We start from the raw sequence: 58,830 nt of genomic DNA, 5'->3' as shown, positions 1-58,830 counted from the left end.
TAAAGAAATTTGATAAGTAATTCGCAACTCCAGAGCTTGAATACGCTGCCTTGCGGTAATTAATAATACTAAAGATAAAGGTTAAACATTCCATTCCATGTGTTTTCTTTGGGGTAAATTACACGCTTCAGACAGTTTGTGGTGTAGTGTAATTTCAGATGAATAGAAAAGAAAGCTTCCCACAAACACGATGAAAAATTAAAGTCATTCACTAATCGTCAAAGCAAGTTATAAGTTACGGCATGTGTTTGTTTTACCTTTTTCATCCGCCATTGGACAGTGACTGCAGCGCCCCCTATAGTTTATTGGCGTTGCGAATAAAATTTAATCAGGTTGTGGTTGTGATGCGCCACACTACCTCCTCAACTTTATTGTTGCGTAAGTTTTTCAAACAAAGTATTAGATTAAAAAGTGCGATTTTTAAATATCGCCTGACCGTTTGCTTTACAAATGCACTAGTTGACCATGTATTTGTGCTGCCTATTGAAAAATTTTCAGGAGTATTATAATTTTTCTAACCGTTTAAACACATTATTAGATTGGAAAACTTGAAATAATCAAGCGCAAACAAACAGTACCTATATATATATGACGAGTGTGGAGAGGGAAATATTGAAGGGTTAAGTGAATTGAATGGCTCGAATTTTTACATTGAATGAACGAAAGCTGATCTCTTTTTTAAGTCGATCATTCAACATTCCTAAAACTTTAATTACTGCAACTCGTTTAAGTATGCGTTGTTACATTTAAATATTGTGTGAGAAATGCTTTTCTCAAACATAATAATCATCGTTTCAACATTTACAATTTGCAAACTTTGATAATTAAATGAATAAATAAAAGTTTTGTTCTCATAAAGTTACATTTTCTAAATTGCTGAAACATTTAACAAAATTATTTTTTACTTGCTGTATAACGAGTGAGTTTTCATGATTTGAAAGTGAAAAGTATTTATTTTTATTTTATCTTTTTTGAAAGAAAATTAATACAATACAGTATGATGAACATAACTTCGGTAAAGGACTACAAATTGTTTCTAGGTATTTTAACACTGAATTTTGAAAAGTTTATTAATGTTAAAAATTTAAATGCATTAAATTATGTACTTACCTTCATTAAATATTACCTAATTTTACGCGTGCGAAGTATTAAAATTGATATCAGTTTTTTGAAATATTATTTTGATTATTTTTACAAAATACATTAACTTTTCTTGGAAAAGTTTTAACCGCAATATACATAATTTAACAATTTTATAAATTTTCATGTTAAATTCCTATTTTATCTTATACTGCTCTGCAGATAACTAAAAGAAATAACTGCAGCAGGAGGCACTTTAAAATCTAAGTTCCTTTTGGGAAGAAAGTTAAACTCATACCAGCAAGACCAAATCGTTCTTGGAAAACTGCTAAATACTAAAGAGGACGTTTCCATCAACTCGGTAAGTTTTTATGCAATTGGCAACAGAAAAATTGACTGGCCATCATATCAAGGTGAATTCCCTCTGATTTGCAATTTGGTTATTACTTATCATCAACGGCTACTAAATCTTGAATAATGAAGAAAAAAGCAAGTATCCTTACCTTCATCATTGCAGAATTTCTTTCTTCAGAACAGCTCAAATGTCCTCGGATGGTAGACGAATGACACAGGTGGTGCACATCACATTTTTATACTTTTATCTAAATCTACTTGCAGGAAAGGATCGCCCCATTCGAACGGGTTTCTAACTAGGCTGAGCATGACATAACACCGTAATCCTTAGAATTGTAACTTAAATCTTTTTAAGAGAAAACGGGAAACATAAAATAAAACATGGATTACCGTTGAAGCTGATTTTAGTTAATTTATTTATTTTTTCTCTTTTTCAAGGGTATTGACGTTACTTTCACTCTTTGCGGATGCGGTTCCGATTAATCTGCTCACAAATCTTCATCGGAGATAGCTTCATCTATTTCAGAGATTAACCTACAATTCTGGTCGATGATCTAATAGGGGGAGTTTTGTCGGAAGTTTAAATTAAGCTTAGGTATATTTTGTTCTAAATTATTGCATTGGTGTGTCGATAATGTAATCAAGTTTGTTAAATTAATGAAAAATACCGAAACTCTGGTTTTGATTTTTATTCACAACTAGTGACGATCTCACGGCTTTGCCCATAGTAGAAATCATTTGGTTCGCCTGTATATTCTCAAATAACGGATGATGACTTTCTCGCCAATTTGTTGGTTCACCTTATGATCATTTCGTAATTTTCTCTTCCACGTTATGATAATTTGGTGGGTAAAATGTTATTAAAATTAGAATAGAAAAAGAACAAAATTGAATTTTTGAAAAATTGCTTCAAGGTGCACACCCCTATGCTACAAACTGACTTCGTGCCAAATTTCATTAAAATCGGCCGAACGGTGTAGTCGCTGTACGCGTCACAGAGATCCAAACAGAAATCCAGATATCCAGACAGAGAGACTTTCAGATTTATTTTTAGTAAAGATAAAGATGAAACGGGCTTTACTAAGTTACCAAACTTACATACTATGCTTTTACGTTGCTGTATATTCTTTTATCTACAAGACCAAAATCATATAACTTTTTAATTACTACCTTTGGATTGCATATTAATCGTCTAATAAAACTCTTGATTCTCCATAAGCTTATTTCTTACAGCCAAGTTGAACTCCACATTAATACATCTGTACCTAGGAACATCAATAACCAATGTCAGATTTTGGCCAAATTTAATTGATGATAGAAATCTGTATAAGCCATAAAATTTTCGGCGCAACAAAAGCCAACTTGATGCAACGCCCTAGTATAGTAAAACCTGTGTAAGTTGACCACTCGCGGTGCACTACTTTGGTGGCCAACTTAAGCAGGGGGGCAACTTACAGAGGTTGATTTATATGATAAGGGCTAATTCCGTGCCTTAAAAAAGCGGTCAACTTGGACAGGTGGTCAATTTACAAGGGTGATCAACTTCCCAGGTTTTACTGTAGTCACATTTCCCTAAACCATATAGTGTTTGTTTTATCAACAAACCTTACTTCTTTTCAGTAAGTTACCGCCCTATAGCCAGGGCTAAGGCAGAAATACATGAAATACACCGCCAGCTCAGTCATTCCAGCCGAGGACTGCAATTTTGGCTGGAATGACTGAACTGGCGGTATATTTCATGTAAACCTTACTTTCGTTGGACGCTTTTACCACGAGAATTTTGACGTTCTGTTTTCCAAATAGAGGGAGACACCTGGGCGCTCTTTGATGCGAAACTGCGCTAGGAATTAAAATTTTTTTCAAGAGCACTCCAAGCCAAACGGTACATGCCATATAATTACACGACATGTACGCTATCTTTTTGCGTCATCTTGAAAATCCACCGACTAGCGCCGGGTTGAACTTGCGTCTTTGAACATAGGATATCAGCTTCTAATCACTATATCAATCTGTCGGCAAATGTCGTTAAAATGAAAGTGGTCATTCTAACATGATTTCGAGCATTTCTTTCCAGCATTCTAACATAATAAGTCATCCCAACATAATTTCTAGTAATTGAAGATTTTATTGACAAATCTGTAAAAAGAATGAGACCTGCGTGAATGGGGTTGTTTCTTCAGTCAATAGTAATACTTTTATCACTAAAATTGATAGAATAAGCAAAAAAAAAAAAATAATAATAATAAAAACATGGACCCAGAAATTGCTTTCATTAGTCCAACAGTTATTTTTTAATTAATTTCTTAAAATGTCCGATTTTTCAAACAAGGCGTGGTCTTGATGACGTCACAAATGATGCTCTTTGGCGCATCTTTCTACCGCATTTCCACGTTATGATAATCAAAAAGGCAATTAAAATTGCGCTCTACGCTTGCTATCAACCCTATCGTTGCCAATACATGTGAGTAAAGATGCGAATGAAATATTTTGCTCTGCGAATGACAACAGTGAATGGCATTTCATCATTTGTGATGTCGTCAGCATAAGCTTAAACGATGAAAGCGCACCGATTTAAGAATTTTTTTTAAATAGTGAACTTAAACAAATTATTTAAAAAAGGTCAGAGCCTATGTTTTTTAGCATGCTCTTTCAGAAAAAAAATACTTTTAAATTTTTGGAAACTACCCCATTTTAATTTCAAGAGAAGGATTTGAACTTAACCCAGGAACTTTCTTTATTACGCATCAACTTTTTAGGAGAGCTACTTGTCACTTGTTCTTAGTAACTTTAAATGACTTTCACTGCTGTCATTCTAAAATTCACCATGGTTAATATGATAAAAACTCAATCACATGAAAAGTTTTTCATTAATAAACGATGCTCCTCTTAGCAGAAAACTCCTGTTGCTGATCCAATCAGACGCATGGAAGCTGAAATATGCTACTGTCATGCTCACTAATACAGCAGATTCGGAAAATGGTCGATTTCGGTGCTATATTTGTAGATGATATATTTTAGTATGTTTTTGAGCGCTTAATAGAGGAGCTTAAGAGGGACCCTAATCTAATTTTTACTTCATTTGTAACATTTTAAGCTTATGCAACCGTCATTCTAATTACCCTTCTATGTATTAGCGTTACATAGATTCCCTTTACATAACATACAGGGTGTTCCGTTTTAACCTACAAGATCTTTATTTTCACAACCGTAAGTCCTAGATGTATACTTTCAATTCCAAAAATGTTCAAAATCAGATGCAGAGTTAAGATATTGAATGTTTTAAGTGATAATAAAAATAAGGAAAAAAATACAAAATTTAACTTTTTATACGGGCCCCAAGTCTCCTAACTTATATTTAGGGAAATTTTCTCCACTGAAAAATTATTCCTACACAGAAAGTTTGAAATTAGTACGACCAACAAATGAAACGCGGCGTTTTGTGACTTACACCACTTTTCATTCGCCGTCAATAACACCTTTTGGGGGAAAATATAGCTGTTAACAATTGTTTAAAATTATATGTGTGCAAAGAGTGGTTTTTTAAATTGTTCGAGGTTTTGTTGTGGGTTTTTGCGTATCACGGCATAACTTATGCTTTTATTTTTGAATAACAATGAAAATTATAAATACTCTGTTTTTCTTACTTTGACGACCTGTCATTCTTCTGAAAGGGCGATAAGTTTCAATCCCATCTTCTGTATGGTCCCTTAAAAACTTTGAAATGGAATAACTCCTTGAATTTTAGTCATGTGAAGCTTTTCGTTTCAGTAATAGTTTTCAATGGAAATTATTTCTCTAAATATTAGTTAGGCGACCTAGAGCCCGTATAAAAAGTTAAATTTTGTATTTTTTAACTTATTTTTATTTTTGCTTCAATCGTTCAATATCTTAACCCTGCATCTGATATTGAATATTTTTGCAACTGTAAGTATACATCTAGGACGAACGGTTGCGAAGATAAAGGTCTTGCAGGTGAAAACGAAACACCCTGTATAGTATATGCATATATGAATACATATGCGCAAAATAGGAAATAACTTCAAAGTAACAAAAAGTGTAATATTTAAGTCACATGAATTTATATCCCAGTAATTTATGAACAAAAATTGGAAAAAAGACTTTTATTTTTCCGTTGCAAATGTAACAAAACAAAGTTTAAAAGCACAAGTTTGATGACATAAGCAATATTTACATACATTAGCAGTAGCACATAAAGCGTGAACACATAGAAGTGATTATGTAAAACATCAGTGCATTTTTAGAAACATTAAAACAAATTATTTTTCATAACTTAGTAAATTAACTGTAAAGAAACAGCAAATATAAAAAACATGTATAGGTCATAGTAAATGAAATCTTCAAAAGTTATTTCATTAATTATTAAATTACCTTTGATGTAGTTTAGATGACAGAAAAATGGGACAAAACACCTTAAGAAGTTGATTTAACTTCGAGTAGAATGTGATATTGTTTAAAAATAAATGTGCGAAAAGCAAGTAAGTAAAAAAAAAATGTGAAAAAAGTTATTGACATTATGTAAGAAAAAGGGAAAACAATTTATTGACATCACGTGAGATTTTGAAAAACAAACATGTTAGAAGAAATCACAGTAAAATAATGCTGAGGGAAACACACAGCAATTTTTTTTTTTTTTTTTTTTTGAAAACTTCACTAATTGAAATAATTAAATGATACTATGGGAAAATCATTTAACACTTTTATGTTCCATAAATAAGCAAGTGATCTAAAAGTGTAAGTGTTTTATAAAATTTTTAATCTGCAATTTAAAAAAAAAAACGATATTATGCTGTTAACATGTGCTTCTCAATTAAACTTAGAGTAACGCAGCGAAAGTGAACCAGAGACGTTTCGTTGCTCTCTTTTTCAGAAATTCCTTAATAAAATTTTGTAAAATATTCTGATACAATTAACAACCAACATATAATAAGTATAGTACGTTAGGGAAAAATTACTAGTAGTATTTAGATTGTTACACTAAATATTCATTGTATTCATTGCACTTATATCGGCAATTTGCATGTTTTGACCGAAAAAAAGTCCTTGGTTCGAACAAATACTTCTTCAAGTTACTTTAAGAATGCTTGTATGGGAAGATATAGATTAGCATCTGATACATCAACCAGTACAAATATACCCTCTATACCCTATTTTAGAAGAAGTGATAGTGAGCGTAAAGCAACATGAAACTTGGCGACAATGTTGACTGCTTGGTGCTGATAAAACTAGAAACATTGTCCCTCTGATTGACACCTAGAAGCGTAAGACTTTCTTAACTTTGGCAATTAATTTCTAAAATAATGCCAAATTCAATGTAAAAAAATAAACTTTCCTTCTTTGAGAGAAGAAGGAATGAGCTTCCTTTCATGTGTGTAGAAGCTCTGGTATAAGCATTTTAAAAAATGTTGCACAAAAAAAAAAAAAAATAATAATAATAATTTGAATTTTGACATCTTGAATTCTAAGTATGTTTTTCGCAATCACGAGTGTGTGTGTAGGCGTGTGTGTGTGAGTGTATGTGTGTATGTAGGCATGTGTGTGAGTGTATGTGTGTGTCTAGGCGTGTGTGTTTGTATCTGTGTGCAGGCAAGAGTGTGTGGGTATGTGTGTGTGTAGGCGTGTGTGTGTGAGTGTATGTGTGTATGTAGGCGTGTGAGTGTGTGTGTCTAGGCGTGTGTGTTTGTATCTGTGTGCAGGCATGAGTGTGTGGGTATGTGTGTGTGTGTAGGCGTGAGTGTGCCTGAAAGCGTGTGTGTAGGATGTGGACGCAACCTGGAGACGGTTTTCGCTAGAAGAGCAGCAACGGGAGGGCCGGTAGACGGTGTTGCTGCAGAGGGAGACGGGGGCATATAAAATCAAAAAGGACGCCAAAACCAGTCAAATGAGAGCAATAAGCAATGTGATTGCTCAAAAAAAAAAAGTACGGCCGACTAACTTTCATACAAAACGAATACAATCTCCCATTTAGCAAAGTAATCGTAACAGAAAGTAAAGTAATTAGAAGCATTGATTAGCACAATAATTATAAAACATTGTAACAAAAGAACTAAATTTGATTCAAGTCCATAAACTGCACTGGTGCTTGATTAGAAGCAGCAAAAAAGTACACATAAAAGCTTTGCGGAAGCTCCTTCACCAAAAAAGCAAAAACAATTTGTTTCATATTGTGCTTCCTAAATCATAAGTATCAACTTTTAAACACTAAAAGATTCAAAACAGTTTTTTTTCTTTTGTTATTAACTGGCCTCTAAAGCTTGTACATGCAGTACTTTATCACATGAAGCTTTTTTAAATGCCCGGAGTTAACTGGTATTTTTACGCAATGCGGTAGGTTTTTATGTATGTGTGTATTTTATCTATGTATGAGTAAAAATTGAGTAAACTTAGAAAAGCTATTAAAACTTTAAAATTTCCTTTTGTTGAGTATTCCTTATTTAGACAAAACATAGATCTTAGTTTTAGCTTTCAATAAATATTCATGTTCCTATCTTTTACAAGGAGTATTCAAATTGTATTTATAATACACTGTTATGAATTTGTTATTACAAAATTTCTTGTTTCATGCTATCATGTATAGATTAGGTTTAAGTTTAAAGGAAAAAGCATCAAAAAAATAACATACACCTAAACGTCCTTCGATCAATTGAAACACATAGGAACAGAAATAAGAATGAATTTTCAGTAGCAACCATTACCGATGTTAGCAAGTTATAAAGATATTACACAACAAGCAATTGCCGAAGCTCATAGCGCATTTCCCAATAAGCACCCATAAAACAGTATATAGATACAATTTATGAGTTTTATATGCGTTTTTCAGCACATAAGATTAACCCATATATGCACCAACAAAAAATAATTAATTGGTGAAATCACGAATCATTATGTGATTACAACACGAGATGACCACCATGAGCCAGTAAGGGGGAAAATGCAAATGGTGCATGGAACAATGGCGGATGTAGCAGCGAAACTGCATGGTGAGAAGCAACAGCAACTGCTGGTGCCAATGCAACGTGATGGTTTATAACAGGAACTACAGGAGCTGCAACAGCATGATGTTTTACTGCAGATGCCACAAGGGTTGCAGCGGGGGCAACTACAACAGGCTTGTTGACAGTTACGTCTGCTGAATCTTGAGTAGGGTCCACACCCGGTTCGTTGGTATGAACATCGGCCCTGAAGCCAGCGCTGTCAGCAACATAATTGACGACACGGGCCCTGCCATCAGCATTGTGCAGTCCATAGGATCCGATCTTGTTTCCTAGGGCGTCGCCATATTCTTTTCGGAAGCTTCCACCGCTGGTGTGGTCCTCATTGTAACCAAAGGCATAATTTCCTAAGTTCTGAAGGAAATAAAAACAATGTTACACCAGTGCTGTTTTAAACGCCTCTACAAGCTTAATTCACGCGTTGGAAATCATAGTTACGCCTCAAAAATTTAGTCTAGCGTATTTTCACACTTTTCATTTTAAATAAAAGTTTAGCACCGTGAAAAATGGAGTTGGCGGAAAATAAAATCATAATGTTTAAGCTATTACATTTGAATGTTTTTTTAATTTTTTTTAAATGCAAAACTTCAAACACTTCATGCCCATCTTCCATTTCAATTTTAAGAAAGATAATATTTTAGTGCAATTGATCACTAATGCATGTTTTCGTATAATTCACTCCTCCAAAATGAATTACACTCCCGTAAAAATGTGAAAGAGGCACCTTGAAAAAAATCTGCCTATATCCGTTATTGCCATTAATAAATTTATCGTCTGATCTGCTTTACATTTATTACGCATCAATTACCGTCTGCAATGCTTTGTATTTCATTGCATTATTTAATTTCACTATGGTCTGCGTTATTTATTGCTTTTTTTTTTTGGAGTGGCAACATTAAGATGAATTAGACATAAGAGTTGGAATGTTTTGCTGGATTGTGAATGTTGTTTCTCTCGCTTGTTATTGACGCAGAATATGCTTTTATATTTTATATAAATGCAAAATAGTGGAGGTAAGTTTTTTTGTTAATAGCTGCTACTTTTTAGCTTTATTTATTTCCTGATAAGTAAACTAAAATGTAAATATTATATTTTATGGTTGTTACAGTGCTTTTTCCCTTTTTCAATGAAAATCAATTAACAAATGAGGTAGTGAGAAGCAAAGGGATGCAAGTGGCAAAATTAAAAATTTACAGATAACCAGTACAAATGGTAGGTGAACCTCTCCTCTGTTTTGGGGCAAAAGATTGTACTAGTAGCCCTGGTAGGTGCTGCTGTACAGCATGATTTAGAAAAAAATTCAATGAAAGCCTACCTAGAATCTGATCTTGAAACGTGTTTTACTCGAAACTTAAAATAGTTCACTTGCATCCCTTTGCTTCTCACTGCCTCAAAAGTAAAAATGCATTCAACATTTCTAATAGATAAACTCATGAATAGATATTTTGTAAAACATTTTCATTTTACCAAACAGTAAAAAATCTATAGTGTCTTGTTTAACATATATCATACATTGCTTAATTATCTCTCAATTTCTTACCATACAACTTAATGCACTCGTTAATTAAGCTCTTTAACTCAGTTTTGCTTCTCTCTATTTCTGAGCATTTGTTTACGATTTTTATAAGGATATTGAAACGGGTATTTTACCAGTATTTTGTTTTGTTTCAAAACTCAAGAGTACTTTAATGGGAAAAAAGTAGTTTTATATTCTTTGACTGTTTATTGCTCAAAGCTATCTTTGGTTTATCCCGTATACTGAAGTTTTCTACTACACACGCACAACCGCAATAGTTTGATGGCAGTAAAATCAAGCTGTTACTTGATGTAGAACAATGTGTCTCTTTTTCTAGGTTAGTTAACTGAAATGAGCTTTTTAGTTTTTTCATTTTCATGCTTTCAACTGCTGATGAATCCACTAAATGTACTTTTACTGAATATTTGTTCCCCGAAATTTCTTCATACAAATAAATCAATAGATTCTGTCTTAAGTAAGCTTAAGAAAATCGCACAGAGCTGAAAAAGTATAGTATTCAAAAAAATTTTAATAGCATGGCAAAAAAATAACTTTAGAACAACTTGTATTTCTTATAGCAACTTAGAAATGAACTCACTTAATTCCGTAAACAGATTAAAGAGTGTGCTGTTTTTTAATTATAAATTTAAGAAAACCATTGTGCCTTAAAAAAAAGAAAGAAAGAAAAACTCAAAAAATCTAGCAATTTTTAATGTGAAGAGCCTATAAAAATATTATAGTATTCTTATCTGTTCAAGCATTTGGTACATGAAGGGTAAACAAATAGTTCTTTCCACTTTTATACTTACCCTACTTTCATTTGCATTTCCTAAATTTCCGACACATCATATAAGAAAAATGCACAACAAAATGGAAAACACTTCCGACGTTTGTGCATTTTCACGATTCATCCAACCCTGGGTAATTTGCACTGTACTCTACAAATAGTCAGATTTGCTTCCATACTTCATTTACTACCAGTAGAAATAAAAGAAAAAAAATCCTTACTTAATATGTTAGCAGTATTTTGAGTCATACTTATTTGGTCGAATCTTTTAAGTCGCGCTAGTACCTTTTCTTTACAAACTAACTCTACTAACTTGCAAACTAACGAGTCTAACTTAAAATACGGGTCAAGAAAAATAATCAACTCGGAATTAGAGCCCAATAATTTAATAATATAACAATAAAATATAATGAAAATATAATTTGAATCAAATAATTAAATCTTTACCAAAACGACTTTTTGCGTGAAAACAACACCACTGGTTTTTCATAGAAACCTACGCACTAATGATATAAATTTTTACCCGTACTTACATCTTCCGTTTTGTACTGTGTACTAGCCCCAACCTCAGGCAGCTCTTTTGTCTCCAGAAGCAGAGGCATTGCATAAGAAGTAGCAAACAAGTTGAAAAAAAGAAGAGCCTATAGAAAGAAAAGTCAAAAATTATTTTGCGGGCAAACATTTGTTAAAATTGTGTGGCATCACTAAAGGAGATGAAATTTTTAACCAAAGCTCTTCTTCGACCAGAACATAACAGCAAAAATCATGCTTTTAAACTTGTGAAACTTCCGATCCCAAAGACTACGCGCCCTGTGAGAAATTTTCATTTGAGCCAGTCAGAGAACTTGTAAGTTCTTTATTTGTTTTCTGATAAAGCCAATTATAACGCCAGTTAAAACTTCCATTGATCTTTTCTCAAACTATTTAACGTTTTTCCCAAATGTTAATATACAGATTCTTCGAAGTTATTTAACAGAACGTACATATTTATTTCATTTGTTCTATAAAATAATTGCAAAGCATTAAGAAGGTTTAACATCAGTTGCAATACCGTGCAAAATGTTTAGTAATGCTTACTTAAAATTGTTGTAGATCCGTATAAGTTTGAGTAAAAATACTTCTGAATGTGACAGATCCTCTTAATTATTTACATTCAAGTTGGAAAGAAAACAAAAATTAGAAGAAAATTCAAAAATATTAAGATGAAAATACAGTGAAGATAGCTAAAGTTAATCTATGTATATATAATCGTCAGTTAAAAGCTTTTGAAAGTATAACCAAAATGCACAGAGAGAAGCCACATTTTAGTTCCTTTCATCCTCATATATCCTCATATAAATAAAATAGCGAAGTCACTGATCTAGTAACGCTCCTGACGTCACCAATGCTTTATTTTGACAGGGCTGAACTGGATCCAGTTACTTTTCTGTTTTACTGGTAAGATTGTGATTTTAAGTGAATGAAGAGACGAAAAAGTGGTCAAAAATAAATGCTATTTACTGGCGTTTAGGATTAATCCACTGGAGTTAGGGTTAAAATTTCAACCATCAAACTATCACCAAACAGGTCATCGCTTCGTTCAAATAGAGAAGCAATATTCCATCGTCATACCTTGACGGCCGATTTTCTAGTTTTGTAATAATTGCTATCGTTACTAAACTTACCTACAGTGGTAACCGTGATATGAAAGCGCGATCAATGATACCTTCGATTAAGAACCATCCCACATATGAGGAGACTAAATTCTTAAGGAAAAAATGCGCATGGTATGCAGGATTTTGCGGCATTACTATGAGTTTTTTAAACCTCTTGTGAACTTACTTAAAAATAAGTAGGTAATAACACTGAAAGTATGACTGTGCATTAAAAAGATATAAATAATTTAGGACAATATTTCTTTACAAATAAGGAAAGCTGCGAAAAAGTTAATAAACAAAATAAAAACAATTTGGCAAAAAAGAAAAATAAGCAGTACCAAAAATCAAAAGAATATGAAAAATTGTAAGCATTGAAAAATAGTTAACTGGACAATATTTCAAACAATTAATTATGTATACTTAAATGTATACAAATAAGATGAACAAAATCCACAGAATACATATAAAAAGAGCAAAATTAATAATATAAATACACACATGCGGCTATAAGATTGTTGAAAGCAACAGCTATGGAAGCGTAATGCGTAAAAATATATCCAAAAACATAATTAAGAGTAGCTAAGGTGATTTTAAAAACTCAATTTAGGTCTCTCTCTCTCTCTTATCAATTTGTTTTCAAACTAATTTTTTTTCAGCTTGTTTCTGATTAAGTGAAGGGTACAGGTTAAAAAGAAATTATACTCAAGCTCAATTAAAACTAATTAAAAATATTGCTCGCACATTTACACCGTTATGTATGTTACAAAATCTTTAGAAAAAATACTTTTTTTCAAAAGCTTATAAATAATTAATGAAATAATGTGCAGCTAAAAGACTTACTAGCATAATTTTTCTCTCTGAAGAAAGTCAAACTTCAAAAAGCTGTCCGAAAGTTGTAAAGATAGCTCAAAAATGTGCTCCTTTTATACCTGAACGCGTTAATTTGAGGCTATTATCCTTCCACAAAATGTGATTAATAAATGTTTCGCCGCTTCGAGATTGATTGATACTTTCATTTTCTCAAATTATTGTGATTGATTGAAAGTATCCTTTACTTAATATGAAGGGGTTTGCTAAAAATTAAGGGAAATTAAGCTGCCAAGCTGTTATTTTTAAGCCTTTGAACAGAGGTTTTTTTTCGCTCTAATGCTTTCCATTTTGATTTCTCAAAAAGTTGTGGAGAAATAAGTTGATTTCTGAGAGATATGGCCTAAATTTGGTATCTGACAGAAGATTTTCTTCGTAGCTTGCAATTTTCTCTTTTACTTCTTACACATATTGTAGTGCTATACAATTATTGCAACATAAAAATATTTTTTTTAAAGAATATTTTATTTTACTTTGTGGTACACATGTAATTGTTTTTTAAAAATTGATTTTACCATGCGATGGCCAGAAGAATTGAGAATCACGCTATCTAGTTAGCAGTTTTTTCGTCTGTCTATTTAGCAGTCGAACCCACTTAATTCAATAGACTACGAAAATTTATTCTAAGAACCCCCTTATTGGAATAAATTTTGAATAAATCTCCTCCAAAATTGTTTTCTATAATCTTAAACACGAATAAGTACAGAACAACCGTTTGGTACATAGAAAATGTATTATATTTAACCAGGGTATACTTTTAACTGATATTCCAATAAATGGGCTCGATTGTATATACAGCACATATACTGTAAAAAAATTCCGAAACGTTACTGGTTATTTTCGTGGAACGTTTCGGGATTTCATAGGTTTTCACCCATTACCTCGCAAAATCAAGTATCTTTGCAAAAAAGTTTTCTGAATTGCTAAAAGATACACGAATGCAGACTTTTCACTAATGTGAAAATTATTTTTTTGCTACCAGTTTAAAGATTGAGCGTGTTTATTAAGTGTATTGGCTTCCGTTTGATTACAGCCCGTCCAGATTGACTAAACTCCCAATGGGAGCAAATAAGTCACTGGATAGCTGCAGATTTGCGAAGCAGGAATTCCAGGCAAGGAATATGCTTGGTTCTTGCTTGCAATCTTGCGTAGCTTTGGCCATGGTTGCTCTACTGTTTCTGGAGCTTTCTTGGAAAATTAGGAATGTTCTAATCAAATACATAAAACCTATTTCATTTTTCTAGAAGGTTCACGACTGACTTTAATAGGGGAGATTTCCCGATTTTTCAGAAAGGTTACATTATAAGGTTTCTGACTTTTATCGGAAAACGTTCCTGGTTTCGGTAAGACATGTTAATGGTTGAAATTGGGCACATCAGCTACCTATTATTTCCAGGAACGTTTCTGAATCGTTTTTACAGTGTAGCCCCTTGAGTCGCTAACCAAGAATATGAGTGTTGGATCTACGATTTTTTCCAAATCGAGGCAAACCCTGAAACTGCCGTCACAAACTATATTCCTTCAAGTTTTTATAAAGTGTGTAACTTGTTGTTTGTGTTTCAGCGAAAAATGACCCAGAAAAGGGATGAATTTGTCACCCCTAAGAAGTTATTTCCCGGAGCAAGGGCCCCGCCTTGCTCCCTACTAGGTCCGGCACTGCTTAATGTAATCAATTTTCGATGTGCCAAATCGTTGTAATGTATTTATTCGTGTTCCGAATAGTAGACCACCAAAGACAGCTCCTCCACTTCTCCTCCGAATGGTAACAAGACCTTCTCGATTTTCTTGAGAGATGTGGAGTGACTTTCCAACGCCATCCAACCAAGAAATCCGGAACAACAGCTGAATTGATTGAAATTTTGACAAAATACAGTAACATCATCAAAATCAACATTTTTCGTAGATAATGAAGGTTGATTGCAATTTGAAGAAAAACATATAAATAATTTATTTTTAAATACAATTTTGTAGTGAAAATGATGTGACTTAATAAAACAATAAATGATAAGGAGAATTAATTACAAAATGATTGAAAGTTATTCAACATTTTAGAAACAACATATTTTCAAAAACAGTCTTGATTAAATATAAGAATGTTTAAAAATATAATATTGATTAAATATTAGAATGATTAAAAATATATAATATATAGGTGCAGTTACAAAGTCATGATCAGTAGAATGTCACAATTGGTAATATGGTCATAATCAGTAAGTTGTTGGCTGATTATGCAAAACCAAAAATTATATATGTGAGGGATATTCTACTATTCCATAATAAATACTTTATTATGGAATAGTAGAATATCCCTCTTATTAGAGTAATAATCCGTGGCAAGTTGACAATTCAGTTAAGTAGGCTAGACTGCAACACCCGCCAATCAAATAGACGGGTGTTAATTCTGTATATCAGAGTCAATTAACGTAAGTCCAAAAATTGCAATTTTCCGTCCGCAGAATTCTATTCCACATCGAGCCATATAAATGCCATCCTAAAAAAAAAAACCGCTTGTAATAATTTATCAGTATTAAAAGAGCACGAGCTCAATCCTTTGCATGCAACAAGCGGCAGTTTTCCCGCTCTCTTGTAAAGTAGCGGTTGTGTGACTTGCGCTAGTGTGTCTTTGAGGTACAGAAAAGCCTTCTTGTGATTCATTTATTGTTCTTGAAAAACAACTTGAATTTGATATTAAAGGCATTTTAATTCATATTTTTATTGCTTTGAATGAGTTAGAGGCACGTACTCTCTGTCACAATTTGTAATACTAGCTTCTTGAAGCACATGAGGAATATAAAATGCACCTAAAACCTTGTTCTATTGCATAATTTGAGCGTATCTAAATTTCTCAGTAGCATTATAGGAGAACCGATTTTTTTTTATTTAATATACGTATATGGTCGCATTCCATGTGAATTTAAAAAAAAATCAAACAGTTCAAAATACAGTTGAGGATCTTAAAGATTTACGCGGATCTTCTGGAACCTATTTTGTTTACATTCTCACTTTTTGAAGGGAAAATCACGATTTAGAGTCATTAAACTTTACTTACATAAGTGTACAATACCAGCAAATAAAAGGTATTTATTACGCATAAATGTGTATATATAAATTGATCAACTATACTACTACTTCTTTATTTGCTTAGGTTTTGGAATCCTTTTCGGAATATTCAAAACAAAATAAAAGCAGATCTACATTTATAACAAACCCGAATACATCCAGTCCCCTAAGCTCGATTAAATGAACTTAATGACATTAGGTTTCAAGAAGTCACTGGACATGAGTTTTGTTTATTTTCAAATTCTTCTGTGGATGAGTGATTGAAATAGTGCATAGACGTAGCCCAACTAATTGGATGCGTAGATTAGAAGGGTAGCCTTCAATGGAGTCTCGTTCAGGATATCAATAAATTTTGCTCCGGTAACGCCTCGAACATTTTATCACGAGTGAACAATTATTCGAAACTATCTCAATGCCATTTGTAATAATATACGACTTGATGATCCTTTTACCTTCTTGCTTTCATATTACGTAAATCATCATCCGAAGTTGTATAACAAACCATGAGCAATAAGAAAAAATTTCTTTTTAAATTGTTGCTCAGGATATTTTAATATGTTTCAAATAAAAAATGCCATTCTCTTTTAATTCGCCCTTTATCTCTTTCTCTTTTTTAAAATTTAGAAGGCATAACTCCTAACGTAAGTGTCTAAAGTGTCGAATATGGCAATGTTTGTTCGCAAATTCACGAACACTTTTTATATATCTATGTAAAAAAATCGTCTAAGGAAAAAAACACTTAAATAACTGTAGTTGTCAAAAAGAGTAACATGCAGAAAAAAAAAGAAATATTCTTGAAATTATAAAAATTAGCTGAACCGCAAAAAAATCAAACAAGAAAAATGCATTATGTTACGCAATTTTCGTCAAAGTATAATGCCACTATCAAATATTTATTGAATTTTGCGTTGTACTTTGGGCAACCTCAAATGTACTGTGAAATTAAACGGCGTATCAAAGTTTGCTTTTGAGTAAGCTCATTTATTCTTAGCAAAATACCGATATTCTAAATTAGTTACAAGAAGGCTTTACAAATTTTAAAAGGCTGACCAAATTTATAATGAAGATAAGTTAGTAAGTACTGTGACTTCTCACTACAATTTTTTTTATTATTCATTTATTCTTGTTAATGTGTAAAATGACCCCCGGAGACCAAACTTACTGAGTTTGTACTTTTTACCTCTAGTCCCTTTAGAAGAATGCGAACGGTTAATATAGTAGAATGATTCCTTCCCTTTCAAATAAAAGTTATGATTGTCGAAACGGAAAAAAGGGGGGAAGTTATTTTTAAAAACAGTGGGGGGAACGGTGGTCATATTTGGATAAAGGGGTTTATTTTACATAAGAATCAGTGAGAATATGGTGTCAGGATTATTTTGAGAAGGTTTTATTTTTGTCATGCAGCGTAATCTCGACCTCTGTCGAATTTAATGAAATGTAACAAATTTTCTACTGCTATGTTAAACTATATTTTTAAGTTTCATCATTGTTCTTAAACACTTGTTTACATAAGTTACAAAGTAACTTGTACACTTGTTACAAAGTAAGACAAACAACGTTAAAAAAATGTCTTTTCATCCATAAGCTCATTACGTTTTGCATTGAAAAAGGCGTTCACTGTAACGCCGAAATACGTGTCTGCTGTAATTGGCAAATATGTAATTTTTTAACGTTGTTTGTCTTACTTTACTGTTCAGCACAAAGGTATTTATTTATCTTACTTGTTTACATATTGTAATATTTTCTACGAAACACATAAGACTTATTATGCAGTTTTATGTTCCATACCACCATCATTTTAAACGCTGTTTCCAATCTACCTTCAACTTAAACAACAAAAAATAATTGAAAATGTCCACTAAAGATCAAGAGAAGCGAAATTAAATTTCTTTGGACAAAAAGAACGTCATTTTTTGGGGTGTGGTTACCATTTCTACTGTTATCGCTCGGGTTCTTTTACCATCTGATCAGGAAATGACCTAGTCTGATGAAGGTCACCCAAACAATTTTGTTTCTTGATAAATGGGAATACGATCCGCCTGAAGATAGCATCGTTGGGAACTTTCTCTAATTCCGTTATAAATGATAATAATAGACTTTTTAATCATTATATTTCGTCGTGAGTTAGCTTCTTTAGCGTCTTACTTATTTAGATAAAAATGTAGTAAAACAAAGGAAATAGATAACACACTTGATGAATTTTCTCGCAGTGAGAGGAGCTTTTCAGCAAAAAATACTTTGTTAAATATTTTTTTGAACTTTACATTAGAAAATCTTGTTTCTTGACTAATGGGAATACGAACCGTATCAAGTTGGGATTGCAATACGGGATACCGAATACCGGTATTTCGAGCAATTTCGCAATTTCATAATACCAGTATTTGCTGAGGTAAAATGCCGGTATTTTCGGTATTAGCTGAAAATAATAAATAGTTCCAATTTAAAAAAAAATCAATTTTACTTATTAAATACCTACTTATATTTTAAATGTACATTTCTTTTCCCATGATACAGAACCAAAATCAATTTATTGATGTAAAAATGTTGCTTCAAAAGCACGAACTAATAGAATATCGCTAAACAAAAATAGTGGAAATATTGCAAATTGGTATTGTCATTACTAGATGGGGAGACGATTCGCATTTTCGTGCTCTTTTGTGCACCATGTTTTTATTTTTTTCCATTTCCCTGAGAACTCACTTTGCCTTTTGTGAAAGTTAATTTCGAGTGTAAATTTGAATGCACATGTCCTATGAACAATTTCATCCAACCATCAATTGCAATAATACTTTGATTCCTTTTCTAATTATTTGTTTCAAGTGTATTACATTTTGACAAAATCCTTTTTTCGGTAGCATACCAAATGGTAATTTGTTGTCAGGTTTGTTGTCCTGTCTCTTTATTTAGCTTTATACTTGGCAAGATAATGTTTAGAAATTATATAGTGCCCTGAAAATTTGCATAGAGATAAAGTTTAATCAATTTTTAAAAAAATTCAGATACTACATAATTATAATTGCAAAGAATTTTGAAAAGAAAGCGAAAACGAATAAGAGAAACTAACAAGCTCAAATTTAGACAAATTTATCGTAAATTTCGAATAAAAGAACAAATAAAAAGTATACACAAACCTCTCATGCTCAAGAGAAAATGATTTTAATTTTGGACAAGAATCGTCTCTCGGAAATTAAAACTAGTTATAAATTAAAATAATAATAATAATAATAATACACATAATACAAAGGAAACACACACAAAAGGATTTATTCAAAAATAGCAGGCAAGAGACCGAATTACTTAAAGAAGAAGGGCTTCTAATACAACTGAGGAGGTGTATCGTGCATTTTTAACAGTACAACCGACCTGCGTGAATTCAGAGAGCATTTTCAACTGCATGAATGTTGAGTAGTAAAATGAGTTCCAGGATTAGAGATAATTCAATAGATGCATCATGTTTTTTACTATTATTTTTTTATTATAACTTATGTTCCTTCATTTTATATTAATTCACAATAAGTTTTCATAAATAATGCAATAATTGTACAAAATTATGAAATTTGGCTCAAAACAATGTGTTTTCAAGCATTTTTTGAAAATTTTCAAATGCTGGTATTAATACCGGCATTCCGGTATCACGTTTTAAAAATACCGAATACTGGTATTGAATTTTTGATCTGGTGTTGCATTTCCTAGATGAAATCTTTACTAATAATAAAGCTTAAAGTCTCTCTGTCTGGATGTCTGGATCTCCATGACACGCACAGCGTCTAAACCGTTCGACCAATTTTCATGAAATTTGACACAAAATTAGTTTGTAGCATGGGGGTGTGCACCTTGAAGCGATTTTTCGAAAATTCGATTTTGTTCTTTTTATATTCTAATTTCAAGAAAATTTTTCCAAGCAAATTATCACAACGTGGACGAGTAAATTACCAAGTTATCATAACGTGGAACCGTAACAGGCAAATTACAATAGCAAATTGGCGAGAAATTCATCATCCATTATTTGTAAATATGCAGGCGAACCAAATGACCTTTTAATTTTCCACTACGGGTAAAGCCGTACGGATACCATTAGTGAATAAATAAATATGTAAAAAAAAAAACTTTACTTGGTATTAAAGAACTGTTGGAAAAATGTTTTAATGTTAAGATAAGTAGTTATCGTAAAAAAATATACATAAATAAAAAAACACTGCTGAAAAATCATAAAAAAATAATATCAAAATTCACATAAAAGGTGTAGGATATTTATCATTATTATGGTGTGTTTTCTCTCTTCCTTTCTTTCTCTCTCTTTTTACTTTCTTTTACAAAAAAGGAAGTATTAAATTCGCAAAAAAGAAAAATTTCACTCAAAAATTGACCTTAATTTCCATTTTCCTCACCCCCGAATGAATGTTGAGCTTTTTTTTCGACTCGACCACATGTGGATAAGTGACTAAGAACGTATAGACACGCGAAATATCCATTTTGACGATCCCTGAGTTAATTACAACGATTTTTCTCGGGACGTCCGTATGTACGTATGTATGTGTGTATGCACGTATGCATCTCGCATAACTCAAAAACGGTATGTCCTAGAAAAGTGAAATTTGTTACGTAGACTTTTAGTGGGGTCTAGTTGTGCACCTCCTCTTTTGGTTGCATTCGGATGTTTCTAAAGGAGTCTTTTGCCCCTTTTTGGGGGGAAATCATTAATTTCGATATAAACTCAAGTGGTGTTTTAATTTGGCGGACACTTGGTGATATATTGCCAGTCTTTTGGTCGCCAAGTATGGTCGCTAAGTTTTGTCGCCAACTTGGCGATAAATTGAGCGATTTAATTTTATTTTTTTAATCTGGTTTCAGTTTTCCAACGTTGGTGATATTTAGAGAATAAACTATTGAATCACATTAAAATTGCGAGTAATGTTAAAATGACATTAAATTGGAGTAAAAGGAAATCATGTGATCATGTCAATTCCTTTTTCAGCTTGGACCAGTGGCCTCTGCAGCACCACCGCTCACCGTCCTCTGCAGGCCCGGTTCCTCCCGTCCTGAGCTATCCGCTTCTCCTGGTCGGAGGCGTCCATGTCTTACACACACGCACGCTCACACACTCACACACGCCTACGTGCATACACACAGGTCTACGCACATACACAAGCATACACACACACACCTATGCACACACACAACTATGCACACATAACCGACCAGGAGGAGGGGCAGGCTTGGGGGGACAGGAGCTGTTTCTAGAAACAAGAACTCCAATGAGTAGGGTCCTGTCGCAGTTCGTGATTGCGAAACACATAATTTGAATTCAAAATTCCGGAATTCAAATTAATTTCCCCCTTTTTTTTGCTTGAACTACTGAGTATTGCGGTACCTTTCCGTCGGACAACTGGTTGAGAATTGTTGGTTTAAAGGTTTCTTTTTTAGTCACAACAGCCACAACTCGGTTTGGTAAAAGTAGGAAAGCAACAATGGTCCTGAATGCAACTTAATCGCCTCCCACAGAACAAAGGATGAAAAATTTAATCCCTGCTCACCCGAGATAAATTTGAAGGTCTTTGGTAGCAGTGGCAGTGAAGTGAATGACACGTTCATATAAATAGATTTTTTACAAAATAGTTTTTTATTACTGTTCTCAGAAACTCCCTTTTACCTACTGCGGAGAGAAAGGAACACAATGAAGGTTTGTAAACAATGATTTATGAAAGTAGCCATTTTATTCATTATTTTAGTAACTCTCTTATTTAGGTATTTTAAATTATTCATGTATAATTTTGATTTCTTTTCTTCTAAACTTGCTGATGAACAGAAGTGTACAACATTATGTTTTGCTATTGTGCAAGTTGTAAAATTATTTAAATTTTATTTATGCTCATTAAATGCATGTTATCAATATTAATATTTATACATCAAAGCTCTTTATGCTTCCGTTTTTTTTCTTTCTTTTCTTTTTTGAAGTTTAGTAAACAATGATTTTTTTAAAGTAGTAATTTTATTCATTTTTTTGTAACTCTTTAATTTATGTATTGTAAATTATTCATGTATAATTTGGATTTCCTTTCTTCTAAACTTGCTGCTGAATCAAAAGTGTGCCTTGTGTTATGCTACTGTGCAAGTTGTAAAACGGTTTTCCGTTTTAATTTTTTATGCCCATTAAATGCACGTTAAATTAATATTTATTCCCCCCCCCCCTTTTTTTTAAGGATTCTGCGATTTGTGATCATACATAAAATTGATTTAAATTTTCTTTAAAAGGACGCTTGAGTTATTGTTTTAACAACAGCATTTGTGAAAGCTCAGTGGTTACTCAACATCTTTAAGGCATATATTAAAATTTGAAAGGCATATACATTGCTAAAAAATCACATACTGCGTAAATTGAGCACTGATAATCTAACTAACTTTTGAGCTTGTCTAACTTAAATATTATTATTTGCCAAGACTCGAGAAATTGAATGTTGTTTTCAGTCTTTTGATTGTCAAGTTCTTAGTAAACTAGCCACGTTGGTGAATACATTACGAAATCAGTTATTGCTATGCAAGCTATCAGAAATGTTTCTTAATGATAGGGTAGTTCTGTGCTTACAAGTAGAATATAGGTCGAATTTGTTTTTAGGCGTGTAAGTGTACATTAACTTACATCTCAATGTTTACTACATTGAACATGTTATAAAAGCAGTTCATCTTATGACTTAGGATACAATATATACACCATATAATGATATACGGTGAACTTTTTCTTATAAGTTTTGTTTTGTGCTAAAAAAAAAGTTTTTTTCATTTGACATCAACACTCTAATAGTTCAAGTTTTGCTCAGGCTTTAAATGTTTTTTGCAATTTTACTTCATTTGATAAAGAAAGAGGAAGTTTTGAATTTCAACATCCAAAAATGGCTTCCTTCTTGTGAATTTCAAATTAGCGGTTGTTAATTTTACTGTGATTAGTTATTTATGACGTTTTATGCCGTTTTAATGATGTGTCGATTTTATGTCATTAATCATAATCTTATCCGTTTGCAGCTGCAAAGTTAATCAAGGCGAAGAAAGAAAAAACTTTCTAAGAATTCATCGTTAGTAAATTCTAGTTCTGCGATAAAAAAAATTCACAATTTATCCGCTGACAAACACTTCTATTTGTTTTTTGTACATTTTGAAAAAAAAAAAATGTTATCCTCGTTCAGTCAAGCAAAAAAAGGCAAGTACAGAGCATATTCAATGAGTGAGCATTTTATTCTTATATATTAGTTTTCTAAAAATTTTACCAACATTTTTCTATGTTTTGTTTTAATTCACTCAAATATTACCATTTTACAACAAATTTGAAAGTTATACGAATGACAATGAACTTATTAGTTAAACATTTAATAAAAGTTATTTGTAGACGCTAAACGCATCTCTTTAATGTTCTGTAACGTAATGGTGAAATATAATGAAAGGAAAAATATTAAGCAGTAATTATTCCCATAAATTATATAAATATTTATACTATTCATACAATTACTTCTAACCTGCTGGATAGAAATAACATAGGATATACAACAAAAGTGTTTACATTTCATTGCAAGAAGACAATTTTAGTTAACCACATGAAGCATTAAAAATATTTTAATGAACTTTTTAATAAACATTCAGAAATCAGCAAATTTATGTCAAAGTGAAATGACAAACACTAGAATTAAAAGAATTAAGCACAGCATCGTAGTTGACTTTGTTTCTCAATTCAACCAACTTCTGAAACCAGTAGCAGATCTACAGTAAAATAACTTGCTACTGATATAATAGCAAATAAGACTGTACTACAATATATTAATTAATAATCAATTTCAACCATGATTATTTTACTGTATTGAGTAACGAAATCGGGTAAGCTTTGGAACATATATTGAACAAATGATTGAAGCAAGTATAATGTGTGACTCTATTAACTTATTTTATATATAAAAAAATATCCAGTTTTGTTTGAGTATTTTCTTCAACTGATAAATCAAGTATTTTATAAATTTTATCAGTCAAAAATTTAAAGGTATATTTATGCAAACATTTTAGACTAGTGGTATCCGCACGGCTTTGCCCGTAGTAAAAAATTAAAAGGTCATTTGGTTCGCCTGTATATTTACAAATAATGGAGGATGAATTTCTCACCAATTTGCTATGTTAATTTTCTCGCCCATGGTCGCATATGGTAGTTTGCTCGTCCACGTTATAGTAATTGGTTCGTCCACGTTGTGATAATTTGCTCGATAAAATGTTCTTAAAATTAGAATAGAAACATAACAAAATCGAATTTTCAAAAAATCGTTTCTAGGTGCTCACCACTATTCTACGAACTAATTTTGTGCCGAATTTCATGAAAATTGGCCGAACGGTCTAGGTGCTGTGCGCGTAATAGACTGAGATCCAGAGGTCCAGACACACATATATACTTTCAGCTTTATTATTAGTAACGATATCACAATTTCCGTTGGAAATAATTGTTAGTGCACCATTCTAGAAAAAAAAAAGTTCATATTGTTTTTAACTAAGAGGAAACTGAATTAAAAAAAATCTTTTTAATTAATATAAAACTGTAAAAACATTTGCGAAATTACGAAAAATTGGTAAGTCAAGAAAATGAAAAAGGGGCGTGTCTGTAAAAAGGACAACTCTTTAAAAAAATATTTTTCTTACTAATTTTATTGGAATGGTTTGGTTAATCAGTACACTCATTCTAATTTATTCGGTAACTTTCTGTAAACCAAGTACAATTCATTTTTTTTTTTTAGAATATTGTCACTAAATTCAATAAACGGTCTTCGAGAAAATTCTTGTCATTTCGGCACATAAACTATTTTAATCCAAAATTGAAAATTTATTCAAATGAATATTTTCTTATTGTTACTTCTATATCTTAATGAAGTTTAGCAGCTTGATTGACAAAAATGTTATTCTGTCACCAAACAAAAAAAAAGCATAAAAATTGGAAAATAAAACAAAATAAATTTTAATTTCTGCTTTTTTTTTCTTTCATATTTTAACTGTTAACAATGACACGGAAAGAAAAAATTCAGTTTAAATAAAAAGAGTTTCACAGTAATGACTCCATTTTTTAATTTTTCTTCAAAATGTCATTATGTTAAATAAAGAATAATCCAGAACGAAAGAAATTCCCTATTTGTTAATTTGTTTATTAGTTTTTTTTAAGTTCTTGATAGTTGTGAGGCATTTATTGCAATGATTATGATACATATTTTACCTATAAATTTAAAAAGCTCATTGTTATACAAAAATTACTTTAAAGGCTTCAAATTTCATTTCGAGTTGTTTTGCAATTATATTTCAGATAATTTGGCTAACTCTTTGCATTATGTCCTGTTTCTGGCAGAAATCGTCCTCACAACATCATCAAGCAGGATGGGAAACAGGCTTCAGTGACCAATATAGAAGTGAAAATGTAAGTATCGTTCGGAAAATAAAGCGTGCTGAAATTTTGGATTGTTCAAATACTCTTTTAAGACATTAAGCTTAAAGAAGGCATTAATAAGTTATAAAATGGATGCACAAAAGACAAAACGTTTTGAGGAATACGAACATAAAAAAAATAAACGAAGCAATGCTGCAACTTAAAACAAATGTGTAAACAAATAAATATTTTTTGAAATCTTAATTTCCATATTATTTCTGCCTCTGCTAGCCATCCCCCTCTCCCCCCATAAAAAGAACTAAAACTTTTTTGTATGCTGCTTATAGTTTAATTAGGTGGTGAAAAATAGAATGAAAATGAAATAGAAAATTATGCTCATTAGTTCACAGCAGTAGGTATTACAACACTAAGGGGACTAATAAATTTAACTTCGATCTTTATCCAGTCCTTCAACTCTTTTCTATTAGAAGCTCCCCCCCCCTCCCAAAAACTGCCTACATCTGAATATTACCCTGAAAAAAAAAATTCTGAAAACTTTTATTCGCTTTATGAGAAGTAAGAAGCCAAAACACCTGGTGCATGACGTCATTAGCATATTTTTCTTTTCAAATTCAGATCTGCGGAGTCGAAGGGAAAATGCTCAACTCAAACTCTTTCACCCCAAAATTAGTCCGACTGCACAATACTGGTAAAGTTGCGATTCTGAGGGAAAATGACCAAATCTGACCTAAAATTTTAAAGGTTTCAACTCCCGACTCCGATTCCTTTGTCTCAAAACCACTCCAACTCGGGCTCCGCATCCCTGGTTTTATCAGAATTACTGGAAACATTGTATGAACATTATCATTACGTCGTTATAAGTCAATATTTTACACGGAATCGTAATATGTTGACAAAAAGAGGACATTAAAGCTTTGATTAACACTAATTTGCAAATGTGGTGGCACATGGATTTGAAACAATATTGTTTATATTTCTAATTTTAGATCCTACTCCATTTGTGACTACATTAACATTTAAATTACCTTTATGAGTTGCTCCCTTTTGACGGCGAATTGTTTTAATGGAGATAATCCGTTCTTCGACGAGCATGAATCTTCACACAAATCTTAAATCTTATCAACATATCAACTGCGCTGCAAAAGAAAAAAAAAACTGCTGTACTACTAGAAAATCTCTAAGAATTAGTTGATTTAATGGAAATGATCCGTTCTTCGACGAGCATGAATCTTCACACAATTCTTAAATCTTATCCACATATCAACTGCGCTGCAAAAAAAAAAAAAAAAAAAAAACTGCTGTACTACTAGAAAATCTCTAAGAATCAGTTGATTTAATGGAGATGATCCGTTCTTCGACGAGCACGAATCTTCACTCAAATCTTAAACCTTATCAACATATTAAGTGCGCTGCAAAAAAAAAAAAAAAAAAATTCTGCTGTACTACTAGAAAATCTGTAAGATTCAGTTGATTTAATGGAAATGATCCGTTCTTCGACGAGCATGAATCTTCACACAAATCTTAAATCTTATCAACATATCAACAGCGCTGCAAAAGAAAAAAAAAACTGCTGTACTACTAGAAAATCTCTAAGAATCAGTTGATTTAATGGAGATGATCCGTTCTTCGACGAGCATGAATCTTCACACAAATCTTAAATCTTATCAACATATCAACTGCGCTGCAAAAGAAAAAAAATGCTGTACTACTAGAAAATCTCCAAGAATCTAGACTTTAATCAAAATTTCTAACTACGTTACATTGTCATCATCCATGGCGTGACAGCTGAGGATGGATGTATGAACGATTTTTAGTCTCCACTATCCGCAGCTATAACCTCTTTTACTTCTTATAGACTTAAGGACAATACAGCTTCTTCTTAGTTACGATACAGCTTTTTTTTCGGCTACAGTTTTATCTTAAATATCTCTGCTAGTATAACTAAAGAAGAGCTGTAACGTAAAATTTCTGGAATTCAAGTTTCCTAGCGGTTTTCTAGTAGTAGTATACTTCTGTTTTTTTTTTTTTTTTTAATTGTATCTTCTTCGGTAGTACGTGTATTTACTCTGAAGGGAGGTCCGTAGTCATAAATATATTTTTATGTATGCTTTACAGAGTAACACCTATTGGTAATTTTTGGACTAGTCAACGGTTTTAAAATTAGTAATTTTAGAAAATTCTTGGTGTTAACGAAGCAATTTTTAGAATACAAAAGAATCAATCAATGCAAAGTAAGAAAAAAAAAACAGCTGTCACCGACTTGTATACATTGTTATTACATAACAGTAACATAGTAAAAGGTCATTATACTGAAACAGCAATTGAAATTATTATTACATTTAAGTTTCATAGGTCTCAGTACACTTAGTCACAATTGTTATATATAATGTGTATTTCTTTAAAAATCTGTAATACAAATTGTCGTCACAATCGTTTTTATAAAAAAATCCACATAGGTGTATCGAACTTGACATGAGATCTTTTTCATCATTTTCAGACTCTTGGCCAGTATGCCTTCGGTTACAACGAAGATCACACTTCAGGGGGATCTTTCCGAAGGGAAACCAGCGATGAATTTGGAAACAAGGTTGGTTCATACGGTTTGAGAATCTCTGACGGCAGAGTCAGAATCGTCAATTACGTAGCGGATAATAATGGATACAGAGCCAACATCTACAGCAATGAACCAGGCTTGGCGCCTCAGAACTTCGGCAATTCTTTGAAAATAACCAAACAGAGAATTCATGGAGTTATGATTCCCGGATTCAAATATTCTGGAGAAGCCCCCCATGTTTTATTTAATAATCCAAATTCTGAAATGCCACACCATTTGCAAAGTCATCCAACGCAAGAAGTTGAGCACAGAATTGCAAGTGGTACATTCGAAGATTCAAATCCGATGACAAAATCCGAAGAGATGAATAAATTCAACGACGGGCGTTTTCCAACATCTAGAGACAGCGCGGGAGGCTTCGAGAATAGAATGTCAGCTGGTCACATGGGTGGAATGGAACATCGAGATAATGTTCATGAAGGTTCAGTAGAGTCATACACAGATATTGGAGGTGATACGCAAGATAATGTTATTCATTCGACAAAATTTGATGATCATCTTTCGTATGATGACGATGAATTTCGAAATGTTCCCTACCATGGACATGCACAATACACAGACGAAAATGTCCAAGATGTCACCCCTCAGTACAACCACCATTCCGATGTAGCAATACCAATCGAAAAGCCAAACTCTTTTGCAGAGGAAGATCAACAGTTTGATGACGATCTTTCATATTACCCCAGTAATCTTCACAGCACGGAATCCAGCATTCTATCAGAAAGAACCACGGATGAAACTACTCAATCCGAGTCACCCTTAGAAAAAGATATTCAAGCAATGTCATCAGATGGTATTTCTTCTGGAAGAAATGGTTTTGTTTTCCCCACTGAATCACCAGAGAAGAAAATGCCAGAAGTAACGCACACAGACCAAAAGAATAATGCTACTGTAACTAAGTAATCAGTGGTTGTTTGTAACTATTTCAAAAATACCATTCATTTAATTTATAAAATAAAAAATAAAGAAAAAAATGTTGGATTGAAATGTATAATGCCGCTGAAACTACTTTGTGAAGCCTAAAAAATATATTTTATTCATTATTTTAACTTTTGTATGGAAATAATGCCTAGAAGCAAGACTAGCTTTGCTCTTATAAAGATATGACACGAGTAGAAGTAAAGGGGAACATCTGTAGTGATAATGCAATTGGAGAAATACCCCTTTCATCATATGCATGCGATATATATTTACAATTCCTCAAAAATAATGTAAAGCAAAATATCAATATTTTTTAAATGTACGGCTCAACAAGCGTACGAATTTCCTCTTATTTTTTTTAATGAAAAAAAAAAACATATCTCTGTTTCTTTTATTATAATAACTAATTTCATTTTACTTAGTTCTTTTTATTGCAAAATGAGTGATAAGACTTAAATAAAGTAAACTATAATTTTTCTTCTGTTAAATTTACAACAAATACAACATGTTAAATTCTCCTGGTATATGGTATGAAACATTGATTAAATGTCAAATGGGAGTGTAGATGTGTTCCCATCTCTTGCAAATATGAGAATCTTATAAATTATGGAATACACTGAATTTAAAATGCTGAATAAGTTTCTTTAAAGTACTAACTATAAAAAATTCATTTGTTGAATCTTAGACGTTGCTTTTTTTCATTTACCTGAAAAATAATTGAACGAAAAAACTGTAACAAAAGATTTTACGTAGGATCAAAAACAAGATGGTCATAATCGTTTCTTTTTCATCAGCCATTTAATTAATAACTTTATGCAATGCATTCAGTTACAGCATATTCGTTTCGATTTTTAAAAAAAGTTCTGTACTTTGAGGCATATAGCTACCCAACGAAAATCAGTGAATTTGAGCATAGTAAAAATAAATTGAACTAAAGAGAATTAGAAAAACGTAAGATATTTTTATTTTTATACTTTTTATTTGTATGAAATATCATTACCTTACCTTTTTCTCAAAATACAATAATTCAAGTTAAAATCGGTGCATTAAAGTAATAAGTAGGTGAATATGGGGTAGAGTAAAATAGTTAAGGTGACGTAACTTTTCGCAAAATGAAAAAAATTGGGAATTTGTTTTGAAAATTTCATTATATAGGAAAGGAACAATGTACTTCACAACAAAACTTGCATTGAAAAATTATCTTTCATGGCAGTAAATTTGTAAGTAAAAAAAGGGATATTTTTCAACTTTTTCTTCCATGGGACCAAGGGAAAACGAGAATAATTTTCAAATAAAATGTTTGTCAGTTGATTATAAAAAATATTTTTTATGAAATAAATGGGTAAATATAAAAATGATTTTATAAATAGATAAATAATGAAACAATAAACGAAAAATAATTAATTAATTTATTTATGAGAAAAAATGAGCTGATAAATAAGGAAACAAGTGAATGAATGAATAAGTGAATTGAAAATGAATGATTGATACTACTGATTTTATTTCATAGCTTTAAATGAAAACCAAAAAAAAAAATAAATAATAATAATAATAATAAAATAAATTAGACTTTAGATCAAAAAAAAAAGTGTGGCATATTTTATTGGATTTTTTGGATTAGCGTTTTCGCGCAAAAATCGATTTGAATTTGCCGCCCCCTCAGAAGTTTCCACCCAGGCTTTGGATCTCGACTTGCCCCACGAATACATTTCTTTTACTATTTTATAACTGGGGTCAAAGTAAAAAATACATTATTATTGTTATTTGAAAGTGACTATTTCCGATTCAAAAACTGCTTCTGCCTACGAAATATTAGGGAACAAAACCTCTGCTGACAGTTGCTAATAAGAAAGATATAAAAGCATGCAAACTAGTGGGTCGGCGGAGGTAGCTTTTATAGAAATTGAAAGTTCGATAAATAAAGAAGTCAACTAGTTGCCAATGACATTTTTTTTTTCTTATTAGTAGGTCTTTATCCATTAATCCAACCAATTCGTAGTCCGTTTTTATTATTATTATTTTTTTTTAATGAAAGGACAGTCAATGAAAATTAAGAAAACAGATGCCCGCAATCGAATTCGGTATGTTTTCCAATGACTGCGACTCCGACTCCTTTACTCCAAAACCAGTCCGACTCCGACTCCGCAACCCTGGAAAATATTACACGTAAAACTTGATTTCCACTAGAGATGGCACTAGATCCATTTACGAATCTGACGACCTAAAACAAAAAAATCTCTTTTCTTGGAAGGATTCAATTAAAAAATGATAGTGCAGAAAAAAACAGAAAAAACGTTGCATGTAAATTAAAACAAAGATAATTTCTGTTAACATAATAGATTACGCTAAATAATGTTTAAAAAGGTAAAAGAATAAACATAAAACTTAGTTCATAAGCGGACGACGTAAAAATTAGTTTTAATGATGTAGAAACATTTAACTTGCTACCCGAGGTGTTATACTACCAAATAGAAATCAGCAAATACAACATGTAGAAACTGTTTTTAACAGATTTGCCGGTAGATATAAATAACTCTACGCTAGATTTTGTATTCGATCCATTTATCAATGTGTCAGCCTAAAACAAAAAGATGTTTTCCTCGGAAGTGACTGCAAATACACGATTCTTCTAAACTGTGGAAGAAAGTTACCATTTATACCAAACAATGCGCATTGATTCCCGAAGGAAGCAACTTTCACTTTCTTGTTCACCTGGTATAAATAGAATGGAACAATGATCCTCCCCTGAAAGCGCCATTCATTCTTGACATCATCCTCTTTACAGATGCAAGTCCCGGAAATTATCATTCGGTGTCAGTCATTAGCAATTTAGCAGTTATACAAACGTTTTTTTTTGCCAGGAAACTATTGTTTTTTTTCTTCTCTCCATCGGTCTCTAATCACCCTTGCTGAATGTGGAAAATAATTATAATAATAATAATAACGGCAAAAAACAGGCCATTATGTAATTCCATTCCGTAACTCGTTAGCAATGGAGTAGAAAAAGCTCATGTGAAAATTGGTGGCCCAGTAGTCACATTATTTTGATCAGTTTCGAAGATAGCAATGGCGAGTATTGACGAAGGAAAAAAAAGGAGGGCTTTTGTTTCTGTAGAAGAAAGAGAAAGTGTAGAATGGGCCCAGGGGCATGTTTCCTTTTCGACTTTTGTTCGCTGCGTTTCTATTCATCTGTGGAATTGATCCAGCTATGGGTTTAGAATCTTGATTGGAAAGGTGCCGACTGCATAGGGTTGCTTCCTCCCCTTTTATGATGGAATCAGAACGCTTACAGGTGTTTAATATTCGATGAAACCTGGTTTCTCATGTCAAGTCATGTGCATATTCAATCAAGGTGAATTTGGAATTTTCTATGGTTTTTTCGAATCTCAGAAATTTGCAATAAGAGAAAATGAAATGGTACATCGACAGAACTGACGCTTTTTAGAATATAAAACGTTCATTAAGACAGGAACCACCAAGGAGATTTTTCGTTGGACTGTATCTAGTAAATGGCTGGAGATTCTAAAATTTGCACAATGCGTCACGAAATATCACATCTGCTTCATATACCAGTATAGTTGAACAGAATAGCATTTGGTACATACCTATGCCTTGATTTGAGAACGTATAGGATTGCTTTCAAGGAATTCTGGGACATTTCCGTATAAATCATTAATTAATACTAGGAAAACAATTAATGGTAATTAATTACTGAATGGGCACACTTAATAGTTGTAGACATTTTTAGTACTTGATTACATTATGGAAGAAAGTCAATATCATTTCATAATATCTGTTGGAAAATTGTACTGCTAAATATAGTTCATTACGAATTAACCTTGTGATCCTAAAAGAAAAAAAAGAACGAAGCAAAAGGCAATCAAATTATTAATTTTTTACTAGCCGAGGGTAGTTTGGAGTATCAACAACTTATTCTGCAATTTATCAGCAGGCAATTTAACAAGCAGTCTATAACAGAGAAATGTATTTTAAATCAGAAATTTAGCAATAAAAATTTTTAAGGTATCTAAAAACAAAGAAATTCAGTAAAAATATTGTACATCAAAAAAGAGGTTTTAAATCGGAAATCAAGTGCTTCGTAATATTTTTATTGCAAAGAAATTGAATCTAATACACGTGCAAAGCATAATAATAGCAATAATAATAATAATAATAATAATAATAATAATAATAATAATAATAATAATAATAATACGAAAACAATTGTACTCATAACTAAATACATAATAAAATAATTACTATAACAATAAACAAAAATAAATAAATACGAAAAAAATGTCCTATACGATCTTGTTTCTATTTCTTTTTCAAAAAAAATTTTTAAAGACCCCTTTGGAGCTACTTTTATTTAGAACCATTTGCAGAGTTTTATGAGTTTCTATTTTTATTTTAATATACATTAGTAATTTGATCTATGTCACGATTACAAGAGCACGCTTAGGGCGAGCACCACACCAATACTCCATCTAAAAGGCATTAAAAAAATGCGTATTTTGTATGATTTATTTATTTATTTATTTATTTGTGTATTATCAAAACGTGCATATATGAGCATGCAATAAAAATAAATGAGTCGATACAGCTGAGAAATTGACACTGGCATTTAACGTTGCGTGAAATAAATTTTATTAGACTTATTTTAAGAGCGAAAAACAAAGAGAGGGACGGTGTAAAAAATAAGAACCTCTAGGAGCCGCGCTCCTCAGAGAGGGGAGTAGAAGAATTGGAAGAAAAGCGTGAATATTTAAAAAAATATTATTTTATTTTTTCAAATATTCAAAGCAAAACTAACTACCATTTGTTCAATTTTTTTACATGTAATATTTTCCAGCATTGTAAAAACCTCTTTTTTAAAAATTTATTTAAAAACTATTTCCCAGTTTACTTTCTTTATCATAACCCCTGCGTTTTGCTTCTGGTTTTTATTTGTTGCTAAAAACAATAAAAAATAATAGTAATTAGAAGCGAAAGTCATCATACTTCCGCTTTTTAGTAGTTGCCACAGAAGAAACAATGAATGAATGAATTATTAATAAATTTAGAATATTAATTTCAAGGCTGAACTTAAGCAACCATATGTTTGTGGGTGTTTTTTAAGCTTTTTCTTTTCGCTATACTTGTTCAAAAGTGCTTTCAAATTCGAACATATGAGCAATACACTCATATTAAAATGGAAGTCAATACCGTTTTTTTTTTTTTGTTTTGTTTTTTAAGAAGGATGGGTAACAAGTATATGTACTTGTATATGTACTTGTTACCCTAAACTATTCAAACAGTCGCACCTCGAATGAATTTTGAATCGTAAAAACTTTAAAATGAAATTTCAAAAGATGTTTTTTAATTCTACAGACTATTGCTATAAGCTTGGTTCGCACTAAAAGGGATGAAATAAAATAAATATATGATTTCTTGATTGCAACTCTCAAAAATTGAACTTGATCTTCACATATTTATGTTTATGTGAATTCTAAAGCTGCCAATGTAATTAAAATTTAAAATTTGAGAGAATAATAAGCGATATACAACTCTGTACGAAAAGCTTTTACGAAACCGCTATGTTTCTTCTCTCAATTTATCATTTATATTTTATTGGCTGCTTTAGAATTAACTTAAACAAAAATATATTCAGATCAACTTCAATTTTTGAGTGTTGCAATCACGAAATCATATACTTATCTCATTTCATACTTTTTAGTGCAAAACTTACAGAAATGGTCTTTAGAATTAAAAACATTTTTTGTGGAAGTTTTTAGTAGTTTACAGTCACATTTCTCCGGGAATCTGGATCTTTATTAGCAAACATAAAAAGACAACATATCAAACTAGTCATTGAAAATAACCTGAAATGTGCCTTGCCCAGTTCTCATTGATGCCATGAAAGGAACTAGCATAACATTCAACCTCCCCTAGATTCTAAATTATATGAAGTCAATTTGTTTTTAGTTCTTGGGTTTCATGTGCTCTAATAATAATATACAAATAAATTAGTGTGTAGTAGTATTTAATTTTGTGTACGAACTTATTGAGTCATCACATTGCTTTTTGTTCTCATTTTACTGTTTTGATGTTCCTATGATTTTATTTTCCCTCCGTCTCCCTCTGTAGCACCACCGTCGGCTGGCCGCCTCACGATGCTGCTCCTCTAGCGAAAACGGTCCCTAAGTTGCGTCACTTACTTGTCTACACTTACACATACACCTACACACACAAACACATACCTACACACACACACACCTACACACCCACACCTACTCATACACACATATACACACCTACACACCCACACCTACTCATACACACATATACACACTTACACACATACATACACACCTACCCACCCACACCTACTCATACACACATATACACACCTACACACATACATACACATCTACACACACACCTACACACCCACACCTACTCATACACACATATACACACCTACACACATACATACCTACACACATACATACATACCCACAGACTCATGCCTGCACACAGACACAAAAACACACGCCTATATACAGCCACACAGACTCATGATTGCGAAAAACATAATTTGAATTCCAGATGTCAAAATTCAATTTTTTTTCTACATTTTCATTTGATAATTTGCTTCAGTTATTCGAATCAGCTTCAGTTTCAAAATCCAACTTTTCAATTGCACAGCTTGCATTGACCACATAAGCAGAGGAGGAGGCGTGATCTCACATTAGAAAACAAAGGGGACACAGCCCCTGAAAGCGTAAGGAATCCCTGCAATCGAAAAATAGTGAAACTTTGTTTTAAAAAATCGGGTTTTTTTGTCCCTATCGTTTTCATCTACTTTTCCAAAACATTGTTAGGCAACTTAATAGAGAATGGTTAATTACTCAATTTGTTAGACAAACAAAACCCCAAAAATCAATCAAAGAAATTCATTTCGTATGCATCATTAGAGGTCGGTAATATTTCGACTTCCTGAAAAGTTGCACATTTATATTCGTGCTCTAAATAAATACAAAGAACATTTTCTACGCATTTGTCACCATTTGTCATTGCGTAACAGCACTTATCAGAGCAAATTTTTAAAACCAATTAATTATCTTTGCGAGTTTTGCAACAGATCAAGATAACTCTGATCTTCCATTATCGCTTATATCGACACCAGTTTGTTATACTGAACTGCATAATACATTCAACTCAACAGCGCAACAACAGCAACTCAACTTTCACAACAGCAGCCACGAGAGTCATGGGAAACAGCAAATCAATAGTCTGAAAGAAGCGATAATAGAATTGAAGTGGCAAACCTAAGTTGTCAATATCTGTGCTCAGTGATCTGGCAAATAGTTTCCCTTTTTTTTTCACTTCTGAAAGCAGGAAGGGAGAAACCGGAGCTGCGCATGCGCCAGGAAAGGGGTCACTAAAATTGGCAGTTAAGAATTTTTTAACCGTCAAAGAAAAGATGACCATTCCTTTAGGGGAGGTCCATTTGGAGTATAGCACTGCTCATAGCAACTTGAAACGTGAAAATGATTGACAAGGTAAGTGTTTTGTGGAATGCATTTTTTTTTTTTAGGTTTTGTATTGGTGGAATTTCGGTTGTAATTTTTACTAGCGCTTACATAAGGGGATGATAGTAGAAGGAGTTAGTATTTTTCGGTTTTGAGGATTTATTTCTTGTTCTTTTTTTTAATTAAAAGAACCACTTAATTTTTAAAAATAATTACTTTGTCAATTTCACGGGTAATTGACTGACATTTTAAAAGCAAAACAGTGGGTACTTTGCAGTATTCAACTCAAAATATACATTTCACAAAAAATATTTTCCCCATGATTATTGTATTTTTTAAGCTTAATTTAATGGTTTAATTTAATTCAGGAAATACGTATATTTTGAATGATTTTTTAAAAAAAAATATCAAAAGCAAAATATCTGACTGACATGTTACTTTTTTAAATGTCAGTCAGTTACAGTGTGTTTAACAAATTTTTAAAAATAATCCAAAATGTGTTTCGAGAATTCAATTAAAAAATTAAATTTAGTTTGAAAAATACAATAATCCAGGAGAAACGATCGTTTGCGCGACGTGTATTTTACTTTGAACGTTTAAAAATACTTACTGTTTTGCTATAAAAATATCATCCAGTTACCCGTGGAATTGCCGATTTAATATAACTTATTATAGTTGATTTCTGTGTTCTCAAGAGCTATCAATTTTTTTGCGTTTTTTAATTAAGTTCTTTAAGTCATTGTTTTTACAAATATTGCATTAAAGTGTTTTAAACTATCGAAAGTAATTTGAATCAAGTTTACATTTATAGTTCATGATTAAATGTCTTTGAAGAAATATAAAGCAAACTTTTAATATGTTTTGAAACTTAAAAGCACTATTTATGTTATCGATTAAATAGAAAGAAAATTTCATTTTCTGTTGAAAAAAAGACTATTTTCTTTTTGAGAATTACATTGTATCTGTTTGTATTGAGAAAAGTTACTGATGTTGAATTTTTGTTTTGTGGGAAGAAAGAAATTTTATAAATCAAGTTTTACTTAGAGAGCTTCTGTACCTCAAAATTTCTTTTTTTCCCCTCATATTTTAAATATTGAAGATATACTTCAGAAATTTAAGCGTTTTACAGAAAAGTTCTATGTAAAGTTTTTTCATCTTTTACTAGACTAGTTCACCATATATTATAACTACATTCAAATCATAACGATTAATGGAAAATGCAGGGATTTCCAAATAAAGATTTGACATTTCCATCACAATAAAAAATGTTTGTTAAGGAAGTAGGGAACAAATATTTTTTCACAACTTTATACGCAAGAATTTCTACTAAATAGTTATTTACATTGCAGTGGTTTTAACAAACAAGACTTTAGCAATAGAAACGAACCCTTCAATGTAATTAGTACCTACAGATATGTTTCATGTAAAAGAGATAGAGAGAGGATGATCACATGAGCCCCCTTGTAGAAGCCACGTGAGCAATTGAACACAATGTACTATAATTTTTTTTGAAAAAAGTCAAAATATCCACGTATGAAGACAAGACTATTAAACCAGGTGGAGAGTTTTGCTCGAAGGTAGTAATAAGATTTTTTGAAAAAAAAAAAGTTCACAGGTACCCTCATTACCCTATATCGGGGTTTCCCTAGTGTGTGCCACAGAGAGAAGTAATGAGAGCAACAAAGTGTCCGTGGTATAAATATGTATACATGTAATAGAAATATACTAGGGTAACTTGAGAAAATTCCAATACTTCAAAAAGGTGCCGCGTATTGGAAAACATTGGGAACCTCTGCACAATGTGAAACGTTTTTCTTTGATTACTTACGAACTTGTAAAACTGCATTTCTTTAAGGTACTTTTTCTTTAACGGAATTGTGTGATTATATTTAAAAAAAAGGGGTAAAATGAATTGATTCCACGTGCATTAAGCGTTACACATACGTCACAAACCTATTTTTTCCTTGAAATTCCCCACAACAATGTTGTGAATATACGCTAGTTGTTTTACCAGTATATAGCTAACTGTGTGAAAGCAGCGTAAAGAACTTGTGCTTGAAATGGAGGAGCGGTTTTCAACAATTTTTATTGTATAAAAAAATCAAATAACAAGTGATTCTACTATTATTACTGATGACTTACAAACGAAAATTTATGCCTCCAAAGGTGCTCGCAGTATAGTGGGGCTCTAATAAGTTTAGCTGCAACACGGACAGTGTTTACCTCTTTTTTGAGAGTTGTTCTCACGGATGTGAATTGGATTAAATTGGCAAAACTACTACAAAAGCTACTCAACTCGACTAAATTCGAATCAGGCATCCCTACTACCTCAAGATTTTGCTTATGAGAAAATATTGATAGTGCATCTATATTGACGATCATTTTGGTTTTTCTTAAACCACGTGGTGATTGTACTTTGTGACAGCCAAACATTTGGTACCTTAGGACAAGTTCCAAGGTACGGCATATGCATGGTTCTTAATAATTAAGATACGTTTAGGAACATGGAAAAATGTTCTAATCTTATGCAGTTTTTTAAATATATTTAATGTTAGATACTAATTTATAATTCATTATTCATAATTAATTATTTATGATTTAATTCACTACTATGAAAAAAAATATTTTTAGTGCAAAATTGGTTCAAGTATATGGCTGTTTCCTGAATCCTGAAGACTTTCCCCTAGTACAACAGGATGCGTCCCAAGATACAATAGGATGTTTGTACCTTGGCACAGCTTCGAATATTTTATTTTCAAACTGTATGAATTAAAAAAATATATTGCACAGAAGTATGTTGGGGTGTTTTAATGTAACTTTTAGATTTTAAATTTGATTCAAATAATTGACGTTAAAGATCAAAGTATGAAAAGTGTCGCAAGGTACAATACCTACATTTTACTCATGCCTAAATGCATAGTAAAATGTCGCATAAAAGATGTCGAAACATTTTTTATTGATTCAATTTTGAATTTTCATATTCATGGTAGCCTTTGGTGTGACACAAACATATATTGTCTTTTTGTTTGCATCTGTATGCTTCTGTATTGAAAAAAAAAAAATTAATTACGTTTGAATTGAGATCTTTTTTACTAAAAATGTTGGAATAATATTTTTTTGGAAATTATTGCAACGTAACGTTTAGATCAATTTCAATATAACTAATCATCTTCAACTAATACTACTTACAATTATTCCCTGCGTCGCTCTATTTCTTCTTATTTCTCTGCAAAACTTATTTTTTGTCGAGTATTGTAAGAATTAGGTCCCGATTTTCCCGTCTAGTTTCTTAGGAAATATATAACTTAATATTTTGTAGTAACCAGCTTATACGTATTTTCGGTCGTATTTTCTAGGGTTTATCATCATTCAGATGAAAACTAGAAAATACTGAACTCTGAAATTTTTCTTTTATTTGCCCCTCAAGAAAACATTTACAGGACCAGTCCACCGTCACGTGAGGGACAAAAATACACTTAAATTTCATTATCATTTCGTTATATCTCTTAATATTTTAATGAAACAATGGTATACAATTTCTTTAATCTTTACATTTGATACAAAGACACTCCTGACACAATTATATTTTTATTAAACGATTTTGTTATTCAAAATAAAATTTATTTACATGCGTCACGTGCGGGACATCCAAAGTCAACCTCTGGTAACTTGCTAATGAAAAAGCTCATATTTTTGCTCTATTAATACAGCAATGACGAAACAAATTGTAGATTTTGAAAGCTATGGATCAAACGTAAAGGAAACATATCTCTTTAGTTTAGAAATAATTATTTAAACCATTGAAAAATAAAATATGTCTGTGCCCATTCTATTGAAAATGGTCATTTTGTCCCTCACGTGACGTTCTTATATTTCATAAAAAAGAAATAATTTTTGAAGAAAGTTTTTGCGTAAGAAGTCACACACATGCGTTCATGATTTCTTAAGCAACAAAATTTTGTACATCATCCTTTTAAATTATTATTTTTTGTGAAATGTACGAAGCGTCACGTGCGGGACAAAATTATCATTTTCCGTGGAATGTCCCTACAGCACACTTACAATTAAAGACTTTCATTGAATCATTAAGAAAACCACTCCTGTTCAAAATCTTCTTTTGATATTTACATGCCTTTACTTTCGGCAAATGTGCGTAAAAAAAGTGAAATGTATAAGACATTTTGCTTTAGAGAGGTATAACTTCTGACACGCCTGCATGCGCATCTATTTATTTTCCATTGTTAAAACATACAGGCTATTTAACAGCCGTGCAAGGAAGGTATGTGTTGTTCACATTAGATTTTTAACTGAAAAAGGTAGAAATTTTATTCGGGAATTTCCGTTTATCCTCAGTTTCGCTGACATTTCAAATTTCCTCCCCCCTTTAATCTAACAAAAAGTATGATTGAAACTGAAAAACGGGGGGGGGGGGGATAAAATGTTGGCAAAACTGGTGAGACACCGGAAATTCAGAACGAAATATTGTTTACGAAACAGTTATGTTATAAACAATGGTTTTTACTGGAACACCTTCAACTCAAGTATTATACAGTTTTAAAGGAAACTGTCTTAACTTTTAATGACGCAAAATATACTAAAAATCTACTAAGACATGATTACTAATTTTTTTTTCTATTTGCAGTTAACTATTTTCTTGTGCATAGTCTTCTTCCTAGTCAAAATATCTTCATCAGCACCAACAAACATTGAAAATGAAGAGATGATTGATAGTTTTTCTAATGATACCTTAGAAGGCGAAGAGAGCTCTGAACTGGAATCAAATGTCTTTCTAAATACCACAAACGCAACTTCAGAGTTTGAGCCGATTATACTGTTAAATGTTACTGAAACAGATAATTCGACAGTTGACATTACTCCGCCTGTACCATCCACGAGCATCTCCTTCGACAGACTGCAAGCAATTCCAACGACAGCTATGACTACGATGAAGACGAGACGCAATAAAAATGACTTGTTCTTCTGTTGCCCAGAAGATTCTGTTGAGCCCGTTACCCAATCAATTAGAAGAGGAAGAGAACGTGAAAGAAATACCAAGCCTCCAGTGATAAAGCAAGGTAAAAATCCGGAGCTAGACGAACCTTATCATGAGAGGAGACCTGCTTTGCTTTTGCGTTTCTTCCCAGATGGCACAGCGGTGCTAATTTCGAAATTTCAGCTGCATTTGCATGTAAAACCCAAACAAATAAAATTTGCATCAGAAGATGTTGTGAAACCGAACAGTCCCACAAACATCAATTCTGGTGTAGTGTTCGATGATGGCAAGAGTTATGAAGTGTCCTATAAACGCCTGGAGTCGATACCAACATCAAAAGAAAACAATGAATTCGATTTAAATGAGAGTGAACGAGTGAATGACTTACCAGCTGCCTATGAAAGTGAAGATGATACAGACCACAGCGATCACGAATTTGTCACAAACACTCCATCCAGATCACCGTTTAATTTTGAGCACAAAAAGCCTTTTCCTTTCCAAGAAAGTACAACAACTAGCCCAGCAACTACAACAGATGCTGTATTACCTACGACGGAACCATTCATAAACAAAGTAGGCAATGCATCTAAAGTGACTCCAATGATTGGCGATAGCCCATTTTTTATCATGACATCGGAAGAAATGTCTTCTCTTCAGCATCAGTACGAACCAGTCCACGCTCCTCTCATCGCTACAACGGTGACACATACTGAGAAACTAAGGGAAATAGCTACTGTAACTAAAGAAACCACCACAACCTCACCGACAACAATCCCCACAACGCCAAAATCAATAGAAACTGCAGAACATAGTGCTTTAATTCAGACGCAGCCTTCCGTCCCGACATCAAAATGTTTGAGTTTCAAGAATCATTTAGCCTTAGTTTTGTCTACAGAAGATAACATCGACAACTCCTTGTTGAAAAAGCATATATTACCTACACATGATTGCAACGACACCTATGAATCGAATTCTTTAGCAAGAATTCAGTCATCAGATGCAGTTGTGACGGAACCTACAACAACTCCAAAATCAACTCCTACAATCGCCGAAAGGGCAACTTCAGCACCATATGTTCGAAATAACTTGGTACCTTACCTTGCGTCACGAATATCAAACCATCCATCGGGGCCTGATGTTGTAGTTGTTACCTCTCTGCCTGTTTTGATTGATTTGAAAAGCACACGAAAACATTCCGTGACCGACGTTCCATCTTGGAGAGAGGTCACGGTTGGAGTTGTGCGAGATCATCAAGGTCAACCTCTGAAGCCTAAATACAACAACTGGACAGCACACTTGAGAGGATTACGCAAGAAGCCAGAAAGAAAATTTTGGAACGAGTTAACTACTCCCCGAACGGACTTTGGAACTCCTGAAAGGTCTCCCAATCAGCAAAATTTCCAGTCTGCACCAAGTCAATTAAATCGTTCGTTCTACACTGATTTGCTAAGACATCGGCAGTCTCCGAATCAGTTTTCTAGAAGCAAAGATGTTCCTAACAGCCAACCTTATCTTGCAAATCCACCTAGAAATTATCCAACTCAGGGTGCAACTGATTTTCATTCGTGGAGGAATCCACCTTCAGAAACTGACAACAGGTACATTAGTCCTAATCCAGCAATGATGCGCCCTCCAGGAGAAATAAGTGCAAGTAATAAAGGACCATTGAGGCAACCTCAAAGAAGTTTTGATTTTATGGAAGTAAGTAATAAAGAAGTAAATGTTTTATTTTTTCTGATACGATCCTATTGCAGCTAACTCGATTTTAGAAATTGCACTACAGCTATGTCCACCTTTTACAATATGTAAACAGATAAGTCAATGCAATAAAACCGAGTTAAACTTATACCTCTAAAAATGGTTTTCGATTAAAAACAGATTTGTATCTTAAGCTTCAAAACAACGTAACGCTACACAGTTAAAATAGACTTGCAAAACGGAATTAGCTCTATATTAAGGCATAATAGTCTTCTTAAGTTAGTCAAGTTGCGTTACAATATAGTGAGAATTTTTGTTCTCTCCGCATTAGAAAACTAATTTTGTTCACTTTTTTGCAAGAAATAAATTATTTTTCTATTTCAATTTAATTTAAAATTTTTTTTAAACACTTTTCAGTGCTTCCAAATTTTCCCTACGAGTAAAGCTGACTCTTTTCTAAAGACGCAGCAGATGCGTGTTTCAGATTTAATATTTAAATGTATTGTTATTAGAAAGAAATCTTCAGAGTTATGAATAAGTTTCAAACAATTCTTCATCAGTACTAAAATTATGGTTATTTTTTCGAGAATTATACATAATTCTAAAGTAAATGTAGGTAAATGTAAATAAAGTACATGTACTTAAAACTTGCAGTCATCAAAAATTTGACAATCTATACTCAAAAATAATTTATAATATTTTAAAATGAATGAAACACACACAAAGGCACACACACAGAGAGAAATTTGAAATATGTTATGATTGTTGAATGTGGTTAATATTAAAAAAAAGTTTCCTCTAAAAGATTGCTCTCTAGGTTACTGCAAATCAAAATAAACTGGTATTATTTGTACAAGGAATTGAAACTGTAAAGGTCTTCACTTAATAGTAGTGGTGCCCAAGCTTTTTCTACCCCCCGCACTTCTATTAAAATGTTCTCGCAGGTCAGAACACCTAAAAATGTTCAAAATTCTTTATTCTTTTATAATAAATATGGAAAAGAAAATACAAACCAATAATTGTTGTTATACCCTTACTTGATGCTTATTTTATTAAAGTCATGTTTTTCAGTAACCAGTGTCTGGTATTAGACTCAAAACTTGAGACATTGTCACTAATCGTGCTTTCCGATTTGTAACATTGAACGAATCGACGGTCCACACAGATCCTCTCCGCGGGCTGGATGTGGGGCCTGAAGGCCGTAGGTTGGTTACCACTGCTTAACAAAAAACAAAAAGTCCACATAAAAGTTGACGCAAATTTGGTGAGCGTGAATTGCATGTAATGATTAAATACTCGAAGTATTATGCATTATTAAATGAAACAATTACTACAAAATAGAATCTATTGAATAAGAATTCAGTAGGAAAATGTGCTCTAAAATAAACATAAAATTAGCATGGAAATTGATGATTCGAGGTACAATAGAGAAAATACTGACTTCATCCGAAATAAAATTACTGAAGTGTAAAAAAAATAATTCAGATGAATTGAGAAATCTACTGGAAAAGTACTGAATGCAAATCAACTCAAAGATAAACTTTATGTCTGCTTGTCATAATATAAGGTCTGTTTACGAAATCAGCTTTTATGATTTCGAAAATTTTCTTAGAAACGCGCAACTGTTCAATGAAACAACTACGTGGAAATATAAATTTGTCCACTATTTGTTGGTATACGAGTATTCTATTGAAAGACGAGTTTTTCTAACCAGGCAACCATACGATAGTGTATTAATGAAAAAAAAATAAATAAGCAGCAGTCGATCGAGCAAATAAAACAGGTTTTGGATGTTAAAAATATTTGACCTCGTCACTCAATTATTGAAATGTGAGTTCTTAAAGTCTACCGAATTTTTAGGAAAGGTCGCCAAATTTAGCAAGTTTCGGTGAGAAATGGAAGACATTTTTCACAAGCTTTACAGATGGGTATCCTGCTACATGCCGACGATGAAGTCCCGGGTTACCTTCCATTTCGCGCCAAATCCTGAAAAGTGAAGACTTTTTTAAAAATATTGGCAGACTTCAGGACTTTATATCTTGACAACGGAGAGAGAAGGGCAAATAATTTAGGTGTCAAAAAATGGAGGAAAAAAGGAAAAAAAAAAAAAAAAAGAAAGAAAACAAAAAAATAATTCATGTGCTCTTTCGATTGCTCTACCTATTTTTTCCCCATTATTACATAAATCGTGCGGTTCCCTGTTAAGATGTAAAATAAGCTTCAAAGTTAATTTCTCAAATACATGTCTGGTATCTTCATAGTTTCTTTTTACTTATTTTCAGAATAGTCATCGACGGTGGAACGATGGAGTGCAACCACCTAGTCTCAAGCGCTGGTAGCATTTAATTGCGAATAGCAAAATAAATTAGCCTCGCCTTCCGTAAGTATGGTGCGCAAAAGTCTATAGGAATGATTCATAAGACATGCCGCAGAACATTACGGCTTACTTTGCTTACTTTGAACTATTTTTATGCAGGAAATCGTCGGATTTTGATTGGAGACTTTTTATAAATAAGAAATTTTGAACAGTTTTGGACCTGAATTGATAAACAACTTATTTTTTAATCTTAAAATTATTTATATCAACCGTCTTGTTTTTGATGTGATGTATCATGTGGAACAAGAAAGTCACTCATATTACTTACGTAAGAGAAACGAGCCAAAAACAAAAAAAATGATGATTAATTTCTGAAGGTTGAGAAGCATTGTGTCGAATGACAATATTATTAATTTCTTGTATTATTTATTCTGTTTTTAAAAAGTTGTTTGACATCTGCTGTTGCAGAACAGTATCTCAGTATAAGAATATACTAAACAAGCCATCAGGAGTTAATTATTTTCTTAAGAAATTATAAACATAAAATGAGCCAAACTTTTTAAGTACTTGAAGGGAGTGGGACACGTCTTCTACTAATCTCTTGTACCCAATGTCCCTCAAATGAAGTAAATCATGCGATTGATGAGTTAGTTCTTGCATCCATAGAGTAGAAATTAGTAACTTTAGAGAGAAAGTCATTATTGACTTAGGAAAAAGATCTCAAGTCACATGATTCAAATTCGACAAATGGGAGTTTTATGTGAAACGAGAGGAAGAAACCTGATTTCTTCCAAAACTTTACTTTCATATATATCACGTGAATTGGGATCCTTGCTTCAAGAATTGAAGGTTTCTCTCTCTCCATCTTTTATTCCTTCTCAATGCTTGAATTAGTTAACTCTTGGAACTACACGAGCTTGCTTTTCAATCAATAATCTCTTTTAATTTTGCATGATTTACGCTTTGAAAAATGAAAGTCGTTTCATATATATGAGTATAATATTTATATTAAGAATGTTTCCATGTGTACTAAGGTGATAACGCACATATTTTAGAAATTCCTTTTTTCAGAAATGCTTCAATAATTTTTTTTTCTCCACACTCGAATTGAGGAACAAAAATAATTTATTTCTGATGCTAGAATTTTTCAGTGATCTGAACACTGAAAATATTGCTTTAGTTTTCAGAAGAAAAAAAAAAAGCGGTTGTAACCTTGAAGTTTTATTTCCAAGCATTCATATAAGATTTCTATGCTTAAAAATATGGTGGAAGAGAGTTTGAAAAAAATTAAACTTGTTTGAAACAAAATGAAAATGCTCTACGCCAGATCGAACAATCTTGTTCGATGTTCGGTAGTCAAGTTACTGCACTATTTTAACTTTTTTTTTACGTTTTTGTTTCCTATTCATAGACTACCTCAAATAAAACAGAAGGAACTTGTTGCTGTTGTTATAGCCTGACTATCTTGTTTGCGTAATTTATGTGTAAAACTCGTAATATTGCGCTGCGTTGAGTACAATTTTGGTTTTGTGTAGGAGTGTTTTGATGCCAGAACGCACCTGATTAAAGTTCCGGATTCTTTTTTTTTTTTTTTTTTTTTTTTTTTTTGTAGGAAAATTTTTTTTGTCAGTTAAAATTTGTTTTAAATTTAATTTTCGCCCTAACTTTAATTTTAACATTTTCACTGCTTTTTAAACATAATTTTTTAGCTATCTTCGACAATTCAGCGAAAACCCTAATAAAAGCAAAGTACATCCTTCTTCTGTAAGAGAAGCATTCATTCGTGTGTCCCTGGGGCTGCTTTTCGCCATGAAAAATCTAAGCGTAAAAGCTACTGGCGTCAAAGAAATTAAAATTGTTATTGTTTACTGATCCATTCAGTAGTCAAAACGATTAATTAGAAAAAAAAAAAAAAACAGAAATTTAGAGAACTGATGAAATATCTAGTTTCGTCCGTGGAGTTAACTGTTCCCTCGCTACGTTTTTTCCCCCATCATATAGGTTAGATATGAACTTATTAAAAAAAAAAAGAAAACTATATATCGTCACATACTTACGCTAATAAAGCAGTTTTGGAGTTGAATGAATAAATTTAAGGAAAAGTTAATCTGATTGGTTTGTGAACGGCTCTTTATCAGCCCTAACACTTCGACATAAAATAAGCTCGTTGTCGTCAGCTCAAGATTCAGCTATTTTTCATTGGCGTCTAGAACCATGTGTACCAATAGCCGAATACATTGACTTTTCTACAGGTTTCTTGAAAGAAATTTCTGTTATACTCAAAATTACATTGCTAATCGAGAAAAAAATAATAAATAAACACTCACATTTTTCATGCCATTAAAGTAAACCTCTAAAAAATGCCACATGAGCTTCAGCTTTCATTGCCACGGTAGTACTAAAACGTACTTTCTAGGTCCTGTCATGGTCTATCCAGGAGTTTTTAAATGACTTATTTGAGGATTAACGTTCTAGGCGGCCAAGAATATTTTCACTCTTTATCCAGCCCGAGTACGTTTAAGCAAACTGCCAAGAGTAGAGGATAGCATGAGATTCGTACAGAATTTAGTGTCCTTTTAATTTATTCATGCTCTAAAGAAGCCTGTAATATGTAAGAGAAAACAACCAGATATTAAATGGGTGATGGTCAGCAGGCCTGGAAATTAGTTACATTTCTTTTTTAAAAATGAATTCGTTTCTTGCAAGTTAAAGTTTTTTCAATCAAGAATGCACCTGGCGATTCCTTCTTATTTCTAAAAGTAATGAGTTTGCATAAATTTCAGATCATCTCTTCAGATTTTTTACGCATTCCAAATGTCGGACAAAAAAAAAAGAAGAAGAAGAATAAAGGGTATAATGAATCGTAAGATTTCAAAAGTTATACCAAAAACAAACATGAAGCAGCCGTGAAGTGATAAATGTGCGCAATCCATATACATATAATATCGAATGATCGAGTAACGCTGACGTCATGAAAAATGAAACTCAAACCACGAGATGATAATTTTATAATATATTTTGGTAATGTTAGGGAAATGCTTTATTTTGACACGGCTGATATTAGGAGAATATGTAAAGAAACAAATAAAGTGGTCAACGATGACCGCTATCTACTGAAGTTAAGGGTTAATCGACTGGAGTTAGGGTTGAAACTTCAACTACCAAAATATCATCAAACAGTCAATGGCTGCGTTCAAATGTAGAAGCAAATTTTCACCCATCATACCTTGATGGGAGATTTTTTAGTTGTAAATAAAAGCTACTGCAGAAAACTGTAATGTTTAACAAAAGTAAGAAGCCTAATTATTTTAAATAAGGCAAAGTGAAAACGAAAAATATTTTCTAACTTATTTTATTCGAATAGTGGGTAAGAAATTCTTAAATTAAATGAAGTAAAGAATAATCATTCATGAAAATAAGGGGTATAAGCATTTAAAATTAAATTGAAAATAGTAACACACAAAGAACATTCAATACAAAAGAAATTGTAAAAGAAAAAGACTTAAATAAATAAATAAAAAAAGTCGATAGAGAATACTCCTTCATAATTACGCATTTTATAAAAATAATTAATAAGTAAACTACAAGTATCCAATTCGAAAACAATTGCTCGAAAAAAAGAAATAAGTAAATCAATAAGACGAGATTTATCATCTGCAGAAATAAATAAAAAACGTACATAAATAAAAATGAAAGCAAATAAATGAATTAATTAAAATGAAAACAAATAAATGAATTGAAGTGCTTGGGACAGAAATGTGACAAGCTACAAGGAGTGACAATTCGAATCATTTAATTAAAAAAGTAAATTAAAAAAAATGAAAACAAATAAATGAATTAATAAAAAGGAAAACAAATAAATTAATTGAAGGCCTCGTGGCAGAAATGTGACAAGCCACAAGGAGTGACCATTTGATCAAAGCTTTTGTTTGTCATAACTAAAATTGAAATAAACACGGCAATGGATTATGTCATTTGGGGGAAAAACATATTAGTATTAGTTTTAGTATTTCAGAATATATTATGTATTTATTATTTATTATTGATTAAAAAGCATTGCATACTACAGAAATAATCCAATTACAGTGGCAACAATATAGGAAAAGCAATTAAAACTAACTATACATTTAAAATGTTAAAACATGAAGATTTAAAGTTGTAATAGGACATGTTAAAAATATCTAAATCATGACAATGAATGTTAAAAAGTTTGTAAAATTTATGGAATGAACCTTTGAAAAATTTTACATTTTTTTTTATAAATTTGAAATTGGCCTGAAATTGAAAATTCTCATTATATGGCATATCTCATTCTTGCCCCGAACCCTTCAATTAATAAAAAATAAAAAAATAAGTAAATAAATAATAAAAAGGAAACCAAATAAATGAATTAATGAAAAAGAATAAACAAAAAGAAAGAATCAATAAAAATAAATACGGTACTTATGCATGCCTCAAAAAGTAGACGGTAATATTTAATTGCAGAGCTTTCCGGGTTTCATCTTCCTAGCACCCAATAACGCTTTTACCATTTACAAAACAAATAGATCTAACATCAAATACATGGCAAAAGAAGAAAAAAGCAATCTTAATCGCCTAAAGAAGTATTCAATACTTTGGAGGAAACGAGGTTTTATTATGTACATATTAAATTTACTGATTATTTCAAATCTTTACTATTACGGGTCGCATATTCCAACTACATATTTGTAATGGCTAAGTACATTATTATGTGCATGTCTATGCATGTTCAAAACATAATCACTGCTTTGTATAAGACTTACTGTTTTACTTTAGTTCAGTTTTGATTTAAACTTTGCTCGTAGCGAACGAATTATTTGAACATGTTTGTAATATATGTAATTTGTAGATTATTTTGTATATTTATTCATTTTCAATGAACGAGTTGTGATTGCATCCTATGTATAAATATTGTCAATTGTATGTGTCAATAAATGTATAAATTAATGTTTTTTGTTCAAATTTTTTATTCGACTATCAAAACAAACTACTCGTCGCGTGTGCATTATATACTAATACATGCACTTTATATTCTGTACTTTCTCTTGAAAATAAATTTATAAAAGCTTTTAAGCCCTAATGCAAGTGTACATTTCAGGGTTGGCCAAATTGGACAAAACTGGGTTGGACCCAAAGTTTTTTTTTTTTTTTTTTTGAAAAAACCCATTTAAAAAAACCACATTATTTAGCCCACTTATGGGTTTTTAAAAATTTTCTGAGAAGTTTTTGAAAATATTAATTAATTTAAATACTTTTACAATTTAAACTTCTTTTTTATTTGTTCTTCACCACAGACAATGGACATAAAAAATGAATTTTGAACTTTAATAGTATTTCTTAACTCTTAACAGCATTTAAAAAATGCTGCAAAGATTTTAAATAAATATATTTAACTTTTTTCTTTAACTGGTCAACAAATAACTCAAATTATCTTGACTAAGTCCTGTCACGTCTGATTTTCTCAATATTTGTAGATTGCACAGAGGAAACTACTCTAGCTAAAAGGCTTTCATGTGAATTATTTTCTGCAAACCAACACGTCACAAATCTCGAATAAACAAGGTATATTTTTTATAAATTAACAGGTTTTACAAACTGTCGGACAGAAAACAGAATGGGATGTACAGTATTTTCATTATTTTACGAAAAAGTTTAATATTTCTTACTCTGTACACAGAAATAGAGAAACAGGCAATATAAAATTAAAAGAAATGTCTTGATTAAGCTGGAATTCAGTAAAAGGGATTTAAACTACTTGAGGTTCTGCAGTAGTTTTGCATAACAAAATGAAATACAATAAAGTAAAATGCAAAAAAAAAAAAAAAAAAAAAAAAAAAAAAAACGTAGTAATTAAAAACGAACATAAGATTTTATCACTCAAGAAGTAACTTTGCCTTAATTGTTGGTAATCATGGAAACTAAAAAATCTGAAACTTCACCATTCTTGGGTTTCATCATCTTTTATACTTTTCTTCAGAAAACACCGAATTTTCCAGCTTTTTTTTTTACCCCAAGACAATTTTTGTGCTTTGTACATATACTTGCGCTACAATATGCTATAAGTACCCCACATTTTCCCTGAAAAAAACAAAAAAAAACCACATTTCTTTTAAAAAAACTTAGTTGGGTTTTTTTTGAGTTTTATTTAAAAAACCCCAAAAAAAACCTGGGTCCATGGGCTTTTTTTTTTTTTTAAACCCAGGTTTTTGCCAACCCTGTTATATTTACTTAGAAGTTAGTGTTTGATTGATACAGTTCGATTTGCAAATGCACGTGATGTGAAACAATGACCTCTATCATTGATTATTGTCTCAGGAAGTAAGCATCATTTACAAATTCTTCTAGACGTTTTAGAGCATAGTGAGCAGAAGTATTCTTAGACGGATAGAGTCTTACAAAGCGAGTAAAATTGTCGACTATAGCGAGTAAAATAAGAAATAACACCGTCAAAAAGCACAAATTGCAGATTACTGCAAACATGTGTTTCGGCGTTACAAGGAACGTCTTTTTCAATGCAAAAGAAATGAGCTTATAGATGAAAAGACATCCGACACAAGTTTGTTTTTCGGATGTCGATTCGGAATTCAAATGCGTAGTTACTCCATGTACTATTTAAATTTTTGATAAAATTTTTCTGGATTAAGTTCAAAGTGCTTTAATAACAGTTTCATAATGCGTTCATTTATTTGCCTTTTTTACTGGTTCTCTAGCAATTATTTGAGTGATTTCACGTAGAAATAGTCCCAACAAATGATCTATCTAGTCATCTTCATTTATTTTAGTCATCCGTACTTGCCTTTCAAACGGGCTGATGAGTGCATCACATGACTTCCTTTTACGTCAATTTAATGACAACAGCGCCTTGGATTAAGCAAGGAAACACTAAATATTTTCACCTCTAGCTTCTTACAAACCGAAGCAAAAAAAGTTTTACACAGAATTATTTCCTCATTATTGGCAATTTTAATGTGATTCAGTGGTTAACTCTTTAAATATCACCAACATTGGCCAAATTAAAATCAGACTTAAAAATTTTAAAAAAATGCGAAGTTGGCGACAAAACTTGTTGGTCAAAAACTTGGCAATATATTGCCAAGTGTTTGACAAATTATAACACCACTTGAGTTTAAATTGAAATTAACAATGATTTCCCCCCAAAAAATGCGTAAAAGATCCCGTTAGGAACATCCGAATGCAACCAAAAGGGAAGGTGCGCAACTACATCCCACTAGGAGTCTACGTACCAAATTTCACTTTTCTAGGACATACCGTTTTTGAGTTATGCGAGATACATACGTACATACACACATACATACGTACATACGGACGTCACGAGAAAAATCGCTGTAATTAACTCGGGGATCGTCAAAATGGATATTTCGGGTGTTTGTACGTTCTTAGGCATATATCCAAGTGTGGTCGGGTCAAAAAAAAAAAAAAAAAAAAAAACTCAACATTCATTCGGGTGTGAGTAAAATGGAAGTTAAGGCCTATTTTTGAGTGAAAATTTTTTCGCGAATACAATACTTCCTTTTTTGTAAAAGGAAGTAAAAATACTAAATAAAAACTAACTTCAGATTTCTTGAGATCAAGCATCCGAATTAGCTTATGTAAATAGTTATAGGTTTTGTTAACAACCACGTCTTGATTTAATGTCATTTTATCATTTTACTATCCGCACCTAGATTTACATTACCGTTAATGAGTCGTTACTTTTCTAATTCAAAAGCTCTCTCTTTTCCTATGCGTTCCAATTCCCAAACTTTCTCTTCTTGTTTCTGAAGTCGACCTCTTTCTACTTGAAGTTGCTCTCCGTTCACAATTATCTCTAACATAGTTTTGATAGCCCCTTTATCGTAATTTTTGGATTTTAAAATCAACTTTCTTAATTGAATAACTTTCAAAGTCATCGTGATCATTTTTGCCAAGCTCTGTCGCCAAATCTAAGAAATAAGATTTCTTATATTTAGCTAAATACGTCTTATTTATCGCTATCTGTGAGAATAGTCAATTTAATTTCGAAAATCTTATAATTTCAAACTCGTGCGTTTTAGTTGTAAATCCGCTGTGCAGAATCGTTTACAGTGGAACCTCTATAAACACGTTAAGGAGAAAGTAAAAATCTGTCGACCTAAGCGGATGTCAACTTACTGAGGTTCCATAATTTTAATTCCTAAAGGGTTAATGTATCACTTATTTATAAATGCTTAACATGTACATTATGAAAATTAATTCCAGTAAATAATTTTTTCTTTGATTTGTTTTCTTTCTTGAAACGAAGGGGAATGTAGAGCAGAGTGAAATGTTTAAGATGACTGAGCTTTTACAAAACGAACAAATTGAAAACTTATTTTGAAAATTACAGTGCACGAAGAAAGATCACCGTATTTTATGATAAAACTTGCAATGAAACATTATGTTTCATTGGCAATTTTTCAGCAAATAAAGTATAATAGAAAGCAATTTTAGGAACAGCATTGAAAATTTTTTTTTTTTGGGGGGGGGGGGGTTGAACCCTAAAAACCCACCCTTTGAATACGGTTTTATAGATGATCAAATATATAAAGAGCAGCGGGCTATATAACGGGTCCGTATGTGCCCTTGTAGGTTTCTTCCTTTTTTAAAATTTTGGGCGAGTTTAAAACTGTGTTATGTGACCTGTCTTCTTTATATGTTGCAGTACCCAAGTTTATCGAATAACGCATGATCAAGTCGTTTATGTATTTCAATAAATGCCATCAGGACGTTTCGCTGTTAGACCATTTAAAATTTGTAGCGTCTCATTTTCATTCTAAAAACTTAAAATGGAGACGGTTAAACATTCGCGTTGGAAGACTTGCAGCGGTTGTTTACTTTTTACACCGATCAAGGGATGAGTTTGAATCAAACATTCAAGGCAAGTCATAAGCCACATTTTTTTTTTTTTTTCTTGTCAGTTATGTTTTTTGTGGACTGCAAATGCAGAGACGTTTGCAACTTAGGTTTAAAACTAAGCGTATGGATAAAATATTCTTCCAAAGAAAAGGTAACAAAATATGAGGAGAATAGCAGGTTTAATGTATACAAATGTTGTATAGAACGTTGTAGGCAACTTTCGACACGTTTTGTAGCTTAAGGTTAAAGTCAATTCAATATCTTTACGTTTTTATATTGGTGCAGAAAGCAAAACTGAAAAAAAAAAAAAATAAATAAATAAATAAAAAATACGCACCACATGAATATTATTTGTACATATTTTATGTAGATATAATACACTAGCACTACTGGCATCTTAAAATCGCTCAGCTTGTTGTACTAATAAAATTTAATAAAACTCAAAGTCTCAAAGCATCAGTACTGTCACAGTCTATGAATTCATCAGCGTTATGATTTAATGTCAAACAAGTATATATATGTATATGTATATATATATATATATATATATATATATATATATATATATATATATATATATATATATATATATATATATATATATATATATATATATATATATATATATATATATATATATATATATATATATATATACGTTTGCTCTCTAAATATCACCAGCAGTGGCCATATTGAAACCAGATTTTAAAAAAATCGCCAAATTTGTCGCCAAGTTGACGACAAAACTTGGAGACCAAAAGACTGGTGATATATCGCGAAGTGTCCGCCAAATTGTGACACCACTTGAGTTTACATCGAAATTAACAATGATTTCCTCCCAAAAAGGGGCAAAAGACCCCCTTAGAAACACCCGAGTGCAACCAAAAGGAGAGACGCACAGCTAGACCCCACTAGGAGTCTACGTACCAAATTTCAACTTTCTAGGACATACCATTCTTGAGTTATGCGACATACATCCTCACATACGCACATACAGACGTCACGAGAAAACTCGTTGTAACTAACTCGGGAATCGTCAAAATAGATATTTCGCGTGTCTATACTTTCTTAGGCGTTTATCCACGTGTGGTCGAGTCGAAAGAAAAAATCAACATTCATTCGAGGGTGAGCAAAATGGAAATTAAGGTCGATTTTTGAGGGAAATTTTTTTCGCGAATACAATACTTCCTTTTTTTTTTTGTAAAAGGAAGTAAAAATATCAGCTCACAGACTAGAAAGAATTTGGTACTAACTGTTTCCCATACTGTTTTTCAATACGCTTTTTGCCTAAAAGTAGACTAGATATTCTTATCATAATCGGTATCTAAAACAATTAACTCTGCTTACTGTTTCAACAGCCGCCATTTTGATAAATGTTTATATTTGGAGAAAAAAATTTCGTTGGCATTATTAGACAGGCCAGAAACTGAAATTTTGCCTTCTCGATTCAGTTCGCACAAAACATAAAATTTCGGACATAATGTAGGTTTCTGTTTCATTTTTAGTTTTAATTCCTTGACTTCTCAAGTTTCTTAATGAATTCGCTTAAAAATAGTACTAGATTTAAATTACGCTAAAATGTACACTTTGCTTGCACTCGACGAACCTCACCGGTCGACACCGGTTAATCGATCACGTGACAGCTAATGGTCACGTGCTTCAATCAACCAATAAACAGCTTAAAATAGTAACCGTTGCGGTAACCGGTTGATGATAGAATGCTGCGGTTAGTAACTGGTTACTCACCGGTAGACCGGTGAGGTTCGTCGAACGCAAGCTTTGTGTGATTAAACCTTGGTTTTTCGTTACATTCATTACGATAAATTCAATTTTCATTACGATTTTTCTCCAATTTTTAGGAGCATCAAGCAACACACTTTTGGTGAAATTATTTCTTTACTAAATTAAGAGGCATGTAGCTTGCAAAAGAGCGGTCAGTGTAAATACTTCAGAAAATGCATTGCTGAAATTGAACCATGAAGTAACGGGAAAAGGTTTTAAACTAACGTCACTCAAAAGGGAAGTTGCAACCTATTAAATGTTCATATTTTGGCTATTGGATATTGTTAATTGACCCTCAAAACTAAAAAATTCCCCATCGCCGAATTTTAAAACACCGTGGTTGATTTTTAATGATTTTTTAAAAATCCACGCGCAAAAGTGCGCGCTTCTGAAACGTCACTAGCCTACGTCACAGGGCGCGAATGGGCAGCCTTCCGCCGAAGATCCCTTGTTTTCGCTAGGAACATTTTGAGCGCGCTGATATTTTTATTTTTTTGAAATTAAAAAATCCTTTTGAACACACTATGGAGACCGGATTCGTTAAAGCACAATCTAAATAATCTTCCTCGTGTAACATCAATGAGGATATTCGAATATTTCCGAGAGGATGAGAGGTTTAATGTTCCAGAAACGCGAGGAGTTAAATGCGAGGAGATAAGCCTTTTACGTTTCGTCTGCGAAGTCGAATGCGTGACCTTCGGCTTCTGCCCTACCGGAAGGCGCATGTCGTCACTTCCTATGCCATCTGACGTCACAGGCGCTTGAACTTTAAAAATTAATTTAAAAAAAACTACTTATCGTATCGCAAAATTTTTTTCACCTATGATGTTCATACATGTTACTCTATCATATAAAAATATAATTGAAAAATCAAAAACTTCCCTATTCTATGTTTTTTACGTTGTTAGTGGAAATTGCGGGATGACACAGCGGTAGCATTAAACGATTTTTTGTGTAAGTTCAGCCTAAGAATTAGACGGCGCCAATATTTTCAAGGAACAATGTTGGCTGAAAACAACAGAACACCAACTGCCTTGACGATGTAGTTGTGAGCAAAGTATGTACGTGTTACCACCTGTACAGAAGAATGAATTATACGTGTTTTTTCCAGAGCCGCCTAATACAGAACGATGGCACTCCGTCTAGACAGGTTTGTCTTCGCATTATTTATTTACTTTTTTTAGCTCATTCAATTTCATTCATACTTTTCATAATGCTGCGGTGTGCAGGCAAAGGGCTGCATTTTTTTTCTCATTTTTGTCATCTGTTGTACGTTAGCTTAACTGTACAAGCTTGCTTATTTGGTTTCCGCTGAAAAAAAAAAAAAAAAACGCGCGAAAAAAAAAATTAATTTGAATGTTGACATCTTGAATTCAAATTATGTTTTTCGCAATCACGAGTGTGTGTGTGTATGTAGGCATGTGTGTTTATGTGTGTGTGTGTGGGGTGTGTGTAGGGGGTATATGTATGTGTGTGTAGACATGTGTGTTTGTGTCTGCGTGCAGGTATGAGTGTGTGGGTAGTTGTGTTTAGGCATGAGTGTGTGAGTAGTTTTGTATGTGTAGGTGTCTGTATGTATGCGTGTGTATGTATGTGTTTGAGTGTGTGTTTGTGCGTATGTGTTTGTTTATGTGTGTGTAGGTGTATGTATTTGTGTGTGTGTGTGTGTGTAGTTGTGTATGTATGCTCGTCTGTGAAGGATATGGATGCAACCTGGAGACGGTTTTCGCTATAGGAGCAGCATCGTGAGGATCCGGTCGACGGTGATGGTGCGGAGGGTGGCGGTGAGAAAATAAAATGATAGCACGCCAAAAACAGACAAATGAAAGCAATAAGCAATCGTAATTGCTCAAAAAAAAAAAAAAAAAACGTCGTAATTCCAACATTTTCCAGATTGTTAGCATTGAGTTCAACACAAATTTCTTCAAATATCTCGAAAACTCTGCAGATACTGCCGTTTACCTGCACACGGCAGAATGTTTATTAATAGTTCTTTTAAATACGAATGTGCCGAAGTTAAGGATATGCTCCGTTTTTAAAATATTTTACCAATTAGTATATTTATTTAAATGGTACACGTACTTTGGCGGAGAAATCAATTGTTCTGGACTGCTGCTTTTCACTTTTGAGCATTAAAAGTTGTAATAAATATTCCAGTTAAACATTATTATATATATCTTGAGTCCCGCAAAAAAAGGGCGGTTTGTTTTCGTTTTTTTAAATATTTTATTTCCTTTACAGTCCAGTCAAGTGCCCATACTTGGGACAATACCCTAACTTGGGACATTTTTGTCGAATTTAGTTTCGAGGACTGGTATACCTGTTGGTATTTCCCCAGTAAGAAATAAATGGTGTTACAGAATACATAAAAAGTTATCTCATGAGGTT

At 32.3% G+C, this 58,830-nt stretch overlaps 3 protein-coding genes across 4 annotated transcripts in view; 2 read left to right on the top strand and 1 right to left on the bottom strand.

Moving 5' to 3' along the window:
- Nucleotides 1–1,622, bottom strand: part of LOC129226736 (adult-specific rigid cuticular protein 15.7-like) — an 8,500-nt gene extending 6,878 nt beyond the window's left edge. The window contains exon 1 of one of the 2 annotated variants that reach the window (XM_054861369.1): nucleotides 1,584–1,622. In XM_054861369.1, coding sequence (XP_054717344.1) covers nucleotides 1,584–1,592 — 9 coding nt within the window. In that variant the 5' untranslated portion in view covers nucleotides 1,593–1,622. Of the gene's footprint in view, nucleotides 1–1,110; nucleotides 1,122–1,583 lie in introns of those variants that run through there. The other variant, XM_054861376.1, reaches the window with a different exon arrangement.
- Nucleotides 1,623–21,895: 20,273 nt separating this feature from the next.
- Nucleotides 21,896–29,295, top strand: LOC129226725 (uncharacterized). Its single transcript, XM_054861357.1, has 3 exons — nucleotides 21,896–21,991; nucleotides 25,628–25,738; nucleotides 28,206–29,295. The coding sequence occupies exons 1-3, from the start codon at nucleotides 21,986–21,988 to the stop codon at nucleotides 29,223–29,225; spliced, it is 1,137 nt and encodes a 378-aa protein (XP_054717332.1). The 5' UTR covers nucleotides 21,896–21,985; the 3' UTR covers nucleotides 29,226–29,295.
- A 7,480-nt stretch (nucleotides 29,296–36,775) lies between these two features.
- Nucleotides 36,776–45,794, top strand: LOC129219887 (mucin-2-like). Its single transcript, XM_054854202.1, has 3 exons — nucleotides 36,776–36,787; nucleotides 41,400–43,348; nucleotides 45,731–45,794. The coding sequence occupies exons 1-3, from the start codon at nucleotides 36,776–36,778 to the stop codon at nucleotides 45,792–45,794; spliced, it is 2,025 nt and encodes a 674-aa protein (XP_054710177.1).
- The last annotated feature ends 13,036 nt before the right edge of the window (nucleotides 45,795–58,830 follow it).

The sequence above is a fragment of the Uloborus diversus genome, chromosome 1 (genome assembly GCF_026930045.1).
Source record: "Uloborus diversus isolate 005 chromosome 1, Udiv.v.3.1, whole genome shotgun sequence".
Classification (NCBI taxonomy): Eukaryota; Metazoa; Arthropoda; class Arachnida; order Araneae; family Uloboridae; genus Uloborus; species Uloborus diversus.
Note: the sequence above shows the minus strand (reverse complement) of the source record. Positions and strands in the feature narration are given on the sequence as shown.

Coding starts and splice junctions, on each gene's coding strand:
- LOC129226725 (XM_054861357.1), top strand. Junction 25,739..28,205: donor ACCAATATAGAAGTGAAAAT/GTAAGTATCGTT, acceptor CATCATTTTCAG/ACTCTTGGCCAGTATGCCTT.
- LOC129219887 (XM_054854202.1), top strand. Junction 43,349..45,730: donor CCTTCAGAAACTGACAACAG/GTACATTAGTCC, acceptor ACTTATTTTCAG/AATAGTCATCGACGGTGGAA.